General features: G+C 45.9%; 1 gene segment (V, D, J or C); it reads right to left on the bottom strand.

Moving 5' to 3' along the window:
• Window positions 1-31,206: 31,206 nt before the first annotated feature.
• LOC140479433 (Ig kappa chain V region Mem5-like) lies at window positions 31,207-48,354 on the bottom strand. The segment is given in 4 exon segments: window positions 31,207-32,082; window positions 47,262-47,295; window positions 47,806-48,101; window positions 48,288-48,354. Coding segments are annotated over 4 exon segments (708 nt in total).
• Between the last annotated feature and the right edge of the window lie 23,735 nt (window positions 48,355-72,089).

Below are 72,089 nucleotides of genomic sequence, written 5' to 3'. Positions count from 1 at the left end.
CTGACCCTCTGCAGGCTGACCATGCTGGTGGTGCCTTTCCAACACTCTCACGTTTTCTCATGTGCCACAGCTCATTCTCCTGAGGGATAGTTTACTCGGAGTCGAAAAGTGTGGTGCTGGAAAAAAACAGCAGGTCAGGCAGTTGTGCTCAGGCCGAGGACATGACCTTGTCCCTCTGTCAGATCCTCTTCAAGACACTCATGGCTCACCACTGCCCTCTCCAGGACAGTTAGGGAAGGGCAACAAGCAAGGATGGAGACGGGCACGCGTCGCCACAAGTGCTGTTCTGTGCAGTTTGGGGGCACACTTTCATAGCCGTTTGTTCGGTCTTTGAGTGTAATTCATTTTGCGCCTTATCCCGGTGTCAATCCGAAGGACACTCCACCTTTCAGTCTGAGAAACCAGTGTCACCCATGTCATGGCACTGCTTCTGGCCGAAGCTCCAGTCTTTCAAGAGATGAATTCAAGCCTCAGCAGTTTGATCATTTTAATTTTACATCATTTCTCTTGATTTCTCCTGGGATGGGGCGGGCGTTGCCTTTCCCTAATTGTCCTGGAGAGGGCGGTGACGAGCCATGTAATATCTGGGAAGGAATGCGCTGGAATCTGTACAAAGAAATACATGAAAATCAATGTGATGTTCACAAATGTTCTTTCGGCGAGGGAGCCCAGTCTGTGACTCCTGACCCACTGTGACATGATCCATTTTTAATGACCCCATGATCTGGCTCAGCAAAGAACTTAGTCCAAGCAACTGGGGCTGGGCAATAATTATGAAGCTCCCCAATGATGAAGCAGAAATAATAATGAGAAGGATTAATGCAGCTCCTTGCTGTCTGCCTTTTAGCGTCTGAGCCACCACACTATCACCGTTCTGGGTCTCTAATCCTCTAACATTAATTCGTTAGAGTGTGGGAATATATGAAGAGGTTTTATTTTGAACTATAGGTCTCTTTTCTCCGTGACTCTCTCCTTTTCAACCCCCTACAATCCTGTCACCAGATGCTTGTGCTGACAGCCTTGTTGTGCAGAGTGAAAGCTCTCGGTGTTCTCTGATGCCTCACTGCCTTGTGTTTGTCTCCACTGCAACATAAGACAAATGACGTGTTTCTAAAACCCTGTTAAAATAAAAAGCCAGCAAAGAAAATGACTGCAACAAGAGTTGAGTCGGTCTTGTTCAAGAAAATAATTTTCATTTTAAAATTACATTTTTGTCAGTGAGTGACAAAGGAAAGATGGGGGTCCAGGATTGCTGCAGCCTCTGCCAGAACATAGGACCCAGGATCAGGAGCAGGCCTTTTGGGAGCTGCTCTGCCAATGAAGAAGATCAATGCTTATGGTCTCACCTGCACTTTCCGCTTCCCCACCCCCTCCCATTATCCTTAATTGCCTTGTTCATCAAAACATCTGTCTACTGTAACCTTGAGCCAACTCCATGAGTGAACCTCCATTCCCATGTAGAGAAGAGAATTCCACCGACTGTCAACCCTAAGCAAGAAAACCCCTCCTTCCTTTTCAATGGGAGACTGCTTTGTGTTAAACTGGCCCCCCAGTTCTCATCTGTCCGAAAACAGGATCCACCCTCTCAGTATCCAGCCTGTCATGTCACCTTCAGATCAGAAACTGTTAATGAGCGAGAGAACAGGTTACATCAGTGAGACTTTTCCCCAGAGATGATGAACAATGTTGATGTAAATTGCTTTCTCCAGTGCCAGAGTCCAGAACAGGAGGTTTGTTAAAATTGTAATTCAGACGATTTCAGGAAAAATTCCTTCCGACAGAGTGATGGAAATCTGGAACCCTCAATCCAAAATTAAAAGCTGTTGAGGTTGGGTTTCAATGTTCATTTTCTCAGCGCAGTACGGGATACAGGACAACGGGAGAATGTATTCCAGGTCAGCCATGGCCTGACTAACTGGGGAACTAGGTCAGAGCAACTGATTGGTCATTCCCACTGGAATCCACTGGATTGACTACTGGTGTGTTTGCAGCTAATGGAAGGAGTCATTACCCATAGTCTTCAACAGCTGTGCAAGTCCTCCATAGTTACTAGAAAGCAGCTGTTTCACTGTGCCCAAACAATTCATAGTCAGAGGACACACAACACCAGGTTCTAGCCCAATATATTCATTTGAAATCACAAGCTTCTGAAGCGCTGCTCCTTCTTCAGGTGTACCCCTGTCCACATCGGCATCCCCACATTACTGAACAGTCCAAATAAACTGGGGCTCTGTGAGGATCTAACTGGCTGAATCTGTACAAACGAGGAGAGAGAGAGAGAGTACATCTTTTGAACCAGGATACCTAATTGCACCACAATGAAAATACTCTGCATGCTATGATATATCAAAAAGAAGTACCTTGGTGTAACTTTTGATTGTCCTCACAGTGTGCTGTTTTATTCATGAGGTGATACACGGAGAGTATGTCAGCGTTGGGTGACAAAATGTATATTTCCTCCTCTAGCCCCTTTCCAAAACACCCTCTCCATCTTGCTTTAATCCTTATTGACTCTTCTACAATTGTTCCTGTTCCCTCATTCCGTCCCGGTCCCAGAGGAAAATATGGTCAGACTTCATGACCCCACTCTGACTTAAGTTTCATGTGTAGTGTGTTGGAGCTTGGACTCCTGCCTCAGGCCCAGGTGTAGGGGCCTGTTCAACAATCTGCACATTGTCCTTTTTCTCTTTCTGAATGAATTGGATCAAGTTACAGGAATGAGCTGGCAACAAGGTGTTTTATCTAAAATGTTCCATCACTGGGCACAGAATTGGCTGAGTTAGAGGAGACAGAGGGTAGTAATGGAAGGATGGATTTCAGAATGGAGGGCTGTGTCTTGTGGGGTTTCACAGGGATCAATAATGGGACCTTTGCTGTTCATGGACTACAGAAATAATTTGGTTGAAAACATGGCTAGTCTAATTGATGAGTTTGTGGATGTCACTAAGATTGCTGGAGTTGCAGTTAATGATCAGATTATCAGAGGATACAGCAGGGCATAGAACAATTGGATGCATGGATAGAAAATGGCAGATGAAGTTTAATCCAGATAAATGTGAAATGATGCATTTTGAAAGATGAAGCACGTGGCAGAATACCTGCACAGTGAATGGCAGAATCTTTTGGAGTATTGATATGCAGAGGGATCTGGGTGTACATGTTCACAGATCACTGAAGGTAGCAGTACCTAAGGTAGTAAAAAAGGCCAATGGCACGCTTGGCGACATTGGTAGGAGCACTGAGTATTAGGATAGACAAGTTATACTGCAGCTTTACTGAACTTTAGTTTGGCCACAGTTGGAACATTTGCATACAGTTCTGGTCACCACATGACCCTCTCTTTGAAAAGATTTACCATGAATGCTGTCTGATATGGAGGGTTTTAGTTATGAAGGAAGGTTGGATAGACTGGATTTGTTTTCATTGGAATGCAGGAGGTTGAGGGGCAAGCGAATAGAAGTTTATGAAATTGTGAATGGCATGGAGAGAGTGGAAAGTATGAGGCTTTTCCCCAGAGTCAGTTACAAGTGGACACAGGTTCAAGGTTTTTTTTTGGGGGGGGGGGTAGCTGGTGGGTGTTTAAAACAGATGTGTGAGGTAAGTATTTCACACAAACGATGGTGGGGGGCTGGAACACACTGCCAGTGGAGGTGGTGGAAACAGACACAATAGCAGCATTCAAGAAATACCTGGATGAATACATGGATAGGAAGGGAATAGAGGGATATGAATCCTGTAGGTGAATACAGTTTCAGTATGGAAGGGCAAAATGTGGTGGCACAGGCTGGGAGGGCCGAAGGGCCTGTTCCTGTGCTGTATTATTCTTGTTCTTTGATCCCTACTGTTGAATTGGATTCTCGGGAGCCAGCTCCGTATGAAGAGCCTGTTCTCATTCTTTTGTTGGAGTTCATGGGGCAGCTGCTGCTTCCTTGCTACGTCACTGATCAAACCAACAATGTGGGAAGACTCATGATGGTGTGGGTGGTTGTTTGAAATCTCACTTGTGATAATACAGTTTCAAATGTGTCAGTGTTACTTTCCTCTCTCTCTGTGGAGGGGGTCACTGTCACTGTCCCCACCCCACCTTTTCACTCTAATAGTGATAGCATTTTTAGCATTCCATCTGTCGGAGAATGCTGTCATTCCCCCCTCAGTCCCAACCCACCCCCCCACCCCCAACCTCCCCACCCCAGGGTCACCAGACAGGGTCACTGCTCCTAATGACCCAATGGCCCCTGGAAGGTGAAAGTGCTCTGACAATGGGCGAGGGTCAGGATCTGGAGACTGCAACCTCAAAGAAAGACATGGACTTGTGTAGCACCTATCCCCACCTCAGATTGTATACAGCAAGATCCCAGCATGCAGTCTGGTAATGAGCAGAGAATCAGATTCTTACTGATGTTGGTTGGGAGATAAATATTTACCAGGACACCATGGGGATCTGCCCTGCTCTTCTAATACTGTCATGGCATCTGAGAGGTTTGGATCTTCAATGCCCCCTCAGAGGGCAGACATCTGAACATCCCATCTGAAAGATAGTCGGTCAGTACTGAGCCCTCTGACAGTGCTGCACTGCCTCAGTACTGACCCTCTGACCCTCTGACAGTGCTGCACTCCCTCAGTACTGACCCTCTGACAGTGCTGCACTGTCTCAGTACTGACCCTCTGATCCTCTGACAGTGCTGCACTCCCTCAGTACTGACCCTCTGACAATGCTGCACTCCCTCAGTACTGACCCTCTGACAGTGCTGCACTCCCTCAGCGCTGCACTGCACTCTCAGCCTGGATAATTTGCTTCTGTGATAGAATCATGTAATTATGAAATCTGTACAATGTCGAAGCAGGCCATTCACCCCAATGAGTTCACACCAATCCTCCGAAGAGCATCCCACCCAGGTCCAAATCACAACACTATCCCTGTAACCCTGCATTTCCCAATAGCTCATCCACCCAGTCTGCAACATCGTGAGTGTGAGGGGAGAGTGCTCCCCACTGAGACCAGGCTGACACCTCCTGGTCCAATAGCCTGCCTTGTTTCCTCATCACGGCCCACATTTGGAGGAATGTGACCACCTGGGGAGGCTGAAGCTGTTTCCCAACCAGAGATAGTGCCTTCAGGAGAGAGATGGAGACCAGATGATGGTAGAGGGCGTGTGGGTCTGTTATCTCGAGGTGGCATGTGGGACATTGAAGCAGGCGATGGCAGGTACTGAGTCCTTTCCACAGAAGGAGTTTGTAAGTCGATGGGTGAAAGTGGGAGGAGAACTACAGCAACACCGTTGTTGCTGCTGAAACCCTTGCTGCCTGGTCAGTCACGTCTGAGAGACACACAGACACATCAGACATCAGGGATGGAGTGTGCATTGATGGGTCTGATATTTATTGCCCTTCTCTAACTGTCCTGGAGAGGGCGGTGGTGAGTAATGTATTATCTGGGAAAGAAGGTGCTGGGATGTGTCCAAAAAAAGCCATGGAACTCAATGTCATGTTCCCAAATGTTCTTTAGGCAAGCAAACCCAGTCATCACCTGGTCTCTGACTCCAGTCCCACAGCGACGTGATTCATTCTTAATGGCCCTGTGATCTGGCTCAGAAAATAACTCAGTCCAAGCAGCTGGAGATGGGCAATAAATCTGAGGCTTGCCAATGACATGAACTCCCCGAGAAAGAATAATGCAGCTTTTTGCTGTCTGCCTTTGAGCTTCTGATCCACCACACACTCACTGTTATGTGTTTCTAATCCTCTCAAATTAATTAACTAGATGATGGCATTATGTGTTGAGCTTTTATTTTGAACTGTAAGGTCTCTTTTCCCATGCCTCTCTCCTCTCCACCTCCCTCCAAACCTTTCACCAGATGTTTCCCGTGACAGCCTTGCTATGCAGAGTGAAAGCTGTCTGTGTCTCTGAGGCCTCACTCTGTCTTGTGTCTGTCTCCTCTCCAATGTAACACAATACACATGTTTCTAAAGCCCTGCTGAGATGAAAAGAGAGCTGAGAAAATGTCAGCAACCATAATTGACTTGGCCTTGTTAAATAAAATAATGCTTGTTTTGAAATTATATTTCTGTCAGTGAGTGACAAAGGAAAGATGAGGGTCCTGGATTGCTGCAGCCTCTGCCAGAACATAGGACTCAGGAGCAGGAGCAGGCCTTTTGGGAGCTGCTGTGCCAATGAAGAATATCACTGCTCATCTGGTTATGGTCTAAGCTGCACTTTCTGCCTCCCTCCGCCCTCCCATTATCCTTAACTGCCTTGTTCATCAAACATCTGTCTACCTCAACCTTGACTAAACGCAATGGCCCAACCTGCATTCCCATGTAGAGAAGAGAATTCCACAGATTGTCAACCCTCAGCAAGAAAACCCTCCTTCATTTTAAACGGGAGACTGCTTTGTGTTAAATTGGCCCTCCTGTTCTCGTCTGCCCTGTAACAGGAACCACCCTCTCAGTATCCAGCCTGTCATGCAACCTTCAGATCAGAAACTGTTAATGAGAGAGAACAGGTTGTAAAAGCAAGGCTTTTCTCTGGAAATGATTAACAGTGTTGATGTAAACTGTATTCTCCAGTGTCCAGAACAAGAGAATGGATAAAATTAGAATTGGGAATGATTTCAGGATGAACTCTTTCTGACAAAGAGTGGGGGAAATCTGGAACTTTCAATCTGAAAAAGCTATCAAGGTTGAGGTTCAAAGTTAATTCACTCAGAATGGTAAGGGTTACAGAATTAAGGAGGAATATGTTCCAGGTCAGCCATGGCCTGAGTGATTGACTGGGGAATGAGGCCGAAACAACTGATAACTCATTCCCACCGGAATGACTGCTGTTTCGTTCAGGTGCTCATGGCCCCGGTTCTCAGCAGCGGTACCAGCACTCTATAGCCACTAGAGGGCAGCTGTTTCACTGTCCCTGAACAGAACAAATGAACTGGGCCCTGCTCGGGTCTAACCGGTTCAATCTGTAGAAATGGGGACAGAGAGAGGGAGCTGAAAATGTGTTGCTGGAAAAGCGCAGCAGGTCAGGCCGCATCCAAGGAACAGGAGATTCGACGTTTCGGGCATAAGCGAGAAACGTCGATTCTCCTGTTCCTTGGATGTGGCCTAACTTCTGCGCTTTTCCAGCAACACATTTTCAGCTCTGATCTCCAGCATCTGCAGTCCTGACTTTCTCCTCCACAGAGAGAGGGAGAACAGCTTTTGAACCAGGATACTTATCACACCCCAGTGAAATTTCCCCTGTGATATGATTGCCTTCATAGTGTGTTTATTTATTCATTCCGTGATACACATAGATTATGTCAGTACTGTGTGGTCCAAAGTATATTTCCTCCTCTAAACCCTTTCCAAAACACCCTCTACATCTTGCTTTACTTCTTATTGCCTCTTCTACAATTGTCCCTGTTCCCTCAATCCATCCAGGTCCCAGAGGAATTGATGGCCAGAGTTCATGACCCCGAACTGTGTGAAGGTTGGTGTGAAGTGAGGCCAGTGTGTTGGAGCTTGGGCTCCTGCTTCAGAACCAGGTGTAGGGGCCTGTTCAACAATCTGCACAATGTTTTGGTTTTTCTTTCTGATCACAGATGTTTTAATATTGCTTAACAAACTAATAATGGAAATATATCAGTGCCGGGATCATTTAACGTCATGGTCCTAGTTTTTAATGGACCCTCATTCATGATAATACAGTTTTCAATGTTTCTCTCCCCTTATGTGTTACGAAGAGCTTTGCAAACATGTTTTGATGAGGACAGTGTGTCTTCAACACTGTGTGACGTAATGGGTGGATGTTTGAATTCTCATCCCACTATCTACAGCTTTCAAGGAAAACTACCCATTTCCACTGATCCATATCTTTGGCCGCCATTGCAGTAAAAGCAAATCTCTCCCTTTACCCGCACAAAGAGAAAGTGCCCGTCAGATTCCCCCGTGTGTGATGGCTTAGCCCAATAGGAGTAGCACTGGTAGATCATGTTGTATCAGCCTGGACAGAAACCTGGGCAAACTCCAAATGAAAGGATGACCTTCAGTGGATCTGCTGCTACAGGAAATGTAGAATTGGAATACTTATTACTGAATCAACTCAGCAAACCCAAATACTACTGAGAAAATATAAACCAAACTATTTTCCCAAGGACATTCATCAGAACACCACAAGAAAATAGTTAACAGGCAGTTACTGTCTCTGGGGAGTGTCGCTGTAACTGTCCCCTCTCTCTCAGGGTAGTATAGTTCTTCCTGTCCCCTCCCTCTTTGGGGCCAAACTATCTCTGCCATCCTTTCTGTCTGAGGATGTTACTGTCCTTGTCCCCCAACTCTCCCAGCGTCAGGGAGGGAATTGACATCCACCTGGTTTGTTAATTCATTTTATTCTCTTGGGAAATGGGTAATCCCTGCTTCACTACACTGACCCGAGTGTTAAAGTCCAGCACAGGTCACGATTCATCTCAATCAGGTCACAGGGTCTGAGGTTGGTCAGTACTGGATTAGTGGTGCTGGAAGAGCACAGCAGTTCAGGCAGCGTCCAAGTAGCTTCGAAATCGACGTTTCGGGCAAACTGTGCCCTTCCAGCACCACTAATCCAGAATCTGGTTTCCAGCATCTGCAGTCATTGCTTTTACCTCTTTGGTCAGGACTGTCTGGCCCCAGAGCAATAACACTGACTGACTGGAGACAACCCAGGTGAAGTCCCAATGAGAGTGTTATTGACCTTCACAATCAAAGCCCACCGAGAAGCTGGTCATCAGTCTCAAATGTTGTCACAGTGTATTGTCTCCCAGAGAAGTAGGAGTCATTCTAGATTTTAAACAAGGGAAGGATGTTGTGAGGGAACAGATGGGAAGGCATGGAGAGGGAACAAAAAGAAGAGAGAATTGTATTTCTGTTTCACCGTTCATGAGCTCATGAGGTTCAATGCTGTTTTACAGTCAATGGAATACGTCTGATGTGGAGACAATGTTGTGATGTGGGAATGCATCATTCCATTTACACTCAGCCAGCTCCCACAATAACAGCGACTAGGACATTGGGGCTAGGACACGGAGCAGAGAATGGAAGATGCTGGAAAATAAAACCCAAGCAGTAAGTGAGGCCTGAGTATTGGGCTGGGTAGGCGGGAGATGACAAGGCAAAGGGGCTTCTTAAAATTCATTCATGGGATGTGGGCGACACTGACTTTGCCAGCATTTTATCCCCATCTCTAGCTACCCTGTGAAGTTGGTGGTGCACTGCTTTCTTGAACTGCTGCAGTCCATGTACTGTAGGAAGACCCACAATGCTCTTTGGGAGGGAATTCCAGAATTTTCTTTCCCAGTGACAGTGAAGGAATAATGATATATTTCCAAGTCAGGGTGGTGAGTGACCAGAAGGGGATGTTTCAGGGTCTGGTGTCCATATATGTATGTTGCCCCTATCCTTCGAGATGGAACTGTTGGGGGGTTTGGAAGGAGCTATATCAAGGAAGCTTGGTGAGCTGGTAGTGGTGGTACAGCTGGTTGAAAATGATTACCTCTCCACAGCCAGTGGTCATTCCCTTTCCTTTTATATCAGTGAAACCTGTCAATAAATGACTTCTAGTCAGTAATAGCAACAATAACAATTTGTATTGACATAACATCTTTAGTGTAGGAACCATCCAAAAGTTGGGCACATATGGTGTTTTTGTTGATGACCAGAAGGAGACTAAGAGCTCGTTTGAAGAAGTCAGAGGGGTTTGTGGAGGAAATTCTCGTGCTGAGGGCCTGGGAAACTGAAGGCACAGTTGCCAGTCATGAGGTGGAAGGCCAGATTGGAGAGTTTGGGAGATGGGGGAGGGATTGAGGATAACCGAGTGGACCATTGTATCGACTCCCCCACCTGCTGCAGCAGGAGACTGGGGAGAGGAATCAGGAGGCTGGGCAAGGCACCACCCAGAGGCTGGAGGCTGCTACTGCAGGCAGGCACCAAACCAGTTCTGCTGTGAGAGAATGGCACTGGAGCACACAAGACCATGGGAAATAGGAGCAGGAGGAGGACTCAAATGTCAGTCCATGCTTTCATAAGTACAGGGACACAAACTGCAGACAGTACTCTACGTGCAGACTCACTAACACCATGTATAGTTATAACAAGGTTTATCTACTTTAACACTCCAAGCCCAGCAATAAAGGCCTCAATTTCATTCACCTTCTCAATGACTTGCTGCACCTGCACTAACTTTTTGTGTTTCTTGCAGAAAAACACCCAGATCCCTCTGCACTTTGTTGGAATCTCTCTCCATTTAAATAATAATCTGTATTTTAGTTATGCCTACTGAAGTACATGACCTTCCACTTTCTGTCTTTAAACTCCACCTCCTGTGTATTAGTGTCTCATTTCTAGTTTGGTCTTCTCTATGTGATTATCCATCTCCGTGTATCTGCCTGTACCATGTCCCATTCCCATTTGCTTACGGCCCAGAGACTTGATTGTCCAGCCCTCTCCTGCTGGTTCCATTCAATATTGAACAGCTTCCTCGAGACAACGTAACCCAGCACGTCGTCCCCTCGTTCAATCGGGGTTTTCTTTGCTGTCCTTCGATGGCACATTCGAGGCTCGGAGCATTACTTCATGACTCCCTCCCAGACTCTGTGACAGGGGGAGGGGGTAGGAACAAAGGGAGATCCAGGCTCCGTGACTGGGGAGTGAGGGGGAGTCCCAGGGCCAAGGCTCTGTGATTGGGGAGTGAGGGGGAGACCCAGGGCCCAGGCTCCATGACTGGGGAGTGAGGGGGAGACCCATGGCCCAGGGACTGTGACTGGGGAGCGAGGGGGAGCTAGATGATGTGGACTGTGAGAAACAAATGACACTAGGCAAATGGAGGCCTTCACTGCTTTTCAAAATTAGTCCCAGGGCAAGTTTTCCACTCATCTCAGAGGGCTGGTGTTTCGACAGGGTTAATGGCTTATCCAAAAGTCTGACCGTGTGAGAAAGCAGGATTCCCCTTCCTGTGTACATCACAATGTCAAAGCACAACACCATTCCCAAATCTCTGGCTCAGTCCTTGAACCTACATCATTCTAGTTGGAAGCAGAGAGCCCAGGCTAGTCATGCTGTGTACCCCATCAGAAAGACCTGTGTGTGATCAGTTATACTGCATGGTATGCTCACTGACTGGGTGGCTAGGAGCTGGGCAATTGAAGACAGCTCCATCTCCTGAGCAAGATGTGCTCCCCCTCCCCTCTACCATCTCCAGCTGGCTGAGATTGGGAAAGAGGATCCGAGTGTCCGATTGTACTGTCCGGAAGCTTGTATGTCAGCCAAGTGGATCTAACAGAATATGAATTCCCTGATTGGGGTGGATAATCTGATCCAATCAGGGAGATATGGCTGACAGAAATAAACAAAGCCACACATCAAATGACACCAGGTTATAGTCCAACAGATTTTTATTGAGATTCTTCACATGACAATGCAGCAGCAACCTGATTTCAAATAAACTTGGTGGACTGTAACCTGGTGTTGTGTGAATTCTGACTTGCCCATTGCAGTCCGACACCACATCAGAAAGAAACAGGAGTGTCAGACACGCTGTTTGCTCTGAGAGCTGCCTCTGAAGGAACTGGGTCAGTGTCAAGGAACCTCCAAATGATGGGATACTGGCCTCTGTGCAGTTGTTACAGTAACAGTGGGACCCACACTGACAGACACACAGCTACAGACAGCAGTGAATGACAGTCACACCCACACTGACCAACATACCGACAGACAGTGTTGGGTAAATGTCACACACATACAGGGGCATGTATGCTGTGAGATCCTGACTGATCCTCTCTCTGAACTAAGACCTCACTCAGTTCAGTTTTGAGCTGTCACTGTTAGGAACAGGGTCAGGTGGGAGAAGTGAACGTCACGACTGCAGCGTCCAGCATCTGTGACTGGCCTAAATTCGTTTCAGGTGTTACCCAGCAGCAGCAAAGAGAGCACAGTGCGATCCCACCAGCTGGGTTTGGACCAACAGAGTGAAGAGGGAATATCTCAGATTGTAGTGATTCATCCCCAGCAGCTTTCAGTTTCTGTTCTGTTTGGAATCTTGTAAACTCAACAGATTCCCAGACAAAGGAATCACTTGGAAATGATTGATGATCGGCTCTCTGTCCAAAGTTTAGCCAATGCGTCATTCATTGACAGGCCAAGCAGCCAATCACGACAATCATTTGCTGACATTCTGCCAATCACCTGAGGGGGCGGTGGTACATTTCCAAAGCACTCACAAGACAGAGACTGAATCTTCATCTTTATTCCCTTTCCCAAGTTGTCATCAACAGAAAAAACTGTAATTAACAGCCCAGACAGAGGAAGTTGTACACGTTCATAGTCACAATGGAGCTTGAGGAAAACACTTGCGGAGATTTTCTCAATAACATGAGAACCCTGTCCCTTTAAACAGTGACCAAACCTTAAATTGGAACTGACAGCTGAGCAGGAAGGAGATCTGGTTTACTGAAGCAGAGGCTTCTGAGGTTCACATTGTTTTGTACAACTGACAATCTTCAGCAACTTCAAGTGATTTTATGTGGCATCACAAGTAACCCCTATCCCCATCAAACACTCACTGGACAAGGACAGCGAGGGTTAGATACATAGTAAAGCTCCTTCTACACTATTCCAATGAACTGGCGTGAGCCCTGAACCTCAGGAGTGTCTCTGAGCCAATCCTAAGAAGGAAGAGAGTTGAAATTCAGTGCTGACAATGATCTTTGTCCTGCCAGCTCAGCCCTGTTCTATTTAAAGTTGTGTCTCCTCTGTGGACTGTCTTGAACACACTACACACAGTCTGATCTCCTGATGCTCTTGCTGAGGAGAGAGGGGAGGGGCACATGGGTGAGGGCACAGGAGAAGCGAGCGTTGGACTCCCAGTCAGACCCAGAGAGGGTCAGCAGACTGCTGACACTGTAGGTGCTGTCCGAAGCTCGCAGGTAGTTGCTGGTCTGAACCCCGTCCGAAATGACTGCACCATCCTTCTTCCACTGCACCTCCAGCTCATTGGGATAGAAGAGATTGGCAAGGCACACCAGGGTGGCAGTGCCCTTGGCATTGAACTGCTCAGCGGAGGAGGCAGCAGGGTCAGCTTGGGCTGAGAGTTGTCACGGCCTGAAAGACAAAAGAACCAATTTTAATCCCTGCCATTCGGAAGGATTTCAACTCTCCAAACATTAATGAGCAGAACTATCAGTTTGAACATTTGTATCCAATACAGAACAAACCTAACAAAAGAATGGCCGTTTATTAAAATTCCTTTGTGCTGGTGCAGTTTGAAGTCCCCCACCCAGTGTACATTCTGTGTTCAACGTGGCTGAGAGACTGATTCATCAGCCGAAGGAGAACAGTACATGGTAAGCAGTGGGAGAATTCATAGAATCATACAGAACAGAAGTGGCCCTTCGCCCCATCAGGTCTATGCCACCAACGCAACACTAAATCAACACTCCACCCACATTCCAGAAGTGGGCCCATAACCCTGAATGTTCGGTCATTTCACTTGCTCATCCAAGTACTTTGTGGAGGTTGTGAGGTTTCTCACCTCAACTCCCGTCCCAGACATTCCCGATTCCACCGCCCCCCCCCTCCCCCCCCCCCCCCCCACCCTCTGGGTGAAAAAGCTTTTACTCAAATCCCCTCTAAAGCTGCTGCTTTTTATATTAAATGTGAGCCAACTTGTTCTTGACCCTCCCAGTCAGGGGCACAGCTATTTACTATCACCCTGTCTATTCCCCTCATAACCTTCTCCCCCTCTATCAGGATCCCCCCAACTCCCCGAACCTTCTCTGCTCCAAAGAAAACAACAGGAGCTTATTCATCCTCTTCACATCTGAAATGTTCCATCCCTGGGAACATCCTGTTGAATCTCCTCTGCACCCCCTCCAGTGTAATCACATCCCTCCTACAGTGTGGTGACTACAACTGCACACAGTGCTCCAGGTATTGTCGAACTACTGTTCTGTATAGTTCTAACATATCCTCCATGCTCTTTTAATCTCCACCTAAAATGTACCCCAACTGCCTTCATAACTGCCCTGTTAACACGTTACATATCAAAAGTGCATCAACTCACATTTATCTGGTTTAAATTCCATCTGCCTCTGATTTGCCCATTTGACCAATCTGGTTATACCCTGCTGTAACCGAAAACCTTCTTCTTCACTGTCAACCATCCGACCAATCTTCACATCATCCACAAACCCAGTTATCATCCAGCTCCACATTCCCTTCGGCATTGTTCCTGTATATCACGAGCTATGAGGGACCCAGCACTGATCCCTGTGATATCCGACTGCACCCTGGACCCAGTCACACAAACAACCTTCTAGCATCACCTTCTGTCACCTGTCACAAAGCCAAGTTTGGATCCAACTTGCCAAGTTACCCTGCATCCCATAGCCTTGTACATCTTCTTTATCAGTCTCCCAAGTACAACCTTGTCAAAGGCCTTACTGAAATTCATATAAACCACATCAACTGCACCTCCCTGCATTTACACACATGTTCCCCTTCTCGACAAAATTCCAAGATTTGTTGGGCATGGCCTCCCTCTGACAAAGCCGTGCTGACTACCCCAATATGGAGATTCATTCGACCTTCAGAATTTTCTCCAATTGTATCCCTACCGCTGATGGGACACCCACTGGTTTCCGTGTCCATGTCTGGCCTGATGCCATGCGACTTCGAAATGTCTGGAGTCAATGTTGGGGATTTCCAGGGTCACTCCCTCCTGGCTCTATATCACTGTGCAATCACCTCTGCTGGATCTTCCCGGCTGGTGGGACAGGGCCTATACAGGGCTGGCGATGGTGGTGCCTGGGAGACTGTTCGGTATAATTATGTGAGTATGACTGTGTCAGGCTGTTGCTTGTCAGTCTAGTCTGTGAGACAGCTCTCCTGAATTTGATACGAGCCCGCAGACGTTAGTAAGGAGGATGCAACAGGGTCGACAGGGCTGTGTTTGATGTTGTTTCCGGTGCCAAGGTCGATGCCAGGTTGTCCATCAAGTTTCATTCTGTTTCTGAGACTTCCCAGTGATTGTTAGAATGGAGGGCCTTGCTCGGCTATTACAGAGGGTGGTTAACAGTTAACCTCATTGCTGTGGGTCTGGAGTCATGTGTAGGCCAGACAAGGTAAGGATGGCAGATTTCCTTCCCGAAAGGACATCGGTCCTTTTTTCTCAATATCTCTTTAACAAAACCCCGATCACTCACAGATCAGAACTACTTTATCAGAGAACGTTGGAGCAGACTTGAATCAACGCACTTCAGGAAGGAGTCACGTTGGAAGAGTAACAAACATGGATGGAGATGGAGACGTGGAGCTTCAAATACTGATCTTTGCGCTTTGGTGGCACGCTTTGATGGCTGTTTGTTAGATCTTTGCGTATAATTATTTTTTTTGCTGATCCCACTGCTAATCCGAAGGACACTCCACCCTTCAGTCAGACAAACCAGGTTCACCCATTTCAAGGCTCTGTTTCTGGGTGACGCTTCAGTCTTTCAAAGAGATGAATTCAAGCCTCACCAGTTTGGTCATTTGAATTGGATGACATTTATTTTGATTTCTCCTGGGATGGAGCGGGCGTTGACGTGTCGGTTATTTGTTGCTCTTCCCGAATTGTCCTGGAGATGACGACGGTGAACCATGTAATATCTGTGAAGCAACTGACCGTTCATTCCCACTGGAATCCACGGGAATGACTGCGGGTTTGTTCATGGCTAATGGAAGCAGGCGTTACCCATAATCCTCAGCAGCAGTGCAAGTACTCTATAGTTACCGGAAGGCAGCTGTTTCACTGTGTCCGCACAATACAAAGTCAGAGAGCACACAACACCAGGCTTTAGCTCAACAGGTTCATTTGAAATCACAAGTTTTTGAAGCACTGCTCCTTCATCAGGTGTACCCCAGTCCACCATCGGTATCCCCCACATTCCTGAACAATACAAATAAACTGGGGCTCTGCGAGGATCCAACCGGCTCAATCTGAGAGAGTACAGCTCTCGAATCAGGATACCACAATGAAAATGCTCTGCATGCGATGATATATCAAAAAGAAATACATTGATGTGACTTTAGATTGTCTTCAGATTGTGCTTTTTTTTCAATCTGTGATACACGTAGACATTGTCAGTATTGGGTATCACAAAGTATGTTTCCTCCATTAAACACTTTCCAACACACTCTCTCCATCTTGCTTTACTCCTTATTGACTCTTCGACATTGTCCCTGTTCCCTCACTCCATCCCAGTCCCAGTCCCAGTGGAATTGATGCCCGGAGTTCATGACCCCGCACTGTGTGAAGGTTGGTGTGAAGTGAGGCCAGTGTGTTGGAGCTTGGGCTCCTGCCTCAGGCCCAGGTGTAGGGGCCTGTTCAACAATCTGCACATTGTCCTTTTTCTCTGTCTGAATGAACTGGATCAAGTTGCAGTAACGAGCTGGCAACAAGGTGTCTTCTCTAAATTGTTCCCAGCGTTGGGCACAGAACTAGGTTAGTCACAGGAGACAAATGGTAGCGATGGAAGAACGGTTTTCATAATGGAGGGCTGTGACTAGTGATGTTCCACGGGGATCAATGGTGGGAACTCTGCTGTTCATGATCTCCATAAATGATTTGGAGCAAAGTGTAGCTGGTCCAATGAGTAAGTTTACGGTTGATACAAAGATTGGTAGAGTTGCAGAAAATGAGAAGGATTGTCGGAGGATACAGCAGGATATTATATCAGTTGGATGCATGGACAGAAAAATGGCAGATGTAGTTTAAGCCAGCCAAATGTGAGGTGATGCACTTTGAAAGGTGATGTACAGGTGAGAATTATACAGTGAATGGCAGAAGGCTTTGGAGTATTGATATGCATAGGGATCTGGGTGTGTATGTTCACAGATCACTGAAGATGGCAGCACGGGGAGGTAAGTCTGTAAAAAAGGCTTATGGCATGCTTGCCTTCATTGGAAGGGGCATTGAGTATTAGGATAGACACGTTATGCTGCAGCTTTATCGAACATTAGTTAGGCCACACTTGGAATATTGTACACAGTTTTGGTCACCACACAATCAGAAGGATGTGGATGTTTTGAAGATGGTGCTGAAAATGTTTATCAGGATATTGTCTGGTATAGCGGATAGTCGTCCTGAAGAAAGGTTGGATAGACTGGGTTTGTTTTCACTGGAATGCAGAAAAATGAGGCGTGTCCTGATAGAAGTTTATAAAAGTTGTGAATGGGATATGTAGAGTGGAGAATATGAGGCTTTTTATCCCCAGGGTGGAGGGGACAATTATTGGGGAACATAAGTTCAAGGGGTGGGGGAATTTAAAAGAGATGTGCGAGGCAAGTATTTCACACAAAGGGAGTTGAGTGCCTGGAACACACTGCCAGAGGAGGGGGTGGAAGCAGACACAATAGAAGTATTCAAGAAATACCTGCACTAATGCATGAATAGGAAGGGAATGGAGGGATATGAATCCTGTAGGTGAAGACAGTTTCAGTATGCAAGGGCAAAATGTGTCGGCACAGGCTGTAGGGCCGAAGGGCCTGTCCCTGTGCTGTATTGTTCCCTGTTGAATTGGATTCTCAGGAGCCAGTTCCGCATGAAGAGCCTGTTCTCATTCTTTTGTTGGAGTTCATGGGGCAGCTACTGCTTCCTTGCTATGTCACTGATCAAACCAATAATGTGGGAAGACTCTTGATATTTTAAATACACTGTCCGCAGGAAAAAGTTTGACTGAGATTTTAATATTGTGTAATAAGATAATGACGTCACTACGTGGTTAAAGATGCCCCCCAACGCATCTCGTCTACATCCCGCACCTCCGCCCTCAGACCCCACCCCTCCAACCGTAACAAGGACAGAACACCCCTGGTGCTCACCTTCCACCCACCAACCTTCGTATAAACCAAATCATCCACCGACATTTCTGCCACTTCCAAAAAGACCCCACCACCAGGGATATATTTCCCTCCCCACCCCTTTCCGCCTTCCGCAAAGACCGTTCCCTGCATGACTACCTGGTCAGGTCCACGCCCCCCTTCAACCTACTCTCCCATCCTGGCACCACAGAAACTGCAAAACCTGTGCCCACACCTCCTCCCTCACCTCCATCCAAGGCCCTAAAGGAGCCTTCCACATCCATCAAAGTTTTACCTGCACATCCACTAATATCATTTATTGTATTCATTGTTCCCGATGCAGTGTCCTCTACACTGGGGAGACTGGACACATCCTAGCAGAGCTCTTTACGGAACATCTCCAGGACACCCGCACCAATCAACCCGACCGCCCTGTGGCCCAAAATTTCAACTCCCCCTCCCACTCAGCTGAGGACATGGAGGTCCTGGGCCTCCTTCACTGCTGCTCCCTCACCACCAGACGCCTGGAGGAAGAACGCCTCATCTTCCGCCAAGGAACACTTCAACCCCAGGGCATCAATGTGGACTTCAACATTTTCCTCATTTCCCCTTCCCCCACCTCACCCCAGTTCCAAACTTGCAGCTCAGCACTGTCCCCATGACTTGTCCTGACTTGTCCTACCTGCCTATCTTCTTTTCCACCTATCCACTCCACCCTCCCCCCGCCCCCCACCTATCACATTCATCCCCTCCGCCACTCACCCATTGTACTCTATGCTACTTTCTCCCACCCCCACCCTCCTCGAGCTTATCTTTCCACACTTCAGGCTCTCTGCCTTTATTCCTGATGAAGGGCTTTTGCAGCCTGAACTGCTGTGCTCTTCCAGCACCACTAATCCAGAATAATGACGTCAATACACCAGTGTTGTTTACGGCTCAGAACATTTCACATTATAGTTCAAGATTTCAATGGACCCTAACTCGTGATAATACAGTTTTCAATGTTTCTCTCCCCTGACGTGTGATTAAAAGGTTTGCAAATGTGTTTTGATGTGGAAAGTGCATCTTCAACACCACGTGACGGAGTGGGTGTCTGTTTGAATTCTCGCTTGTGCTAATACAGTTTTAAATGTGTCAGTGTTACTTTCACCACTCTCTGGGGGGTGTCGCTGTCACTGTCTCCACCCCACCTTTCACTCTCGGGGTGATACCATTTTTAGCATCCTTTCTCTCTGAGAATATCCCTGTTCTTGTCTCCCTCTCTCAGGGACGGCGTGGGTGTTTCACATGCACCTGTTTTGTTCATTCCATTTGCTCTCTTGTGAAACCCTTCATCTCCATCATATCTCAGGGCCTAAGGTTGGTCAGTTCTGTCTGGACCCAGAACAATCCCACCACTTCTCGCAGTTTTCCATCTTTCCTATCTTTACTGAACACCTTGTATCCAGGAATCCCCAGTCCCGCCCGATCTCTGTTAGAGCCACAGCATCAGATTTCCACTTGGCAATCTGTGTCTGTAACTTCCCAATACTGTATTATTGACCCATTTCAGTCTGTTTCCCATCAATCAGGGTCCTTAATTGGCAAAGGCTGCATTTAACGAATCTCAATGATTGTGGAGACCTGGTGAGGTTGGGAAAAATCAGAACGATCAATTCCACTGTTTGCATTATGTACAGTGTCCGAGACGCAACAGACGGTACCTGGGATGCCAGGGGGCCCGTTGTGCTCGGGTCTGGGACTGAGGAGCCTGTAATCTCTGAATCGCTGTCCCTGATTTGTGGGTCCTCTCTGATGGAGACCATTGTGAAATCCATTGTCGAGATCGCCACCTCCTGGCCTGGAGAAGTAAGAACATGTAGTGCCCGGAGGAATAACCTGAATGTGATCAGAGGACAAGATCAAAAATCATACGACACCAGATTATAGTCCAACAGGTTTATTAGAAAACATAATCTTTCAGAGCCTCGCCCTTTCTTCAGATGCTCAGAGGAGCAAGCAAGGTGAATTTAATCAACAGAGAAAACAAACTCTGCTGTTCATTTGACTCCATTCTCCTCAATAACATGAACAAGAGACAAGGCAAGAATAAAGAATATAAGGACATCTCACCAGTGACCTCCTGAAATTCATAAGAAACCTCACCCGGCACTTTGATGAAAAGTAAGAGTATTTGAAAATAGTTAGTGACAATATGTTCCTGCTTTTTCAGTTTTTAGCATCGATTCAAAACAAAAAGTCTTCCTTTCTCCTTCCCTCCTTGAAACTCTTACTGAGATGATCACACCCAGCCACAGTTCATGTGACGGGCTGAGGGATTGTCTAATGATTGCGAGAGGGGACTGGGTCAGGATTCCCTAGAATTCAGAAGGCTGGGATGAGATTTCACTGAAACATTTCAAATTCTCCAGGGCCCTGACAGGGTAGATTTTGGAAGGATGAACCCCTACCTGGGGATTCTAAAGCAGAGTCCCAGTCTAGGAATAAGGGGTTAGACATTTCGATCAGAGATGAGGAATGGGTGGCACAGTGGCTGGCGCCACTTCCTTACAGCGCCAGGGAACTGGGTTTGATTCCACCTTCAGGCAACGGTTTGTGTGAAGTTGTATGTTCTCCCTGTGTCTGAATGGGTTTCCTCTGGGTGCCTCAGTTTCCTCTCTCAGTCCAGAGATGTTAAGGTTAGCTGGATTGGCCATGGAAGTGTAGGGTTAGGAGAGGGGGCTGGTTCTGGGTGAGATGCTGCTTGTACTTGATGGGATGAATGGCCTTCTTCCACACAGTAGGGATTTTATGATTCTATGTTGCTGTGGGTCTGGAGTCATATGTCAGTCAGTATGAGCAAGGACAACATTCTGATGGACATTAGTGGGCCTGACAGTGTTCTCCCCCAACAGTGGTTGTCATTAGACTCTTAACTCCAGAGCCTTTTTGAATTTAAATTCCACTCCATGCATTGCCAGGATTTAGATTAGATTCCCTTCAGTATGGAAACAGGCCCTTTGGCCCAACAAGTCCACACTGACCCTCCGAAGAGTAACTCACCCAGACTCATTCCTCATATTCACCACTGACAATGGGCAATTTAGCGTGACCAATTCACCTGACCTGCACATCTTTGGATTGTGGGAGGAGACCGGAGCACCCAGAGGAAACCCATGCAGACACAGGGAGAATGCGCAAACTCCATAAAAGGCAATCACCCGAGGCTAAAATCGAACCTGGGATTCTGGTGCTATGAGACAGCAGTGCTAACCACTGTACCACCGTGCTGCCCCACAACGATCCCAGCTCCCCCAGAACATTACTTGGCTCTTTGGATCAAGAATCTAGTGATGACACCATTAACTCATTGCCTTCCCTATTATCGCTATCTTGAATTTATTCAAACGCCTAAGTATCGATGAGTATCCTAAAGATTCAAAAACCTCTGAGTGAAGAAATTCATAGAATCCCTACAATGTGGAAACAGGCCATTCAGCCCAAACTGCCTCTCCAAAGAGCATCTCACCCAGACCCACTCCCCTGTAACCTTGCATTTCCCATGGCCATTCCACCTAACCTGCACGTTTGTGGACTGTGGAAGGAAACCAGATCACCTGGAGAGAACCCAGGCAGGCACAGGGAGAACGTGCAAACTCCACACAGTCAGTTGCCCAAAGGTGAAATTAAACCTTTGTCCCAGTGCTGTGCCACCCCACTTGATTCTGGGCAATAAATGCTGACATAGCAAGTGATGCCCAATCCAGTAAATGAATTAAGAAAAGATCAGTCAAGTTTTGGATAGGACTGTGATGGGTTACTCCCCACTTGCCTGGATGGGTGCAGCTCCAAAAACAATCAAGAAGCTTGATATCATCCAGTACAAAGCAGCCTGCCTGATTGGCACCACATCGATAAACATACACTCCCTCAGCCACTGATGCTCAGTAACAGCCGTGTACACCATCTACAAGATGCACTGCAGGAATTCACACCAAGTCTCTTGAGACAGCACCTTCCAAACCCATGATCATTTCCATGTAGAAGGACACAGAACACGACCAAAAACACGTTCCCCTCCAATCCACATAGAATCTTGATTTGAAAATATATGACTGTTCCTCCAGTGTGGCTGGATGAAAATCCTGAAATTCTCTCCCTCAGGGCATTGTGGGTTTATCTACAGCACATGTACTGCAGTGGTTCAAGAAGGCAGCTCACCACCACCTTGCAAAGGGCAGGATTGTGGCTCAGTGGTTAGTGCTGCACTATGGGCCTGGGTTCAATTTCACCCTGGGACAACTGTCTGTGTGGAGGTTGCACATTTTCACCATGTCTGTGTGGGTTTCTTCTACACAGTCCATAGATATGTCTTCTGCAGTACAGGAATGGGGTCAGTCCAGATGGGATGCTGTTTGGTTGGTTGGTGCGGATTTGATGGGCTGAATGACCAACTTCTACCCTGGATGATGATTCATGATTCACAAGGACAACACAGAATGCGTAATAAATGCTGGCCCAGATAGCAACACTCATGTCCTCGGAGTGAGTTTTATACAAAAAGACCATCTGCACTGCTTACTATTCCATCAGTCTTTGTGTCAATGTGGAACTATGATTCTCATTAATACATACAGTAAGTAGTTACGGTCTCACCACAGAATCCTTGTGGAACACCGGTCATCACTTTCTTTCCCTGTTGTCTGTCACTAAACCAGCCTCCTAACCAAGTCAAACATTCATCTTCAATCCCATGGGTTTTAACTTTGATCAGCAGACTGTTTTGTGGGAAATTATCGAGTACTTCTGAACTTGCTGCTCTATCGACTATTTAGTTTATGCATTTGGTTCATTAGTCAGAACCTACCCATCACAAATCTGTGTGGGCAATTTTCAATTCTCTACATGTTCATTCTCTCGGCTGTTTATTATAGATTCCAATGATACCCTCAAAAGAGATGTTAGATTGACCATAATGTAATTTCCATGGTTCCCGCTCTCATCTTTCTTGAACCCATGGAGTTACAGCAAGACATTTTCCAAACTAAAGGAATCGTTGCTGCTTTGGAACCTGATGGGAAAAGCCTCTGCAACTTCTCCCCCCCTCCCCCTTCCTTTAAACCCTTGAGGTCCTGGAGATCTGTCAGCCTTTAGAGCTGCTCGCTGTTTTCTGGCATGTATCAAGTTTAGCGAATTCCAGTATTCAATTTTGGCAGGACCTCCCTGGAATATAAGCTGCATTATCCCGTTCCTTGACTGTGAAGACTGACACAACTAATTATTGTACATATCGGCCATTCCCTTAGTCTCATTCATGGAATTCCCAGTTTGTTTTTAAAGGGCTCACATTGCACTGGAGCCCCCTTGATTTTCTAATTTTCGTGTAAAACATTTGTGTTATTCTTGTGACCCTTTGCAGGCCTCTTTCTCAATCACTTTTCTGTAACTCTGACTTACTTTTTGTCTTCCTTTGCAGTTCATTAAGTCTTCCTTCAGTTGCCTGAATTCTCACTGATATTCCCACATTTGAGGGTTCTCACCTTTCGTTTTCTGTTTTCTCTCACTTATTTGGTCAGTGACGATGTGCTAACAAGTGGGGACCTGTTCCATACTGAGCTGAATACATCTTTAACCATCTCCCCATCTCATTGAGAGTCTGATCTGACAATTTTGGCTGACACCAATCTCTGTTGCATTCTGTTTTCTGGGAGGTGGGTGTCACTGGCATAGATCAGCATTTGTTACCCAAGACTAATTTCCCTTGAACTGCTGGCCTTGCTGTGGCCTCTCAGAAGGCACCTAAGAGTTAACCAGGTTGCTGTGGGGCTGGAGTCACATGAAGTCCAGACTGGGTAAGGCTGAGGCTGGACAGCAATCAGGGATCATTATTGTGGTCACCATTAATGTGGCTTGCTTTGTGATTTGAATTCAAATTCCAGCACTTGTCACTGGGGTAGATAGTACAGTTCGATATATTGTGGCAGGACCTCTGTTTTGTCTCTCACCTGAAAGACAACAGCTCCCTCAGTTTTACAGTGTCAGCCTTGACTGTGTGTTCAACATATAGGAAATAGGAGCAGGAGGAGTCAATTCAGCCCTTCGAGCCCACTCCGCCATTTAACAGGACCATGGCTGATCTTATCCTGGTCTCAACTCCACTCTCCTGCCTGCTCCCCATTGCTCTTTATCTCACTTTCCATCAGAAACGAATCTTTCTTGAATCTGTTGATTGATTCTGCCTCCACTGCTCTCTGGGGCATTGAGTTTCACAGATTCACAACCCTCTGGGAGATGTAGTTTCTCCTCAGCTCAGTTTTGAACTGACCTCCTCTCACTCTATATCGATGACCTCTTGTTCCAGACTGTCCATTAAGGGGGAGCATCTATTCAACGTCCACCTTCTCAATCCCCTTTCACATTTTCTATCCCTCAATCAGATCCCTCCTCATTCTTTTGAACTCCAGCGAGTACAAGCCCAAGCTCTTTAACTGCTCCTCATGGGACAGCACTTTCATTCCTGGAATCAGTCTGGGGAACATCCTCTGAACAGCTTCCAGTGCTGAAGGACGCTATGATCAAAATAAACTCCCCAAAACTTCTGAGACAGAGGTGACAGTGCTCCCACAGACCAGGTACCAGTTTGTACAGGGCTCTACTCTCAGCTGGATGGTTGGGAGTTTGAGTTGATTTTAAGCTGTATATTGAAGAGGAGTAAGCAACCTTTTTGATAAAAGCCTCCAGAAATGTGAAGGTGATATTTATGAGCAATTCAGAGCAATGATCTACTCAGTTATTTTGACTCCTGGGGCCTGCTGAGTACTAAAACTCAGCATTTAGTGATTGCTGAGAAATATCTTCATTGACTTGGACGTTAATTGTATTTTTCAGGTTCCACAGTTTAATGAATAGCCCAGAAGATTATAGCTTTGGGTTACTTCCTGATTTCATTGTTGCTGTCTACAAGGCTGTGAAGGACACAGAGTGGAAGAAGTACTTTCCAACAGAATAGAGGCTGTTCCTGTCTTCAAAGGTTTGCCATCCCTTGAGTGGATATGAGACAGAACCACATGCATGCTTCAGGGCTAGAATGGAAAGAAGAAACTTGCATTTGTAACAGAGAATCCCTATAGTGTGGAAGTAGGCCATTCAGCCCATTGTCTCCAAACCGCCCTCCGAAGGTCATTCTATCTCGATCCCTATCCTATCTCTGTATGTTCCAATGGTTCCTCCACCAAGCCTGCACATTCCTGTACACTCTGGGCAATTTAGCATGGCCAATTTATCGAGCCTGCAGATCTTTAGACTGTGGGAGGAAACCAGACCACCCAGGGAAAGCCCATGCAGACACAGGGAGAATGTGCAGACTCCACACAGACCCACCTGAGGCAGTTCCCTGGCACGGTGAGGCAGCAGTGGTAACCACTGCGCCATCGTGCTGCCTATTCTTGCTTGCTGTAATGTCTGTTTCATGACTTGTAATTTATTTTATTGTTTTCAAAAATCCAACTCATAGAGTTAATGGATTGATTATGGGACCATTATCTTTAACCTCACAGTGAAAGGCTGGAGAAAACACTGTGCAGATGAGGCCTATTGCACAAGCAGCTTAATCTGCAGAGAGAAAATACGAGTGGAAGTCTTTGCTTGTGCAAAGCTTTGTGAGGCAACATATGGGCAAGGAACAAAAGTAGGCCACTCGGCCCTTTGAACCTGCTCCCCCATTCAATACGATCGTGGTTGATCTGATTTTAACCTCAACTCTACATTCTCTGATAACGTTCCATCCCTTCAGTCATCGAGAATCTATCTACCTCTTCCTAGGGTAAAATAAGGTCGGGAAATGGGTCTGGATTAGTTGCTCTTCGGAGGGTTAGTGTGGACATGTTGGGCTGACGGGCCTGTTTCCACACTGGATGGATTCTAAATTCTGCATCCACTGCCTTTTAAGGAGGGGAATTCCAAAGACTGACAATCTCTGAGAGAATAACATGCTTCCTCATCTCTGTTTTGAATGGACTCTCCCTTAATTTTAATCAATGATCCCTAGTTCTGGATTCTCCCACAAGAGGAAACATCCTTTCCACATTCACCTGGTCAAGGACCCTCCAAGGATCTTGCTTGTTTCAATGAAGTCTTGTATTCAGTTTCCCCTCACACTACACCATAATGTTCTATGAGATTTCCTGATGACTTGCTGTACGTACATACTAACCTTCTGTGATTAATGCACAGAGACCTAGATATGGTCTGGGGTCACAGGCTCAAATCCCACCGTGGCAGATGGGGGAATTTAAATTCAATTTAAAAGTCTGCAATTAAGAGTCTAACGATGACCATTAATCCATGTCGATTGTCAGGAAATCCCCTCTGGTTTACTAACGTCCTTTAGGGAAGGGAACTGCTATCCTTACCTGGTCTGGCCTACATGGGAATCCAATCCCACAGCAATATGGATGACTGTTAACTGCCCTCTGGGGCAATTGGGGGTGGGCAATAAATGCTGTCCTAGGCAGTGACACCCTCATTTTGTCAATGAATGACAAAGAAAAATCTGACTATAAATAATCAATGAAGATAAAAGTCATTTGTAATTAATGCGCAGCCTTTGTTACAGGCCCTCATTATCTCCTGATTTATTCTCTTTCCCACCTAAAGCTACTGTTAGGAAGCATGGAGACTATTCCTATCAGCTCTTGGATCTCTTCCCTATTTGTGCTGCTTTCCAGAACACAAGTGTCTTCCTTCTCCAAACTCCATTCCTCACCCTCACACTGTTCTCCCTCTCTCCACTCCTGACCTCTCACACTGTTCTGCAGCCTCTGCTCCTCACCCAAATCTATTTAAGACGAGAGGTTATAAGATTAATGTGGAAGTATTTTTTGACCCAGTGTGTGGTAGGTATATGGAACATGCTGCCTGAGAGGGTGGTGCAGGCTGAAAATTACACAACCTTTAAAAACATTTGGATGAGCACTTATAATACCTGGGCATGGTAGGCTCCAGATGACTGCAGGTAAATGGGATTAGTGTAGTTGAGTGTTTGTTGGTCAGCATTGGCATGGTGGGCCGAAGGGCCTATCTCTATGCTGTCTGACTCTCGAACCTGGGTCCCTGGCTCTGTGAGGCAGCAGTGCTGTGTCACCCATATTGAGGGAGGCACACAAAAAAATCAGCACAAAAGTTGATCAGAATTCAGCTCTTCCTGTTTTTGAAAACCCCATCCACATCACCCAGTTAGCAAATTAAAACAAACGATGGGTTATGAGCACAGCTCCCTGCCGGGGTGGTAAATGGGAGGTGTGGTCACTGGTCAGATAACAAAGACATAGGAAGAGAGGGAGTGGACTCAATTAAAATGAAAGGGGAGTGGTGTGGGGGGAATCTATGAATGGATACTTACCCATCTGACAGAGTGATCTCCACCTGGCAATCTATTTTACGTGATGTAGAAACATAGAGGATAGGAGCAGGAGTAGGCCATTTGTCCCCTCCAGCCTGCTATGCCATTCAATATGATTGAAGCTGGTCATGGAGCACATTACTGTAATCCACCCCTACCCCATATCCCTTGATTCTTTAGCCACAAGAGCTATCTCTACCTCTTTCTTGATAACATCATGTTTTGGCCTCAACCACTTTCTGTGACAGAGAATTCCACAGGCTCACCACTCTCTGGGTGAAAACATATTTCCTCATCTCTGTCCTCTAGAGTTTACCCCTTAATCTTAAACCATGTGCCCTGGTTCTGGACTTCCCCATCTCCATCTAACGTGTCTCGTCCTTTTCCAATTTTATAGCTTTCTCCAAGATTCCCTTTCTTCATTCTTCTAAACTCCAGGAAACACAATCCTCATCAACTCAACCTCTCCTTATCCGTCAGTCCTGCCATCAGCGAAATCAAAATGGCATTCAGTAATTAATATCAATCAGCCCAATGTGGAACACAGACTTTGTAGGTCATGGTTAGAAGACAATTATTGCTGGTTCTAAAATTCAGGCTTCTGTTGCAGTAATCTCAATGAAATCATTGGATACAATATTACAACAGCAGAAAGATGCAAGGTGTAGATGGAGGGTGCAGACAATGGTGTAGACAGTGGGTGTAGACGGTGGGTGTTCACAGAGTGACGAGACAGTGGCTGTGGATGCTGGGTGCAGACAGTGGGTGTAGACTGTGGGTGCAGACAGTGGTATAGACAGAAGGTGCAGACGGTAGGTGCAGACGGTGGGTGCAGACAGTGGTGTAGACAGAAGGTGCAGACAGTGGGTGTAGAAGGTGGTGTAAATGGTAGTGTAGACATGAGCAAGGCTTTATGTAGTGACCAGACGAGTGGCTGTGTGGAATCACACAGAGAGCGGTCTGTGAGTCTGACACAGTCAGGGACACTCCCTGGTGCTGAAGGTCATGCTGCTGCTGACAAAGGTCACATTTTAACTGAAACTGAAACTCCCTACACACTCCCCTCTTGTCCCCATTTACCTCACTACAACACAATGAGATGCCAGTCAGCACCCTGTGCCCTCGCTCAGTTTCCATGGGCCTTGTCTCCATTAGCCTTGACCCTCCTCCCAAGCACCTACTTGGGCCTTCACTGAAGCTTGAGCCATTTCCTCTGACCCTTGATCATGTGTTTGCCATCTTAGAACTGCCTCACCTAGTCACCATTAACCTGCACTGCCCTCTCAACATGGAGCACAGATTGATACAGAGCAGAAAAAGGTCCTTTATCCCATTGAGTCTGAACCAACATAACTATCACTAAAGGCACTCTCATCCCAATTTCCTGCACTTATCCCAGATCCTTGAACGTTATGATATTTAAAGGTTGTAAGGTTTCCACCCTGCACTACCTTCCCTGACAGTGGGTTGCATGTTTATAGTTTATATCACGTCAGGCTCACGGAGCTTAACAAATGATCAACTCTTTGGGCATTTTTTAAAATTTGTGGCATGGTGGCTCAGTGGTTAGCATGGCTAACTCACAGCACCAGGGACCCAGTTTCGATTCCAGCCCCAGGTCTTTGTGGAGCTTGCACGCTCCCCCTGTGTCTGTGTGGATTTCCTCCATGTGCTCCAGTTTCCTCCCACAATCCAAATATGTGCAGGTTAGGTGAATTGGCCATGTTACAATTGTCACAGTGTTCAGGAATGCGTCGGTCAGGGGAAATGTTGAGTGATAGGGCAGGGGAATGGGTCTCAGGGAGTTTCTCTTCAGTGGGTCAGTGTGGACTTGTTGGGCCAAATTGGTGATGTCTGTAATGAAATCTTTCAAACCACTCATTTTGTCTCGTGTCGTTTAGTTCTTGCTTATCGAACTCCTTGTTCGATAAATGTTTCATTTTTTTCTGATAATATGAGATCCCTGATGAGCTGTTAACCGTGTCCAATCAGGGAGTTCTGGCTGACAGATAAAAAGGGGAGTGGCCCCCTCTTCTGGGGTTACGTTAGAGACCGGGTCTCCTTGGAGAAGGAGCACGCGGTGTCCACCAACACCCTGGAGTCGTTCAGGGAGAGGTGGGCGCCGCAGGGAGTGGAGTGCATTATTTCCCCGTCCAACTCTATTTTGATTTAACCCCTACCCTCCCCTTCACTGTTTTGATCACACAGCATTGCCCTTTGATGTGAACGGCAGTGCTTGTCACTGGCCACTCGGGTGTTTTTCATATCTTCCTGGTGGTGGAAATTAAATAAAGATTCGTGCACTTTGTGTCTTTCCCTGTGTCTCAGACCTGCACACACGCAAAAAAAAATAAACAGAAGATTGCCCTTTGATGTGAAGGGCAGTGGTTGTCACTGGCCACTCGGGTGTTTTGCCTGTCTTGGGAGTTGGATCAGTGTATGACAAAAAAAAGGAAAGAAAAAAAAGGGGAGTGGCAGAAGGACTGATACTCTGGTACCTGACTCTGAATAACAACCTGCCAACCAACCCCCTCCTTCTGTCACCCTCAATCTCCCCATGCTTACTCTTGTGGCCCCGTCGATCCAGCCTGTGATGCCTTTGGGAGAGATGCCTTCCCTCCATTCCTGATGAAGAGCTTAAGCCGAAAATATTGATTATCCTGGTCCTCGATGCTGCCTGACCTGCTGTAGTTTCCCAGCAACACACTCTCAACTCTGATCTCCAGCATCTTCAGTCCTCACTTTCCCCTTCCTCCCACTCGCTCATTATAAACAGAAATGACTGGTGGTGAGTTTAACCCTGAGGGTCATCACAGCTGAGGCAGAGGGAGAGAAGGTCACACTTTCAAGTGGTAGCACCCTTAATTAATCCACTGCAATCACTCTTGGGGCTGCAAGAATTCAACCTCCCTCACTCAGACAGCTCCCTCCCTGTAAGGTAATATTGCTGCACCTGGTTTAGGGCTAACTGAGCTTGAAATACGACTATGGCTAGCCAGCACTGGCTGACCAGACAACCACAATTGAAATGACCCCGGCTCCTTGTAATTGGGGAGCACATTAGGAACTACAGAGTGCATTGCCTCTGAAATCCCTCCCTTACTGAGAACACACACTCAGTATTCACCTTTCTCAGCTGCCATTTAAATTTCATGACAAATTCTGTGTCCTATGATCCTGCCCCACTCGCCACCTGATGAAGGAGCAGCACTCCAAAAGTTTGTACTTCCAGAGAAACATGTTGGACTCTAACCTGGTGTTGTGCGATTTTTAACTTTGGCCACCTCAATGAGCTGCCAATGCAGGCTAAATTGTTTTTCATCTGAGATTTGAGAAGAGTAAGGCCTAATCTTCAATCCCCATCACAAAGCCATCTATCCATCACTGAGAGACACCTGCAGGCAACACAGAGTAACACACTGACACTTAGTGAGATACCTCCAGGCAGTGCAGAATAACACATACACACTCAGAGACACACCTACAGGCAACACTGAGTTAACACACACACACACACAGAGTCAGGCAGCACTGAGTAACATGCTCACAACCCTAGCTGCCTGAAGGTGTCTCTTTGAATAACACACCCACACTCAGAGTGACACCTACAGGCAGCATTATGTAGTACACTCACTCAGAGAGATACAGTCTGCAGTGTCAGTGATTGGCCTCAGGTCATTTCAGTTAAAACACAGCATGCAGCAGAGAGTGCACAGTGTGATCCCACCACTTGAGTTTGGAACAGAGAGAGAACACGGAATGCCTCAGATTGTAATTATTGAATCCCAACAGCTTTCAGTTTCTATTCTTGTAACCTCCACAGATTCCAGACCAACTGGACTATTTGAAACTGATTGCTGATTGGTTGTCAGTATCATCTACCACGGATTGACAGGCCAGGTAGCCAATTGTGACAATGTAATGCTGACATGCAGCGAATCACCTGAATGGAGTGGTCCATTTCCAAAGCACACAGAGACAGAGACTGAATCTTCATCATCTTTATTCCCTTTTCGAGACTGACATTGACAGAAAACAGACTGCAATTAACAGCCCAGACAGAGGAAGCTGCACAAATTCACAGCTACAATGGCTTTTGAGGAAAACACTTGTAGAGATTTTCTCAATAACATGAGAATCCTGCCCTTCAAATAGTGACAAAAACCTTAAATTGGAACTGGCTGCTGAGCAGGAAGGAGATCTGATTTATTGAAGCAGAAATTTCGAAGGTTCACATTGTTTCATACAGCTGACAGCCTTCAGCAACTTCAAGAGATTTTACTTGGCATCACAAATCAACCCTGTCCCAATCAAACAGTCCCAGAACAGGAAGAGCATGAGGTTTGACACAGCATAAAGCTCGATCGACACTGTCCCAATGAACTACCTTTACTCCGGAACCTCAAAAGTGTCTCTGAGCCAGTCCTGAGAAGGAAGAGAGTTGAAATTCAGTGCTGACAATGATCTTTGTCCTGTCAGTTCAGCCCTGTTCTGTTTAAAGTTGTGTCTCCTCTGTGGACTGTCTCAAACACTCTACACACATTCTGATCTCCTGATGCTCTTGCTGAGGGGAGAGGGGAGGGTCACGTGGGTGAGGGCACAGGAGAAGCGAGCATTGGACTCCCAGTCAGACCCAGAGAGGGTCAGCAGGCTGCTGACACTGTAGGTGCTGTCTGAAGCTCGCAGGTAGTTGCTGGTCTGAACCCCGTCCGAAATGACTGCACCGTCCTTCTTCCACTGCACCTCCAGCTCATCGGGATAGAAGTGATTGGCAAGGCACACCAGGGTGGCAGTGCCCTTGGCATTGACCTGCTCCGGGGAGGGAGGCAGCAGGGTCAGCTTGGGCTGAGAGTTTTCACGGCCTGAAAGACAAGAGAAACAATTTTAATCCCTGCCATTCAAAGGGATTTCAATTCTCAAAATATTCACTGGTAAAATGTTTGAATATTTGTCTCCAATACCTAATAAACCAGACAAAAGAATTTACATTTTTTAAATTGATTCTTGGGATATGAGTGTCACTGGCAGGAGCAGAATTTATTGCTCATCCCTAATTGCCCCTGAGAAGGTGATGGTGAAAGAGAAGGGACAGTTTTGGACCATCGTTTGGGGAATGAATGCAGCTGGAAGAACTAAAAGATGGCGAGCATTTCAGTGACAGTGATCAGAACTCAGTGATATTGAAATTAGGGATGGAAATGGAGAACCATGGAGCAAGTGTAAAAGTTTTCATTTCACTAAATGTTTCGGTAATTTAGTAAAAGTGGACTGGAACCAGTGACACGATGGGAAATCAATGTCAAGGCAGTGGGAGCCCTCAAGTGACAAGACAGAGATCATTCAGAATCTGTTCCCACAAAGAGTAAGGGTGGGACTCCCAAATCTAAACTCTTAGCCTGAGATGTCAAAAGGCTAGGGAAGACCAAACATGGAAGGTGATGTTGGTTATCTGGAGTTCAAACCTGCAGAAAGCTGAGAGGAGGATGGAAAATGCAGGATTAAAATTGAACAGGACCTGAGGAAGGCAAAGAGCTGTAAGGATGAAATATGTCCAAGTGAATCAGGGAAATCCTACCGAACAAGAGGATTGGGGTCATGCACTGACATGGATTGGGAACTGGTTGGCAGACAGGGCAGGAAGAACAAGTCTTTTTCTGAATGGCAGCTAGTTACCAGTTGGGGTATCACAGGGGCCAGTCCTTGGTACCCAGTTATTCATAATATAATAGAGTCATAGAGTCAGGAGACCCAAAAGGCCCATCAGTCCATTGTGCCCACATTGGTCAAAAAACAACAACCCAATAATTCTCATCCATTTTTCCAGCATGAGATGCAGTATGAGTTCAAGAAGGAATTAGATATATTTCTTTGGATTAATGGGATCAAAGAATGTGGGGAGAAAGCAGGAACAGGGGACTATGTTCGATGATTGGCCATGATCAAATTGAATGGTGGAGCAGGCTTGAGGGGCTGAATGGCCTCCTATGTTGATGTTTCTATCTGTTTCTCAGATATCGAAGGAATGTCTCTTGTCAATTTGAACCTGGAAGCCACACGTGTGTGAGGTGGAAGATGTGGCCATGGTGATTAATGAATGCGGGTCAGTAAGGTGGTTAAGAAGACACATGGGATAAACTGTTTTTCTTTTTCCCTTGATGGAATGAGAGCTTTGTTGGATCGGTAGCATTTATTGCCCATCCCTAATCACCCAGAGGGCAGTTTAGAGTCAACCACATTACTGTGGGTCTGGAGTCACATGGTAAGGATGGCAGTTTCCTTCCCTAAAGGTCGTTAGTGAATCAGATGGCTTTTTCCCGACAATCAACGATGGTCATCATTAGACTCTTAATTCCAGATTTTTTTATTGAATTCACATTCCACTACAGCTGTGGCAGGATTCTAACCCTGGTTCCCAGAACATTATCTAGATCTCTGGATTAAGAGTTCAGTAATTATATCATTAGACCATCACCTCCCTTATCTCATTTTTGGTTGAGAGCAAAAGCAAGGAGTTTGTTTATTCTGGAACTGTATAAAACCCCAGTTAGAGCACAGTGAGAGAACAGTGTACAGTTCTTGTCACCACATTACAGGAAGGATGTGATCCCACTAGAGATGGGGACAGAGGAGGAATTTGTCAAAAATGGGGAGTTTTAGCTTTGAGGAATGATTGGTTTGGCTGGGATTGTATTCTTTGGAACACAGGAGGCTGATGGGAGATTTGATCGAGGTGTGTAAAATGATGAGGAACCTGGATAGAGTGGGTAGGAAGGACTGATTTCCATCAGCAGAGAGGGCAATAACCATGGGGAGAGATTAAAATGAATTGGACACAGAGTTCGAGGGGAATTGTGGAGTAATTGTTTCCAGCCAGAGGCTGGTGGGATCTGGGACCCACTGTCTGAAAGGGTTGGAGAGGCAGAAACCCTCATCATATTGAAAAAAACACTTGGATATTCATTTGAAACAGTGAAACCGCAGGCTTATGGAGCAAGAGCTGGAAAGTAGGATGGAGCTCGATATCTCTTTAACAAACCTCCGATTAAGCTAGTCCCATTTTCCAGCATTTTGCACATATCCCTCTAAACCCTCCCTATTCATGTACCCATCCTCTTAAATGTTATAATCATACCATCCTCCACCTCTTCCTCTGGCAGCTCATGCTATACACACACCACCCACCACGTGAAAAAGTTGCCCCTTCAGGCCCTTTCAAATCTTTCCCCTGTCGCCTTCAACCTATGCCTCTCGAACTGGACTCCCCAACTCTGAAAATAATACCTTCTCTACTCATCCTTTCAATGCCCCTCATGCTCCTATAAACCATAAAATGGTCACCGCTCAGCCTCCAACAATCCAGGGAAACTAGATCCTATTCAACCTCTCCCAGTAGCTGAAAACCTCCAACCTTGGCAACATTCTTGTAAATCTTTTCTGGAGCATTTTAAGGTTCACAACATTTTTACTACAGCAGGGCAACCAGAATTACACACAGTTTTCCAAAAGTGGCCTAACTAATGTCCTGAACAGCAGCAACAGCTCCCAGCCAGTCAGACAAAGGAGAGTTTGAAGATGTAATCTATTTTAATTTCCAGAAGGCCTTTGACATAAGGTACGAGCCCATAGAGTTAGGGGCAAGGTACTGGCATGGACTGAGGACTGGTAGGTTGATATAAAGCAGAGGGTGAGGAAAAATGGCAGCTGGTGACTAATAGAGTTCTGCAGGTGTTAATGTTGGAACCATAACTATTCATGTCATGCGTTAACAATCTGAATGAAGGAAGTGAAGACATTGCTGCTAAGTTTGCAGATGACATGAAATAGGTGGAGGGACAGGCAGTGTTGAGGAAGTGGGAAGGCTGTAAAAGGTCATGGATAGGCTCAGAGAGTGAGAAAAGAAGTGGCAGATAGAATACAATGTGTTACAGTGTGAGGTTATGCACTTTGGTAGGAAGAAGAGATGCAAAGGCTGTTTTCTAAATGAGGAAATGCTTTGGAAATCTAAAGCACAAACCTCGTTCAGGTTTCTCTGAAGGTGAACAGGCAAGTCTAGTTTGCGCTTGGGAAGGCAACTGAAATGATAACATTCATTTCAATCGGGCTAGAATACAGGAGCAGGAATGTAGTGCTGAGGCTGTGTAATGCTCTGGTCAGACCACTTTTGGAATATCATGAACAGATTTGGGACCCATATTCTAAGAAACGATGTGCTTTCATTGGAGGGATTTACAAGAATGATCCTGGGGATGAAGGGCTTGTCATATGAGGCATGTTTGAGGACTCTCGGTCTGTACTCGATGGAGTTTCGAAGGATGAGGAGGGATCTTATTGAAATTTACAGAATATTGATCAGCCTGGAAAGAGTGTATGCAGAGAAGATGTTTCCGAAAAAAGGAGAGTCTAGGTAACGAAGGCACAGCCTCAGAATGAAGGGCCGACTCTTTTGAGCTGAGATGAGGAGGAATTTCTTCAGCCAGAGGGTGGTGAATCTGTAGAACTCATTGCTACAGAGGGAAGAGTATATTTAAGACAGAGATAGATAGGTTTGTGAGTGTTAAGGGGATCAAACATTCCCGTGGAGTCGGCAGGAGAATGGGGGTGAGAAGCATATCTGCCAAGATCAAATGGCAGAGCAGATTCAATGGGCTGAATGGCTGATTTCTGCTCCTATTTCTGCTTTCTGCTCCCCAAAACTCTGGAACACTGTGAGCCCTGCTGTAGCTGTTTGTCATCAGAATGTTGCCAAGAGATAACCAAAGAGTGGAGAGAATGTGCATCTATGTGGGAATTTCAGGATACTTCCCAGCTCCTGGAATACCATGAGTGTAGGAAGTGTGGTCAGTGACAGCAGTTGGAGCTCTGGGTTTCAGAGCTTGAGCAGCAGCTGGTGTCAGTGCGGAGCGTCCGTGAGGCTGAGAGCTCCGTGGAGAGCACGTTTCTAGATGTTAAGAAAGATTCTGGGTAATCCAAGATGGAGGACGGGAAAACTTTCTGGCTGTAACAGCTGCTCCTTTTTTGAGGTATTTTAGCTGCTGGGGGTGATTTCCTCGAATTGCAGGATCAGCAATTACTGTTTTATGTGCTGTTGCATTATTTTGGAGCTTTGGAAAAAAAAGTCAAAACAACAGCAGTTTTAAAAGGCAGAAGAACAGACAAAGTAAGCACATGGTGAGGTCATTGCAGGAGAGAGAGAGAGAGAGAGAGAGAGAGAGAAGCCTGTACAGTTACTGCCTTTGCTCTTTGAATTCATGTATCGCTGGACATCGGAGTGCATCTGGGAAAATTATCAAACTGTGAAATTCACAACTGATCTTGGGGGAACTGTTGGGAGAAGTTCACAGCACAGAATCAGATAAGTTAATTGTTGTTTTAAGTGTAGCCTACAGAGAATCTGCAGTAGTGAGTAGAGTCGCTTCTTTCTTGATTATATGTTTCTGGAGATATGTCTCTTGATTAAACTTAAAATATAAGCCATAACTATTAATTTAACCTGGGGCAGGGTTTGTAGAGGAATAAGACATTGTTATTTTCTGGGTCTGTAGATTGTGAAGGAGAAAAATAAGGCCTTTAATAGAGTGGTATGGACTTCTTGTCAGATGTGGGAGTTTAAAGAGTTTAAGGGTTACTGCGGATTATATCTGCCATAAATGCTGCTGGCTGCGAATCTTATCAGATCAAATGGATCGGTTGGAGAGACAATTGGAAGCAATGAAGAATTTGCAACAACAACAGTATGTGATGGATGGCAGTTACAGGAAGGGAGGGGGGGAACGTCTCAGATACAGTCACATGGACGGGTTAACTCCAGGAAAGATAAGAGAGGTAGGCAGCTAGTGCAGGAGTCCTTTGTGGATATACCCATTTAAAACAGATATGCTGTTTTGGAAAATGTAGGGGGTGATGGATTCTTAGGGGAACATAGCACGAACAGCCAAGTTTCTGGTATTGAGACTGGCTCTAATGCAATGAGGAGTACGTTGGGTTCCAAGAGATCAATTGTGTTCGTGGATTCTCTAGTTCGAGGTACAGACAGACGTTTCTGTGGCCAGCAGCGAAAAAGCAGAATGGTGTGTTGTTTCCCTGGTGCCATGATCAAGGATGTCTCAAAGAGGGTGCAGAATGCTCTCACGGGGGAGGAAGGCCAGCAAGAGGTCTTCGTCCACATTGGAACCAATGACATAGGAAGGGAAAAAGTTGAGATTCTGAAGGGGGATTACAGAGAGTTAGGCAGAAATTTAAAAAGCAGGTCCTTGAAAGTAATAATATCTGGATTACTCCCGGTACTACGAGCTAGTGAGGGCAGGAATAGGAGGATAGAGCAGGTGAATGCATGGCTGCGGAGCTGGTGTATGGGGGAAGGATTCACATTTTTGTATGATTGGAATCTCTTTTGGGGTAGAAGTGGCCTATACAAGAAGGATGGATTGCACCGAAATTGGAAGGGGATTAATATACTGGCAGGGAGATTTGCTTGAGCTGCTCGGGAGGATTTAAACTAGCAAGGTGGTGAGGGGGGTGGGGAGGGGAGCGTGGGACCGAGGGAGATAGTGAGGAAAGAGATCAATCTGGGACTGGTACAGTTGAGAACAGAAGCGAGTCAAACAGTCAGGGCAGGCAGGGACAAGGTAGGGCTAATAAATTAAACTGCATTTATTTCAATGCAAGGGGCCTAACAGGGAAGGCAGATGAACTCAGGGCATGGTTAGGAACACGAGATTGGGATATCATAGCAATTACAGAAACATGGCTCAGGGATGGGCAGGACTGGCAGCTGAATGTTCCAGGATACAAATGCTACAGGAAGGAAATAAAGGGAGGCAAGAGTGGAGGGGGAGTGGCGTTTTTGTCTTAGGGATAACATTACAGCTGTGCTGAGGGAGGATATTCCCGGAAATATATCCAGAGAAGTTATTTGGGTGGAACTGAGAAATAAGAAAGGGATGATAACCTTATTGGATTGTATTATAGACCTCCTATAATTGAGAAACAAACTTGTAAGGAGAACTCAGCTGTCTGTCAGAAAAATAGGGTGGTTATGGTCGGGGATTTTAACTTTCCAAACATAGACTGGGACTGTCATAATGTTAAGGGTTTAGATGGAGATGAATTTGTTAAGTGTGTACAAGACAATTTTATGATTCAGTATGTGGATGTAACTACTAGAGAAGGTGCAAAACTTGACTTACTCTTGGGAAATAAGGCAGGGCAGGTGACTGAGGTGTCAGTGGGGGAGCACTTTGGGGCCAGCGACCATAATTCTATTAAATTTAAAATAGTGATGGAAAAGGATCGACCAGATCTAAAAGTTTAAGTTCTAAATTGGAGAAAGGCAAATTTTTTGTGGTATTAGGCAAGAACTTTTGAAAGCTGATTGGGGGACAGATGTTTGCAGATAAAGGTACAGCTGGAAAATGGGAAGCCTTCAGAAATGAGATAACGAGAATCCAGAGAAAGTATATTCCTGTCAGGGTGAAAGGAAAGGCTGGGAGGTATAGGGAATGCTGGATGACTGAAGAAATTGAGGGTTTGGTTCAGAAAAAGGAGGAAGCTTATGTAAGGTATAGACAGGATAGATTGAGTGAATCCTTAGAAGAGTATAAAGGAATTAGGAGGATACTTAAGAGAGAAATCAGGAGTGCAAAAACGGGACATGAGATAAGACCATAAGACCATAAGACATAGGAGTGGAAGTAAGGCCATTCGGCCCGTCGAGTCCACTCCGCCATTCAATCATGGCTGATGGGCATTTCAACTCCACTTACCCGCATTCTCCCCGTAGCCCTTAATTCCTCGAGACAACAAGAATCTATCAATCTCTGCCTTGAAGACATTTAGTGTCCCGGCCTCCACTGCACTCTGCGGCAATGAATTCCACAGGCCCACCACTCTCTGGCTGAAGAAATGTCTCCGCATTTCTGTTCTGAATTGACCCCCTCTAATTTTAAGGCTGTGTCCACGGATCCTAGTCTCCTCACCTAACGGAAACAATTTCCTAGTGTCCACCCTTTCCAAGCCATGTATTATCTTGTACGTCTCTATTAAGTCTCCCCTTAATCTTCTAAACTCCAATGAATACAATCCAGGATCCTCAGCCTTTCCTCATATGTTGGACCAACCATTCCAGGAATCATCCGTGTGAATCTCCGCTGGACACGTTCCAGTGCCAGTATGTCGTTCCTGAGGTGTGGGGACCAAAACTGGACACAGTACACCAAATGGGGCTTAACTAGAGCTTTATAAAGTCTCAGTAGCACAACGATGCTTTTATATTCCAACCCTCTTGAGATAAGTGACAACATTGCATTCGCTTTCTTAATCACGGACTCAATCTGCATGTTGACCTTTAGAGAATCCTCGACTAGCACTCCTAGATCCCTTTGTACTTTGACTTTACGAATTTTCTCACCGTTTAGAAAGTAGTCTATGCTTTTATTCTTTTTCCCAAAGTGCAAGACCTCGCATTTGTTCACGTTGAATTCCATCAGCCATTTCCTGGACCACTTTCCCAAACTGTCTAGATCCTTCTGTAGCCTCCCCAGTTCCTCAGTACTACCTGCCTGTCCACCTAACTTCGTATGATCTGAAAACTTCGCTAGAATGCCCCCAGTCCCTTCATCCAGATCATTAATATATAATGCAAACAGCTGTGGCCCCAACACTGAACCCTGCGGGACACCGCTCATTACCGGCTGCCATTCTGAAAAAGAACCTTTTATCCCAACTCTCTGCCTTCTGTCAGACAGCCAATACTCAATCCATCCCAGTAGCTCACCTCGAACACCATGGGCCCTCACCTTGCTCAGCAGCCTCCCGTGTGGCACCTTATCAAAGGCCTTTTGGAAGTCTAGATAGACCACATCCACTGGATTTCCCTGGTCTAACCTACTTGTCACCTCTTCAAAGAATACCAACAGGTTTGTCAGGCATGACCTCCCCTTACTAAATCCATGTTGACTTGTTCTAATTAGCTTTGGCAAATAGAATTGAGGAGAATCCAAAGGGTTTTTACAAATACATTAAGGACAAAAGGGTAACTAGGGAGATAATAGGTCCCTTCAAAGATCAGAAAGGCGGCCTTTGTGTGGAGCCACAGAAAATGAGGAAGATATTAAATAAGTATTTTGCATCAGTATTTACTGTGGAAAAGGATATGAAAGATATAGACTGTATGGAAATAAATGGTGACATCTTGCAGAATGTCCATATTACAGAGGAGGAAGTGCTGGATGTCTTGGAACGCATAAAAGTGGATAAATCCCCAGGACCTGATCAGGTGTACCCTAGAACTCTGTGGGAAGTAGAGAAGTGATTGCTGGGCCTCTTGCTCAGATACTTGTATCATCGATAGTCATAGGTGAGGTGTTGGAAGACTGGAGGTTGGCTAACGAGGTGCCACTGTTTGAGAAGGGCGGTAAGGACAAGCCTATAGACCAGTGAGCCTGACGTCGGTGGTGGGCAAGTTGTCAGAGGGAATCCTGAGGGAGAGGATGTACATGTATTTGGAAAGGCAAGAACTGATTAGGGATAGTAAGCATGGCTTTGTGTGTGGGAAATCATGTCTCAAAAACTTGATTGATTTTTTTGAGGAAGTAACAAAGAGGATTGATGAGGGCAGAGCGGTAGATGTGATCTGTATGGACTCCAGTTAGGCGTTCGATAAGGTTCCCCATGGGAGACTGATTAGCAAGGTTAGGTCTCACGGAGTACAGAGGGAACTAGCCATTTGGATACAGAACTGGCTCAAAGGTAGAAGACCTTCTGACTCAAAGGTAGTGGTGGCGAGTTGTTTTTCAGTCTGGAGGCCTGTGACCAGTGGAGTGCCACAAGGATCGGTGCTGGGTCCTCTACTTTTTGTCATTTACATAAATGATTTGGATGCGAGCATAAGAGGTACAGTTAGTAAGTTTGCAGAAGACACCAAAATTGTAGTGGACAGCAAAGAGGGTTACCTCAGATTACAGCAGCATCTTGACCAGATGGGCCAATGGGCTGAGAAGTGACAGATGGAGTTTAATTCAGATAAGTATGAGGTGCTGCATTTTGGGAAAGCAAATGTTAGCAGGACTTATACACTTAATGGTAAAGTCCTCGGGAGTGTTGCCGAACAAAGAGTCCTTGGAGTGCAGGTTCATAGCTCCTTGGAAGTGGAGTCGCAGGTAGATAGGACAGTGAAGAAGGCGTTTGGTATGCTTTTGCTTACTGGTCAGAGTATTCAGTACAGGGGTTGGGAGGTCATGTTGCAGCTATGCAGGACATTGGTTAGGCCACTGTTGGAATATTGCATGCAGTGCTGGTCTCCTTCCTATTGGAAAGATGTGAAACTTGAAAGGGATCAGAATATACTTACAAGGATATTGCCAAGGTTAGAGGATTTGAGCTACAGGGAGAGGCTGAACAGGCTGGGGCTGTTTACCCCGGAGCATCGGAGGCTGTGGTGTGACCTTATAGAGGTTTACAAAATTATGAGGAGCATGGATAGGGTAAATAGGCAAAGTCTTTTCCCTGGGGTTGGGGAGTCCAGAACTAGAGGGCATAGGTTTAGGGTGAGAGGGGAAAGATCTAAAAGAGTACTACAGGGCCACCTTCTCACGCAGAGGGTGGTACGTGTATGGAATGAGCCGCCAGAGGAAGTGGTGGAGGCTGATACAATTGCAACATTTTAGAAGCATTTGGATGGGTATACGAATAGGAAGAGCTTGGAGGGATATGGGCCGTGTGCTGGCAGGTGGGTCTAGATTGGGTTGGGATATCTGATCGGCATGGACAGGTTGGATCGAAGAGTCTGTTTCCGTGCTGTACATCACTAAGACTCTATGACTCTATGGTCACTCCGCAGCTTCAGAGTATGCAGGGACAGAGGGAATGGGGGAGCAGCAGACAGTCCAAAAGGACCAGGCAGCTAGTACAGGTATCCCCTTAGTGAATGCCACTCTCCAACCAAGGTTCAGGTCAGAATCCTGATAAGAATGGTGGTTCATCTGGGAATTGCAGCCAGAACCAACTCCATGGAGCCAAGGGGGGATTCAGCTCTACAGGGGGGCACAAGGAAGACTGGAAAAGCGATAGTGAGAGGAGATTTGAGAGTGAGTGCATCGATAGGTTTTTCTGCAGCTGCAGATGGGAATCCAGGATGGTGTGTTGTCTCCCGGGTGCCAGGGACAAGGATGTCACTGAGCAGCTGCAGAGCACCCTGAGGGGAGAGGGGGAACAGTCAGCAGTCGTGGTCCACATCACTCCCAGTGACAGAGGGAGAAAAGGGATGTAGTCTTGCAGTCAGAATTTCGGGAGCTCAGGAGGGAATTAACTTCAGGAGCACAAAAATAGGAATCGTCACATTTTTCGCAATGCCCCATGAAAGTGAGAAGAGGAACAGGAGGATATCACAGGTGAATATGGAGCTGGAAAAAGGGTCCAGGAGGGGAGGCTTTGGATTCTTGGGACATTGGAACTGGGTCTCGGGGAGATGGGACCTGGACAGACCAGACAGTGTTGCTCCTGAACAGAGCTGGGACTGAGTTCCTTTGGGGAGATTTACTAGTGCTGTTGGAGAGGGTTTAAACTAACTTGGCAGGACTGTGGGAGCCAGGACGGAATATCAGAGAGGAACACCAAGGTCCACAGAATCCTCAGTGCAGTCAAAAAGTCACCACTCAGTTGGAAGGATGTGGAAGAATACATTTGCAAAGAATTTACAGAGACCTGCAAATATAATAGAGTCATTGTAATTAGGGTGGAAGGGGTGTCTTTAATTTCTGAATATAGACTGGGGTAGTAGCAGTGTAATGGGCAGAGAGGGGCCAGAGTTGTGAGAGTGTGTTCCGGTGAATTTTCTCTAGCCGCATGTTTCCAGTCCAATGAGAAAGGAGGCTCTGCTAGATCTGGATCTTGGGAATGAGGAGGCCCAAGTGGATCAAGTGTCAGTGAGAGGACCGTTAGGGAAGAGTGATCATTGTATCACAAGGTTTAGGGCAACAGTGGAAAAGAACAAAGGCATTTTCAGGGTCAAACATACTGACTGGGGAAAATGCCAGCTTTCATGGCATATGGATGTATTGGACCTGAATAAAGTAGGGTCAAAGGTTGTCAGGAAAGTCCTGAAGAAGATGTGGACCACGGATAGTCAAGGTATATTTGAGGGAGGGCAAACAATTCCTAAACTCACTCGAGGGCAAACGTGGTAGAAATATGGTAAATAAGAAAAGGGCAGAAGAGTAACTAGAGAGAGATTAGGACCCCATGAAGATGAACAATGTACCTCTGGGTGGATCCACAGGAAATGGTTCAGATCCTAAATGAATATTCCGGGTCAGTATTTATCATGGAGAAATACATGGGAGTTTGGGAACTTGGGAAGTAAATAGCAATGTCTTTATGCAAGTCCACATTATGGAAGAGGATTTCTTAAAGTGCAAGACAGTAGATAAATCTCCAGGACCTGATCAGGTGTATCCCAGGACATTGTGGAAAGCTAGGAAAAAGATTGCTGGACCCCTTGCTGAGGTATGTTTCTGATCAACAGCCATGAGTGAGGTGCTGGAGAACCAGATAGGTTGGCTAATGTTAGCCATTATTCAAGAAAGGCTGTAAGGAAAAGCCAGGAACTATAAACCAGTGAGCCTGATGTCATTGCTGGGTAAGTTATTGGAGTGAATTCTGAGGGACAGGATTTACATGCATTTGGACAATCAATGCAGTTTTGTGCATGGTAATCATGTCTCACTAACGTGATTGAGGTTGTTTGAAGAGATGATTGATGTAGGCAGAACAGTACACACTGTCTAAATGGACCTCAGCAAAACATTTGACAAGGTTCCACATGACAGACTGGTTAGTAAGGTCAGTGAGGGTGAGGGTGATAGGCCGGAGAGGGGGTGGGGGCGGAGAGGTCAGGAAGAAGAATGCAGGTCAAGAGGGCGGTGCTTAATCCGGGGGTTGGGACTGAGATAAGGTGGGGGGAGGGGAAATGAGGAAGCTGGAGAAATCTACATTCATCCCTTGTGGTTGGAGGGTTCCTAGGCGGAAGATGAGACGCTCTTCCTCCAGGCATCGTGTTGCCAGGGTCTGGCGATGGAGGAGGCCAAAGACCTACATGTCCTTGACGGAGTGGGAGGGGGAGTTAAAGTGTTCAGCCACAGAGCGGTTGGGTTGGTTGGTGCGGGTGTCCCAGAGGTGTTCCCTGAAATGTTCTGCAAGTAGGCGGCCTGTCTCCCCAGTGTACAGGAGACATCAGGTGCAGCGGATACAGTAAATGATGTATGTGGAGGTGCAGGTGAATTTGCGACAGATATGGAAGGATCCATTGGGGCCTTGGAGGGAAGTGAGGGGGGAGGTGTGGGCGCAAGTTTTGCACTTCTTGCAGTTGCAGGGGAAGGTCCGGGAGTGGAGGTTGGGTTGGTAGGGGGTGTGGATCTGACGAGGGAGTCACGGAGGGAGTGGTCTCTCTGGAACGCTGGTTTCCAGCATCTGCAGTCCTCACTTTTGTCAATTTGCCACACCTCTGCCCATTTCCCCAAATGATCAAGGTCCCACTGCACTCTCAGATAAGCTTCTTCACTATCCACTGTCCCACCAATTTTGGTGAAATTTACAAACTCGCCATAATTCCTATATTCACATCCAAATCATTTATTTCAATGATGAAAAGCCATGGACCCAGCACCAATCCTTGTGGCACACAGCTGATAACTCATCTCCAGTCTGAAAAGCAACCCTTTCCCAACATTCTCTGTTGAAAAGTGTCATGCTGGAAAAGCGCAGCAGGCCAGGCAGCATCCGAGGAGCAGGAGAATCGACTTCGGGCATAAGCCCTTCTTCAGGAATGAGGCTGGTGTGCCAAGCGGGCTGAGATAAAAGGTGGGGGGGCGGAGTTTAGGGAAGGGGCACTGGGAATATATTGGTGGAAGGAGGTGAGGGTGAGGGTGATAGACTGGAGAGGGAGTGGGGTGGAGAGGTCGGGAAGAAGATTGCAGGTCTAGAGGGCTGCACTGAATCTGGGGGCTCGACTAGAGGAATCCTGATGAAGGGCTTTTGCCCGAAACTTCGATTTTCCTGCTCCTTGGATGTTGCCTGACAGGGGCAGGGGCAGGGACAGGGGCAGGTGCAGGGGCAGGTGCATTATTCCTTGACAGTGGAGTCACAAGGAGACAGGGCAATGAAGAAGGTGTTGGGTACACTTGCTTTTATTGGTCACTGCACTAAGTATCAGAGTTGGGACACCATTTGCAGCTGTACAGAAAATTAGTGAGCCTACTTTGGGAATAATGTGAACAATTCTGATCATCATGTGATAGGAAGGATGGTGTTAAACTTAAAATGCTGCAGAAAAGATTTACATGGATGTTGCCTGGAACTGGAGGGTTTGAGCTGTCGGAAGAGGCTCAATAGACGGGTTATTTTTCCTGCAGGATCAGAGACTGAGGGGTGGCCTTATAGATGTTTATAAAATCATGACGGGCATGAACTGGATGTATATCCCAGGTCTTTTCCTTGGGAAGGAGAGTCCAAAACTAGAGGGCACAGGTTTAAGGCGAGAGGCAAAAGATCCAAAAGGGACCTGAGGGGTAACTTGTCACACAGGGGGTGATGCGTGTATGGACTGAGCTGCTGGACAAAGTGCTGGAGACAGATACAATTATAGCATTTAAAAGAGGTTTGGATGGGTACATGGATCGGAAGGGTTTAGAGGGATGTGGGCTAAATGCTGGCAAATGGGATGATGTCAGTTTTGGATATCTAGTTAGCATGGACAAGTAAGACCGAAAGACCTGTTTCCATGCTGTATGAGTCCGTGACCATGAGAGGCTGGAAAAGCTGAGACCTTTTACCTTGAAGTGCCAGAGGCTGAGGAGTGACCTTATAGAGGTTTATAATATCATGAGGGACATAAATAATGTGAATAATGCAGGAAGGAGATGAATGTTTTGTAGCGCTGGCAAACATATGCACAAAGATCATTCCAGGGATGAGGACCATCAGTTATGAAGATAGTCCCAAATTTTCCAATCTGTCTTCTTTGGAGAAAGTTACAGATCACACCACACCAGGTTATAGTCCAACAGGTTAATGTGGAAGCACTAGCTTTTGGAGCACGGCTGACAACCACCTGATGAAGGAGGGGCGCTCCGAAAGCCACTGCTTCCAAATAAAGCCCCTGTTGGACTATAACCTGTGTTGTGTGATTTTTAACTTTGTCCCCTCTAAGTCTTTGGAGAAGGTGGCGAGGAGAATTGTTCCAGAAATTCAAAATCAGGAGGGGCCTGGACAGTGTAAATAGGGAGAAAATGATTCCACTTGTGAAAGGATTAAGATTTAAAGTAATTGGATAAGTAACAAAAGTGAAATGAGGAAAAGCATTTTCAGCGAGTGAGTGGTTAAGGGGTGGAATGCACTGCCTGAGAGTGTGGTGGAGGCAGCTTCAATTGAAACATTCCGAAGGGAATGAGAATGTTATTTGAAAAGGAACAATGTGCAGGGTGACAGAGAGAAGGCAGGAGAATGACACTCACTGAATTGCACATTCGGAGAGCTAGTCCAGACAGGATGGATGGAATGGTCTCCTTGTGCACTGTAACAGTCCTGTGATTGTGTGGTTGAGCAGAGTTAAAGCTGGGGGAGGTGGGAGCTCGGTGTCTCACTGTGCTGCTGCTGCTGCTGCTGCTGCTGCTGCTGAGGTCAGTGAGATCAGAGACTGGGACAGGGAGCCAGAGCTCACATCAAACTCTGCCCGTGTCCGTCACACTGAGACTGACAGGAGGTTACTCACTGATTTCTCTCCATGCTGCAGGAATGGGATCACAGGCTGCAAATGGACAGAGCTCCTCCACACGGTGAGTAAAACTGACTGACTTATATCTTGCTGCTTAAAGGGGGCAATGGAACTATAGAAATACAGCTGTACACCCTTTTAGACACAGTGCTTCTGAATCAACCATTTCATTCACTTCAGCTCCCCACTAACACCTTCAACAATTCAGCAACTGTATTTTAGAAAGTGTATTTCAGTATTGACAGGGTTAATAACAGAGGATTGAGGTTTACTTACTCAGTCTGAGCTTGGTTCCTTTACCGAACGTAAGCCACAGTGAAAGCTCCCTGTGCAGAGGCTGTACAAAAACCTCTGCTCTCTGCTTCCCTCTTATCACTGTCAACCTCTCTCTGTCTCTGGCTGTCTCTCACTCACTCTCACCCTCTCCCTGCCCCTCTCTGTCTCTCCTTCATTCATGTGTCTTTCTCTCTCTGTCTCTCTCGGTTGATTCTAGCAGGACTCTGGAGGTTTGTGAAATTTATTTTTCGATGTTAAATCTTGCAGCTGCACTTCACATGTGGCCATGGAGTGTAAGAGGGAAACTTGAGGCCTTCAGTTAGCGTTGAGACACCACAGGGACTGGAGTGTGTCGTGGACAGTGACAATCTCAGCATGAGGTAATTTGTTCAATTTCATTTCGATCTAACTATGGGTTATGTCAGTTCAGGCAGTGGGACTGTGTGTCCATTATTGTACATTTTATATAACTTTGGGATGTGTCAGTACAGGAGGTAGTGCTTCATGTATTGAGGTTTTTGTACAGCTCTGTGTCACTGTGTCGAGGGTAGTTGCTACCCTGCTGACAATAATAGTCAGCGACATCCTCATTCTGAACGTTGCTGATTGTCAGGGTGAAACTGGTCCCTGAGCCCTTGCCGGTGAATCGATCGGAGACTCCTGTGAATCGCTCTGTTGCATAATAGATCAGGAGAGAGGGTTTCTGACCTTCTCGCTGCTGGTACCAAGCAAGGTAGCTGCTAATGCTTTGACTGGCCGTACAGGTGATGGTTGCAGTCTGGCCCAAACCCACTGACAGCACTGGGGGAGACTGGGTCATGGTGATGTCCCCACTGATACCTGAGGGGTCAGAGACAAACACAGTGAAGTCAGAACTGTCACAGAAAGAGCCTGTCAAATGAGAGATTGTTGGAGTCACTGAGCATTCCTCTGGTTTCAGCATTTTCCCTTCAATCACAAGTCAGTGAAATTGGAGTGAAATGGAGAGCAGCTAAAGATTCAAGGTGGAAGGAGAGAGATTTATACCTGCAATACAGAATGCCAGGGGCCAGATCAGCTGGATGTGTGAAATCATGGTGTGTGCTCCTGTCCCTGTGCCTGGTTCCTGATAAACTCTCCCTTCACTGGGCTCTGCTTTATAAAGCTGCAGCCTGTTAGAGTCTGACTGGGTGTCCCTCAGTATGTAAATAGCATCAGGCAAAGAGAGCCACGTCAGCCCCTCACACTTCCTCCTCTCTCTCTCTCTCTCTCTCTGTCGGAGAGAGTCATTGATGTGAACAGCACTGAATGAGGCCATTTGGCCCATAGTGTCTGTGCTGGTCAACAGTGATCTGATTATACTAATCCCATCCTCCAGCTCTTGGCCCATTACCCTGGAGCCTACAGCAACACAAGGGAATATCTAAACACTGCTCCAATGTCATGAGAGTTTGTGACTCAACCAGCCTTTCAGGCAGTGAGTTCCAGACTCCCACCACCCTCTGGGTGAAAACATTTCTTCTCAACTCTCCTCTCACTCTCCAACTCTCCAACTCACCTGGGCCTGGACTCACTCGTGTTCAGAAGGATGAGAGGAACATATAAAATTTGGAACATATAAAATTGTAACAGGGCTGGGCAGGGAGGAGGTTTCCCCTGGTTAGGGAGTCTGGAACCAGGGCTCACAATCTCAGGGGGATACATGGTAGACCATTTTGGACTGAGATGAGGAAACATTTCCACAGGAGGTCAACCTGTGGAATTCTTTACGACTGAAGGCTGTGGAGGAAAGGAACTGAATCTATTCAAGTAAAAGAGAGAGATAATTGTTTTGCATTTTAACAGTTTGAAGAGAATGGGGAGAAGGCAGGAATATGGCTTTGAGAGAGAGGATCAGCCATAGATCATAGAATGCCTACAGTGTGGAAACAGGCCATTTGGCCCGACAAACCCACACCGACCCTCGAAGAAATGATGACATTCAAAAATTGATACAGCCGTGATCATACTGAATGACAGAGCAGACCCAAAGGGCCGAATGGCCTACTGCTGCTACAAATGTCTATGTGTCCATGTCTGTGTTAGCTTCAATCTCTGTCCCAGGTTATTAAGTCATTTACTCATGTAAAAAGTGCCATCCTACCCACCCTATCACTGTCCTGAATAATCTTATCCCTCTCTACCAGGTCCCTTTTAAGCCTTCACTGCTCCAAGGAAAACAATCCCAACCTTTCCAATCTTTTCTCAAAGCTCACATTCTGGTAGCATCCTGGGAAATCTCTGCCCCCTCTCAAGTGCAATCACATTCTTCCCAGAAGGTGGTGACCAGGACTTGTCCCTCTCTCTCTCTCTGACCCACATCTGCCACTTCTTTCTCTCTCCCTCTTTCTCTCTCTCCCACTGTTAATCTCTTTCATGTTCTCTCCTTCTCTCTCTCTCTCACACTCTGTCTCATAGTCACTCTCTCCAACTCACTGATGCTTTCTCACTCCGTCTCATCATCTGTTTCTCCATCTCTCACTGTCTCTATTACTCGCTCCCTCTCTCACTTCAATTAAAAGCCTCCAATTGTTATCTGTCACTCTATTCCTCCCTCTTTCTCTCTCCTTCCCTCTCTACCTCCCAATTTACAGTCTCTCTCCCTCTCTCTCTGTCATTCTAAATCTACCCATTCTCATCTCTCTCTCTCTCTCTCTCTCTCTCTCTCTCAACCCTACCCTCCCTCTGAACTTTCTTCATGCTTGGTCTCACACCCATCCTGTCTCTTTCTCTCTCTCTCTCTCCTTGTCTCTTTGTCTCTTTCCATCCCTCTCAGTCACACTGTCTCACATCTTGTTTCTCTATCCCTCAACCTCACCATTTCTACCTCTCTCGGTCCCCTCACATATCTGACACCGTATCAGATGCTCGTCCCTCTATCTCTCTCTCTCACTTTCTTTCTCTCTCTCTCTCTCTCTCACACACACAAACTCTTTCTCCCTGCATCTCTCTCTCTCTATCTCTCTCTCTGTCTCGCTTCTCTCTCTTTCTGACAGTGTCCAAGGTGGTGACAGTTGAATGCAGGATAAATCTCCCCCTGCTCTGCCCCACTAATGGATGTTAACCCTTGACCCCTGTCTTCTCCTGAAGGAAGGCCCTATTTCCACGTCGACCAGGGTTTGGCCTCTCTCAAGAAGATGGACAGATTCTTGTCAAATGAAGGACAGTTCTGTGCTGTTCTGTGCTGTTGGCCTATTCTCACTGGGGACTGATTTGGACACAAACCTCATTTCATGAAGGCCTAGCAGAGAGAGGAGATCCTCAGGCCATCAGTGTGAGTTGGAGGGATAGGACAGGCTCTGACCCACTGACCCATCCCGTCCATTCACAACATGTTCCAATTCTTTCCCCTCTCCTTCCCCTTCCACGGTCAGTCTTTTCTGAAATGGAGTGGTCCCTTCCCTGTCTCACACCAAGGAGGAGATGGACAGACCTTTAATGGGTCATGGGTTAAAGGATGATGGAGCGTGGGCAGGAAAGTGGAGTTGAGTCTGAGACGGGATCAGCCATGATTGTATTAAATGGTGGAGCGGGCTCGAGGGGCTGAATTGCCTGCTCCTGCTCCTAGTTCTTATGTTCCCCCACCCCCTCCCCCATCCCTCTTACTGCAACTTTGTGAACATTCTTGGAATGTTTTGCGCATTGAAGGCGCTATGTGAACTCAAGATTTGTGTGGATTTAATGTGGGGACAGAATTGCGCACTGGCTGTGATAGCTCCTGCGGTTGAATATCCTGCTGGCAGGCTTTAGCCTTCCATATACAGAATGGGGAAGTGGGGGAGGTTGGAATGTACTGCCAGGGTACACTGCACTGTCCCCTAGCAATATGGTTGACTCTCTATTGCCCTCTGAAATGGCTGAGCAAGGCTCTCAGTTGTATCAATTATGACAATGTTTCAACAAAGAAATGAGACCGGACGGACCACAGGCATCGATCTCGACACTGAAAAGACAATGACAGAAATAGCCCTGTCTACCCTGCTCCATCCTCCTTACTGACGTCAGGGGGTTAGTGCCAAATTCAGGAGAGCTGCCTTATAGATGACTCAAGCAACAGCCTGACACAGTCATACTCACAGAACCATACCTTCGAGACAATGCGCCAGACACCACTATCACTGTCCCTGCGTGTGTCCTGTCCCACCAGAAAGGCAGACCCAGCAGAGCTGATGACACAGTGCTCTACAGCCAGGAGGGAGTTACCCTGGGAAGTCTCAAAGTTGGCTCTGGACCCCGTGAAGACTCATGACACCAGGTTAAACATGGGCGAGGAAACCTTTCTGGTGATTACAAGATATCTTGCTCCCTTGGCTGATGAATCAGTCTTTCCTGGATGTTGAACAACATTTGGAGGAAGCACTGAGGGTGATGACAGCAGGGAGTGTACTCTGGGTGAGGGGTTTCAATGTCCACCACTGAGAGTGGCTCAGCAGCAGCATTACTGATCGAGCTGGTTGGTTTGTGCACTGCAGAAATTCATCACAGATCTTCAGATAGCACCTTCCAAACTCATGGACAAAAATAGAAATTGCAGGAAAAGATCAGCAGGTCTGGCAGCAAATTGCAGAGAAATCAGAGTTAACATTTCGGGGTGAGCATGAAATATTAACTCTGATTTCTCTTCACAGATGCTGCCAGACCTACAGATCTTTTCCAGCACTTTCTAGTTTTGTCTCGGATTTACAGCACCTGCAGTTACTTTGGTTTCCTTCCAAACCCATGTTCACTTCCATTTAGAACAAGAGCAACAGATACATGGGAACATTGTGAGCTGCTAGTTCCCATCGAAAAAGCTTAGCATGCTGACTTGGAAATATGTCGCTGATCCCTCAGCCAGGCTGGGTTAAAATGCTGGCATTCCCTCCCCAAGAGCATTGTGGGTCAACTTACAGCTTGTGGACAATAACAATTCAAGATGGCAGCTTCCCACCACCTACTCCAGGGCAACGAGGGACAGGGTAAAAAATGTTGTCCCAGCCGGTGAAGCCCACTTCCCACAAGTGAATATGCAAAACCAAATGAAGTGTTCCTTAGGAGGGGAGAGGGAATGTTCAGGATCCTGAGCTCCATTTCCCAGCTCAGACAGTTTGTCATCTAATGAATGAATGAGATGCCAATTTGAAGCCCAGGTTTCTATTTTTGTTCATGAGTTTGGAAGGTGCTATCTGACGATCTGTGATGAATTTCTGCAGTGCATCTTAAAGATAATACACACTGATGCTATGGAGCGTCAGTGACGGTGAGTTGGATGCTTTGAGAATGCGATGCCAATCAAGTTGTTTGCTTTGCTCTGGATGGTATCAAGCTTTTTGAGTGGATGAGAAAGACATAGGATACAATAGACATAGATAGGAAATGTTTCAAGGGATATGTGTGAAATGCAGGCAAATAAGATGAGTTCACTTCAGAAAACCTGGTCAGCATGTAGAAGTTTGGCTTAAGGGTTTGTTTCTGTGCTGTATGACTCTGTGACAGGTTCAGGGCAGTCTCACTCTGTGGACATGAGGTCTATTAAAAGGGAATTGGAGATTGAGCTGTAAAGGAATGATTTCCTGGGTTACAGGGAGAGAGAAGGGAGCAGTGGGACTAACTGGGTCATTCAAAGACATGATGGGCTGATTGGCCTCCTCCTGTCCTGTCAGATTCCAGGGAGTGCAGACGGTTCACAGTTTTCTCCCGTCTCAGTAACAAACGTCCAGCTGCTCCGAGCTCCTTCTTTCACTTCCTCTATTGGTGAAGTTTCAACCTTGCGATCTGACAATTTTTGCAGTTATTTTTTACACTGGGGCTTTTTGCTGTGGTCAGAATCTCTAATAATAAGTGTCCGATCAGTGACAATCACAGCAGCTAAGAGCAATCAGGTCTGAGGAGCCAGGCTCACTGTGAAACATATTGGCAGGATCAAAGCCATCCTCTTCAGCTCCTGGTACAAACTCCGTCCCTCTCCCTGAGCACTGTCTGCTGTTCAACCAGACTCTTTACAACTTTGGCCTCATCTTTGGGGCTGATTTGAGGCCCAAATCCTCCACATCACAATTATCAGCCACTGAAACTCACAACCATGTTTTTGTGACTCCAATTGTGACCATTCCAATGTTATCCAGGAGTTCTCGGGCTGTTTCCTACTGTCCATTCTCTCCCCTGGCTACCTGCCTTCCTCACACTCTCCCAATTTTTATTTTTCTCCATTTCTGGTCTTGATGGGAAAAAGGTTTCCGGATCAGTTTCCCATCAGGTGGCTTCTCCACCTCCTGATGCTGCTTGGCCTTTTGTGCTTTTCCAGCCTCCTGTTTGTCTACTTTGGATTCCAGCATCTACAGGGTTTTGGATTTAACAGAGTCTATAATCATTAGGCATTCTAGCTGCTCGACTTACTGTCGTTTCCCTTTGGTCTTCTACATGAATTCTGATTCTAGAAGGGAAGTTTTAAATTCTTCTCAAAGGAGAATTCCTGAAGAAGGGCTTATGCCCGAAATGTCGATTCTCCTGCTCCTTGGATGCTGCCTGACCTGCTGTGCTTTTCCAGCAACACATTTTTCTGCTCTTGAGATAAATGACAACCTGAAATTTGCTTTCTTAACCACAGATTCGGCCTGCAAGTTAACCTTTAGAGAATCCGGGACTAGCACTCCCAGATCCCTTTGTACTTTGGCTTTATGACTTTTCTCACCGTTTAGAAAATAGACTATGTCTGTAGTCTTTTTTCTAAAGCGCAAGACCTGGCATTTGCTCTCACTGTATCTCTTAATTCCTTGATTGTTAAAAAAATCTGTCTTACTAAAGTAGCATCAATTTCTTCATTGAGTAAGGAATTTCATAGATTTGTGACCCTCTGGGTGAAGAAGTTCCTTCTCAATTCAGTCCTAAATCTGCTCCCCTTAATTTTGAGGCTATCCCCTCTTGTTTTAATTTCACCTGCCAGTGGGAACATCCTCTCTTCTTCTGTCTTAACTATTCTCTTTATAAGTGTATTTGTTTCTATAATATTCCCCTCATTCTTCTAAGTTCCAATGAATATATCCCAGTCTACGCAGTTTCCCTTCATAAGCCAACCCCTTCCACCCCAGAATCAGCCCAGTGAACTTACTCTGCATCCCTTTGAGTGCCAGTATAGGCTGTTCCAAGTAAGGAGACCATTACTGCACACAGTACTCCAGGTGTGGTCTCACCAGCACCCTGTACAGCTGCAACATAACCTTCCTGCTTTTCAAACTCAATCCCTTTAGCAATGAAGGACAAAATTGTATTTGCCTTCCGAATTGCTTGTTGTACCTGTAGACCAACCCTCTGTGATTCATGCATAAGGACACTCAAGGCACATGCCTTTCATTGTGTATATCCTTCCCTTATTAGACCTCCCAAGTTGGATCACCTCAAAGGTATCAGGATTAAATTCCATCTGTCATTGTTCTGCCCATTTTACAAGCTGATCAATATCAGACTGTAACCTGAGACCCAGTAATCCAAGATGGCAACAGAGTAGGACACTTCAGACCGAGTTCATCTGCTCCGTCTGTTTTCTTTTCTTCTTTCTATTCCACTTCTCTTTCCCTTTTCTTTTGTGTTTTTCTTTTGTCCTTCTCCCTTATTTCTTCTCCCAGGCACGGACCTCCAGCCTCAGTCGCCAGGCCTCTGACCTAGTGCAGACCTGATGTGGCCTTTTGGCTTGGTGTGGCAGTGTCCTGGCCTGGCAGGGAGACCTTCCAGCCCGACGAGGCAGACACTTGGTCCAACATGGTGGCCTCTCAGTTCGATGTGGTGGCCTCTCAGCCCAGCATGATGGTCACTCGGCCTAGTGTGGCGATAGTGGTTCTTTCTGTATATGGTGGTCTCTCCACCTGGGAAGGCCTCAGCGCGGACCTCTGGTCTCGAGATGATTACTTAAAGTATGATCCCATGGTAACTAAGTTCTTAAGAAAGGCTTTAATGCTTGAACGTCCAGCTTTATTTCTTAATTTTCTACTTAAAACTAAAAAGATCTGCAACGTGTAACTTTGAACTTTATTCTTTCTTTCTACCTTGTTCTTATGATTCTGTACTGAGGTCCTTGTACCTAAGATGGCACCTTGTGAGGTGACGTTACATACTTTTCACTGTACTCCAATGCTTTTTTACTCAAGTACATGTGACAATAAACTAAAATAAAAATCAAATCAATATCAATAACACCTCCAATTTATGTGCCCTCTGAAAACTTTCTAATTATACAATCACCATCAATTTGTTAATGTACATTACAAACAGCAAGGGTCCCAGCCCCAATCCCTGTCTTACACCACTGGTCACAGTCTTCCAATCACAAAGACAACCCTCCACCATCACTCTTTGCCTCATATTTGGATCCAATTTGCCAAAATGCCTTGGATCCCATGGGCTCTTATCATAACTCCAGGAAAGGCAAGGGAGGTAGGCAAGTAGCTGCAGGAGTTTTCTGTGGCTATCCCCAGTTCAAACAAGTATGCTGTTTTGGAAAATGTAGAGGGTGATGGAAACTCAGGGGTACTTCGCATGAGCAGCCAAGTTTCTGGTATTGAGACTGGCTCTAATGTAATGAGAGGTACGTCGGGTTCCAACCGATCGACTGTGTTAGGGGACTCTCTAGCCCGAGGTGCAGATAGACGTTTCTGTGGCCGCAGTGAAAAATCAGAATGGTGTGTTGCTTCCCTGGTGCCAGGATCAGGGATGTCTCAGAGAGGGTGCAAAATGTTCTTAAGGTGGAGACGAACCAGCAGGATGTCTTGGTACACTTTAGAACCAATGATATAGGAAGGGAAAATGTTGAGATTCTGAAGGGAGATTGCAGAGACTTAGGCAGGAATTTAAAAAGGAGATCCTCGAGAGCAGTAATATCTGAATTACTCCTGGTGCTATGAGCTAGTGAGGGCAGAAATAGAGGAGAGAGCAGATGAATGCATGGCTGAGGAGCTGGTGTTCAGGAGAAGGATTCAGATTTTTGGACTTTTGGAAGCTGTTTTGAGGTAGAAGTGACCTTTACAAGAAGGACGGACTACACCTAAATTGGAAGGGGACTAATATACTGGCAGGAAAATTTGCTAGAGCTGCTCAGAAGGATTTAAACTAGTAAGATGGATGGGTGGGACCGAGGGAGATAGTGAGGAAAGATTTCATTCTGAGATTGCTACAGTTGAGAACAAAGGCAAGTCAAACAGTCAGGGCAGGCAGGGACAAAGCAGAGAACAGGGAAGGACTGATAAATTAAACTGCATTTGTTTCAATGCAAGAGGCCTAACAGGGAAGGAATATGAACTTAGGGCGTGGTTAGGAACATGGGACTGGGACATCATAGCAATTACAGAAACATGGCTCAGGGATGGAGAGGACTGGCCGTTTAATGTTCTAGGATACAAATGCTACAGGAAGGACAGAAAGGGTGGCACAGGAAGAGGGAGAGTGGCATTTTTGATAAGGGATAGCATTACATCTGGACTTAGGGAGGATATTCCCGGAAATACATCCAGGGAAGTTATTTGGGTGGAACTGAGAAAAAAGAAGGGGATGATCACCTTGTTGGGATTATATTATAGCCCCCCTCCAGTAGTCAGCGGGAAATTGAGAATCAAATTTGTAAGGAGATTTCAGTTATCAGTCAGAATAATGGGGTGGTTATAGTAGGGGATTTTAACTTTCCAATCATAGACTGGGACTGCCATAGTATTAAGGGTTTAGATGGAGAGGAATTTGTTAAGTGTGTACAAGACAATTTTCTGATTCAGTATGTGGATGTACCTATTAGAGAAGGTGCAAAACTCGACCTACTCTTGGGAAATAAGGCAGGGCAGGTGACTGAGGTGTCAGTGGAGGAACGCTTTTGGTCAGTGACCATAATTCTATTCATTTTAAAATAGTGATGGAAAAGGATAGACCAGATCCAGAAGTTGAAGTTCTAAATTGGAGGAAGGTTAATTTTGCCGGTATCAGGCATGGTGGCACAGTGGTTAGCACTGCTGCCTCACAGTGTCAGAGACCCGGGTTCAATTCCCACTCAGGCAACTGTCTGTGTGGAGTTTGCACATTCTCCCTGTGTCTGCGTGGGCTTCCTCCGGGTGTTCTGGTTTCCTCCCACAGTCCAAAAATGTGCAGGTGAGGTGAATTGGCCATGCTAAATTGCCCATAGTTTTAGGTGAAGTGGTAAATGTAGAGGAATGGGTCTGGGTGGGTTGCTCTTCGGATGGTCAATGTGGACTTGTTGGGCTGGATGGCCTGTTTACACACTTAGTAATCTAATCTAAAACTCTGAAAAACTGATTGGGGGCAGTTGCTCGCAGGTAAAGTGACAGCTGGAAAATGGGAAGGCTTCAGAAATGAGATAACTTGAGTCCAGAGAATGTATATTTTAGTTAGGGTGAAAGGAAAGGCTGGTAGGTGTAGGGAATATTGGATGACAAGGGTTTGGTTATGTCAGGTATGGACAGGATAGATCGAGTGAATTCTTAGAGGTATACAAAGGCAGTAGGAGTATACTTAAGAGGGAAATCAGGAGGGCAACAACATGAGATAGCTTTGGCAAATAGGGTTAAGGAGAATCCGGAGCGGTTTTATGAATATATTAAGGACAAGAGGGTAACTAAGGAGAGAATAGGTCCCCTCAAGGATCAGCAAGGCAACCTTTGTGTGGAGACGCAGGAGATGGGGCAGATACCAAACGAGTATTTTGCTTCAATTTAGCGGTGGAGAATGATATTGAAGATATAGAATGTAGGGAAATAGATGGTGACATCTTGAAAAATGTTCATATTACAGACGAGGATGTGCTAGGTGTCTTGAAATGCGTAAAAGTAGATAAATCCCCAGGACATAATTAGGTGTACCTGAGGACTCTGTGGGAAGCTCGGGAAGAGATTGCTGGGCCTCTTACTGTGATATTTGTATCCTCAATCGTCACAGATGATGTGCCAGAAGACTGGAGGTTCACTAATTGTTGCCACTATTTAAGAAAGGTGGGAAGGGAACTGTCGACCAGTGAGCCAGACGTCGGTTGCGAGGAAGTTGTTGGAAGGAATCCTGAGGGACAGATTGTCCATATATTTGGAAAGGCAAAGACTGATTAGGGATAGTCAGCATGGTTTTGTGCATGGGAAATCATGTCTCACAAACTTGATTGAGTTTTTTGAAGAAGTAACAGAAAGAATTGATGAAGGCAGAGCGTTAGACAGGATGTGTATGGACTTCAGTAAGGCATTCGACAAGATTCCCCATGGGAGACAGGTTAGCAAGGTTAGATCTTATGGAATACAGGAGAACTAGCCATTTGGATACAGAACTGGCTCAAAGGTAGAAGACAGAGGGTGGTGGTGGAGGGATGTTTTTCAGACTGGAGGCCTATAACCAGTGGAGTGTCATAAAGATTGGTGCTGGGTCAACTACCTTTTGTCATTTACATAAGTGATTTGGATATGAACATAGGAGGTAGAGTTAGTAAGTTTGCAAATGACACCAAAATTGGAGGTGTAGTGGACAGCGAAGAAGGTTACCTCAGATTACAACAGGATCTTGATCCGATGGGCCATTGGGCTGATGAATGGCAGATGGAGTTTAATTTAGATAAATGCAAGGTGCTGCATTTGGGAAAGCAAATCTTAGCAGGACTTATACACTTAATGGTAAGGTCCTCGGGAGTGTTGCTGAACAAAGAGACCTTGGAGTGCAGGTTCATAGCTCCTTGAAAGTAGAGTCAAAGGTAGATAGGATAATGGAGAAGACATTCGGTATGCTTTCCTTTAATTGTCAGAGTATTGAGTATAGGAGTTGGGAGGTCACCTAGGCCACTTTTGGAGTATTGCATTCAATTCTGGTCTCCTTCCTATCAGAAGGATGTTGTGAAACTTGAAAGGGTTCAGGAAAGATTTACAAGGATGTTACCAGGGTTGAAGGATTTAAGCTATAGGGAGAGGTTAAATTGGGTGGGATGTTTTCCTTGGAGTGTCGGAGGCTGAGGGGTGACCTTACAGAGGTTTATAAAATCATGAGGGGCATGGATAGGGCAAAGAGACCAAGTCTTTTCCTTGGGGTGGTGGAGCCCAGTACTAGAGGGCATAGGTTTAGGGTAAGAGGGGAAAGATATAAAAGAGACTTGAGGAGCAACATTTTCAAGCACAGGGTGGTGCGAGTGTGGAATGGGCTGCCAGAGGAAGTGGTGGAGGCTGGTACAATTGCCACATTTTAAAGTTTTCTGGATGGGTATATGAATAGGAAGGGTTTGGAGCGATCTGGGCCAGGAGTTGGCAGGTGGGACTAGATTGTGTTGGGATGTCTGGTCGGCATGGACCGAAGGGTCTGTTTCCATGCTGTACATCTGTATGACTCTAGGAGGAGGCTGTTCAGCCCCTCGTGTCAGTGTTTACTAACCTCACTCACAATAACGTCTCCGTTGAATGTCTATTGTTGGGAAGTAATTAAATCTGGTTTTCGAGACAGAATGTCTGACAAATATGAACTGATCAGAGTAAGTCAGGATGAATTTAAAAAGCGTCAGACATCTTTAACTAACCTGGTTACATGTTTTAACGAGGTCATTGATGTGTGAGCAAAGGGAATGTGTTGTTTATATGGACGTCCAGATGACATTCAAGGACATTCCACACAAGTGTTATAATGTTATACTTGGAACAAAGAGATAACAGATAAACATATTCTGGATCTTTCTGCACAAATGAATTCTCAAATAAATCTCAGACATGTTGGTGAACTTGGAGTTTTATCAGAGGAAGGAACTGAAGGAAATCAGTTGTTGGAGGAAAATGGTTCTGGAAAAATTAAAGTGTGTTAAATCAGCAGGGCCAAATAATCTATTTTCAGGAATGCTTCAGGAAGTGGTTGTAAAATATTAGAAACGTTGATGGTTATCTGTTTATCGACTGTGGAATAGGTCCTACAGAGTGGAGAAAGCTAATTTAACATGTCTATTGAAAAAGAGAGAGAGGGGGGGAAAATAAGAAATTTTAGATGAATTAGATGGAAATCAGCAGTGGAGAAAATGCCCAAGTTCATTATAAAATATTTTATAGTTTAGAACTTTGAAAACAGTAACAGAACTGCTTAACAAATTGACTGGAATTTTTTGAGGATGTCGTGAGTGGAGTTGTTAAGGGGGGCCCGTGGATATGGTTAATTTGGACTTTGTAAGGGGAGTAGATAGGTGATTCTGTGGTTAAAAGCGAGACTCACGAATAGCATGTTGCCTCCCAGTTGCACGGGTCAGGGATGTCTCAGATCGGCTGCAGGACATTCTGAAGGGGTGGGTGAACGGCTAGCTGTGATGGCTTATGTAGGCACCAATGATATCGGTAATAAATGGGATGAGGTCCTACAAGCAGAATTTAGGGAGTTAGGAACCATATTAAAAATGTAGGATCTCAGAGGTAGTAATCTCAGGATTGCTACCAGTGCCATGTGCTCATCAGAGTCGAAATGAAAGTATAGGCAGGATGAATGCGTGGCTTGAGAGATGGTGCAGGAGGGAGGGGTTGGATTAGTATCTGGGAGTACGATGTTATTGCTATTACTTAGACTTGGTTGAGGGAAGGGCAAGATTGGCAACTAAGTATCCCAGGATATAGATGCATCAGGCAGATAAAGAGAGGGAGGTAAAAGGGATGGAGGAGTTGCATTACTGGTCAGAGAGGATATCACAGGTGTGCTGAAGGAGGGCACTATGGAGGACTCGAGCAGTGGGGCAATATGGGCAGAGCTCAGAAACAGGAAAGATAGATGTTGGTGCTATCCTACAAGCCTCCTAACAGTGAACATGGGATAGAGGTACAAATATGTAGACAGGTTATGGAAAGAGAGAGGAGTAACAAGGTGGTGGTAATGGAGATTTTAATTTTCCCAACATTGACTGGGATTCACTTAATGTTAGAAGTTTAGATGGAGCAAAATTTGTAAGGAGCAGCCAGGAGGATTTTACAGAGTAATGTGGAAATAGTCTAACTCAGGAAGGGGCCATACTGGACCTGGTGTTGGGGAATGAGCCCGGCCAGGTGGTTGAAATTTCAGTAGGGGATTATTTTGGTAACAGTGACGACAATTCCGTAAGTTTTAGAATGCTCATGGACAAAGACGAGAGTGGTCCCAAAGAAAGACGGCTAAATTGTGGGAAGGCCAACTATAGCAAAAGTTGGCAGGAGCTGGGGAATGTGGATTGGGAGCAGTTGTTTAAAGGGAAATCCACATTTGATATGTGGGAGGCTTTTAAAGAGATGTTGACTAGAGTCAGGACAGACATGTCCCTGTGAAAATAAGGGATTGAAATGGCAGGATTAGGAAACGCTGGATGACAGTTGAAATTGTGAGACTAGCTAAGAGGAAAAAACATGCATACATAAGGTCGAGGTAGTTGAAAACAGACAAAGCTTTCAAAGAATATCAGGAAAGTAGGACCAATCTGAAATGAGGAATTAAAAGGGCTAAAAGGGGTCACGAAATATCATTAACAAACAGGGTTAAGGAAAATCCCAAAGCCTTTTATTCATATATAAGGAGCAAGTGGATGACTAGTGAAAGGGTTGGCCCACTCAAGGACAAAGGAGGAAAGTTATGTGCGGAGTCAGAGAAAATGGATGAGATTCTTAATGAGTGCTTTACGTCGGTATTCACCAAGGAGAGGGAAATGACAGATGTTGAAGTTGGGGATAGATGTTTGATTACTCAGGGTCAAGTCAGTTTAAGGAGGGAGGAAGTGTTAGGTATTTTAAAAGGCATCAAGGTGGACAAGTCCCCAGGTCGGGATGGGATCGATCCCAGCTTACTGGGGGAAGCAAGAGAGGAAATAGCTGGGGCCTTAATCGATATCTTTGTAGCAACCTTGAACATGGATGAGGTCCCAGAGGACTGGAGAATTGCTAATGTTTAAGAAGGGTAGCCAGGATAATCCAGGTAACTATCAACCAGTGAGCCTGATGTAGTGGTAGGGAAGCTGCTGGAGAAGATACTGAGGGATAGGATCTATTTACATTTGGAAGAAAATTGACTTATCAGTTATAGGCAGCATGAACTTGTGCAGTGAATGTCATGTCCTACCAACTTTATAGAAGTTTTTGAAGAAGTGATGAAGTTGATTGATGAGGGAAGGGCTGTGGATGTCATTCACATAGATTTCAGGAATGCATTTGATAAAGTTCCCCATGGTAGCCTGATAAAGAAATTAAAGTTGCATGGGATCCAGAGCGTACTCACTAGATGGATAGAGAACAGGCTGGGCAACAGAAGGCAGACAGTAGCAGTGGAAGGAGTTTCTCAAAATGGAGAACAGGAATCTGTGCTTGTACCGCACTTGTTTTTGATATATATAAATGATCTGGAGGAAGGTATAGGTGGTCTGATTAACAAGTTTGCAGATGACACTAAGATTGGTGGAGTAGCAGATAGTGAAGGGGACTGTCAGAGAATGCAGCAGAATATAGATAGATTGAAGAGTTGGGCAGAGAATGGGACAGATGGATTTCAAACCAGGCAAAGGCGATCTGATGAATTTTGGAAGATCCAAATCTGGAGTAAACTGTATTGTGAATGGAACGCCCTGGGAAAATTGATGGCAAGAGAGACCTGGGTGTTCCAGTCCATTGTACTCTGGAGGTGGCAACACAAGTCGATAGAATGGTCAAGAAGACTTATAGTGTACTTTCCTTCATCAGACGTGGTATTCATTACAAGAGTTGGCAGGTCATGTTAGAATTATATCGGACTTTGGCTTGGTCACATTTGAAATACTGCGTACAGTTCTGGTCACCACATTACCAGAAGGATGTGGATGCTTTGGAGAGGGTGCAGAGGAGGTTCACCAGGATTGCCTGGTATGGAGGGCACTAGCTATGAAGAGAGGTTTAGTAGATTAGGATTATTTTCATTAGAAAGTCGAACATTGAGGGGGGACCTGATTGGGGTCTACAAAATCATGAGAGGTATATTCAGGGTGGATAGCAAGAAGCTTTTTCCCAGAGTGGGGGACTCAATTACTTGGGGTCATGAGTTCAAAGTGGGAGTGGAAACGTTTAAGGGAGATATGTGTGGAAAGTTCTTCACACAGAGAGTGATTGGTCCTGGAACACATTGCCAGTGGAGTGGTAGAGGCAGGCACAATAGCATCATTTAAGATATTTCTAGATAGATACATGGATGGGCAGGGAGCAAAGGGAGACAGACCCTTGGAAAATTGATGACAGGTTTAGATGGAGGATATGGACCAGTGCAGGCTAGTAGGGCCTAAGGGCCAGTTCTTGTGCTGTAATTTTCGTTGCTCTTTGTTCTTTGAACTGAGGAAGCTCAAAGGAACAGAGTGATCTTGGGGTGCTTCTCCACTGATCCCTGAATGTGACAAGACAGGCGAACAGAGCAGCATGAAGGCATATGGGACACTTGCCTTTGTTATATCAGATATTGGTTATAAAAGCAGGAGGATATGTTGCAGTTAAGCAGAACATTGGTTCAGCCACAGCTGGAGTACTGTGTGCTGTTCAGGTCACCACACTGTAGGAAGGAGGTGATCGCACTGGATGGGGTACAGAGGGGAATCACCAGGATATTGTGTGGGATGGAACCTCTCAGTGATGAAGAGAAATTGGATCAGCTCGGGTTGTTTTCTTCAGAGCAGAGAAGGAGAGGGGGGACCTGATCAAGGTGTATAAGGTTATGAGGGGAATGGACAGGGTGGAGAGAAAACAGCTGTTCTCCTTCATGGGAGGGTCACTAACAAGTTGGCTCACATTCAGTGTGAAAGATAGGAGGTTTCAAGATGTTTTGAGGAAAATGTTTTTCATCCAGAGGATGGTGTGCATCTGGAATGCACAGCCTGAGAAGGTAGTTGAGGTGGGAAACCTCAAAAACTTTAAAATGTACTTGGGTGAGCAGTTGAAATGTTATAACATTCAAGCTGTGGGTCTCATGTTGGAAAGTGGGACTGGTAGAGGTTTAGTGTCGTTTGGCTGGTACACAGTTAATGGGCTGAAGGGCCTCCTCTGTAATGTGTGATTTTATGATTCTGTTGTGTGTAGTTTCGGGCTCCTTATCTGAGTAAGCATGTTCTGGCTGTGGAGGGAGGGAAGGAAAGGTTTACCAGACTGATTCCTGGGATGACACCACTTATATCTGATGAGAAACTGAATCAGTTAGGACTATATTCATTGGTGCTTAGAAGATTGAGAGGAATCACATTGAAACCTTGAAAATCCGAACAGGACAAGACCAAAACAACACAGGGAGGATGTTCCTGATGACTGGGGAATCCAGAACTACGAGTTATGGTTTAAAGAAAAGGGAAAGGCCATTTCAGACTGAGATGATGAGACATTTCAACTTCAACTTCAACTTCAACTTCCCAAATATTGATTGGAAGCTCTTTAGATCAAGTAGATTGAATGGGGCGGTGTTTGTGCAGTGTGTCCAGGAAGCTTTTCTAACGCAGTATGTAGATTGTCCAACCAGAGGGGAGGCCATATTGGATTTGGTACTCGGTAACGAACCGGGACAAGTGGTGGGCTTGTTAGTGGGTGAACATTTTGGTGATGGCGACCACAATTCTGTGACTTTCACCTTGGTTATGGAGAGAGATAGGTGCGCACAACAAGGGAGTTTTTACAATTGGGGGAAGGGAAATTACGATGCTGTAAGACAGGATTTGAGGAGCATACGTTGGGAGCATAGGCTGTCAGGGAAGGATGTGGTGGAAATGTGGGACTTTTTCAAGGAGCAGATACGACGTGTCCTTGATATGTATGTACCGATCAGGCAGGAAAGAAATGGTCATGTGAGGGAGCCTTGGTTGACGAGGGAGGTTGAATGTCTAGTAAAGAGGAAGAAGGAGGCTTACATAAGGTTGAGGAAACAAGGTTCAGACAGAGCAGTGGAGGGATACAGGATAGCCAGAAGGGACCTGAAGAAAGGGATTAGGAGAGCTAAGAGAGGGCACGAAAAATCCTTGGCGGATAGGATCAAGGATAACCCCAAGGCATTCTATGCGTATGTGAGAAACCTGAGAATGACGAGAACGAGGGTAGGTCCGATCAAGGACAGTGGTGGGAGACTGTGTATTGAGTCGGAAGAGATAGGAGAGGTCTTGAACAAGTACTTCTCTTCAGTATTTACGAACGAGAGGGACCGTATTGTTGAAGAGGAGAGTGTGAAACGGACTGATAAGCTAGAAGAGATACCTGTTAGGAAGGAAGATGTGTTGGACATTTTGAACAACTTGAGGATAGACAAGTCCCCCGGGCCTGACGGGATATATCCTAGGATTATGTGGGAAGCAAGAGAGGAAATTGCAGTACCGTTGGCAATGATCTTCTCGTCTTCACTGGCAACTGGGGTGGTACCAGGGGACTGGAGAGTAGCGAATGTTGTGCCCCTGTTCAAAAAAGGGAATAGGGATAACCCCGGGAATTACAGGCCAGTTAGTCTTACTTCTGTGGTAGGCAAAGTAATGGAAAGGGTACTGAGGGATAGGATTTACGAGTATCTGGAAAGACACTGCTTGATTAGGGACAGCCAGCACGGATTTGTGAAGGGTAGGTCTTGCCTTACAAGTCTTATTGAATTCTTCGAGGAGGTGACCAAGCATGTGGATGAGGGTAGAGCAGTGGATGTAGTGTACATGGATTTTAGTAAGGCATTTGATAAGGTTCCCCATGGTAGGCTTATGCGGAAAGTCAGGAGGCATGGGATAGAGGGAAATTTGGCCAATTGGATAGAAAACTGGCTAACCGGTCGAAGTCAGAGAGTGGTGGTAGATGGTAAATATTCAGCATGGAGTCCAGTTACAAGTGGAGTTCCGCAGGGATCAGTTCTGGGTCCTCTGCTGTTTGTAATTTTTATTAATGACTTAGAGGAGGGAGTCGAAGGGTGGGTCAGTAAATTTGCAGATGATACAAAGATAGGTGGAGTTGTGGACAGTGAGGAGGGCTGTTGTCGGCTGCAGAGGGACTTAGATATGATGCAGAGCTGGGCTGAGGAGTGGCAGATGGAGTTCAACCCTGCCAAGTGTGAGGTTGTCCATTTTGGAAGAACAAATAAGAATGCGGAATACAGGGTTAATGGTAGGGTTCTTGGTCAGGTGGAGGAACAGAGGGATCTTGGGGTCTATGTACATAGATCTTTGAAGGTTGCCACTCAGGTGGATAGAGTTTGTAAGAAGGCCTATGGAGTATTATCGTTCATTAGCAGAGGGATTGAATTCAAGAGTCGTGAGGTGATGTTGCAGCTGTACAGGACTTTGGTTAGGCCACATTTGGAGTACTGTGTGCAGTTCTGGTCGCCTCACTTTAGGAAAGATGTGGAAGCTTTGGAGAGGGTGCAGAGAAGATTTACCAGGATGTTGCCTGGAATGGAGAGTAGGTCGTACGAGGATAGGTTGAGAGTTCTCGGCCTTTTCTCGTTGGAACGGCGAAGGATGAGGGGTGACTTGATAGAGGTTTATAAGATGATCAGAGGAATAGATAGAGTAGACAGTCAGAAACTTTTTCCCCGGGTACAACAGAGTGTTACAAGAGGACATAAATTTAAGGTGAAGGGTGGAAGGTATAGGGGAGATGTCAGGGGTGGGTTCTTTACCCAGAGAGTGGTGGGGGCATGGAATGCGCTGCCCGAGGGAGTGGTAGAGTCAGATTCATTGGCGACCTTTAAGCGGCATTTGGATAGGTACATGGATGGGTGCTTAATCTAGGATAGAAGTTCGGCACAACATCGTGGGCCGAAGGGCCTGTTCTGTGCTGTATTGTTCTATGTTCTATCTATGTTCTATGTTCTTTAGACAGAGACTGGGAAGCTGGTGCAATATTCTGTCACAGAAAGCAATTGCGCCCAACACATTCAATATTTTCAAGAGAGGATAAGTATAGTTCTTAGGTCTAAAGAGATTAAAGTTTATGGAGAAAAAATGGGAGCAGAGGACGAAGTTGGATGATCAGCCATGGTCATATTGAATGGCAGAGCCCACTCGAAGGGCTGAATGGCTTCCTCCTGCTCCTAGTTCCTTTGTTTCTATGTTTGAGAGACTGTTCATAAACATGGAAACATATGGAATTTTAGAGTCATAGAGTCATCGAGTCCTACAGCACAGAGGCAGGCCTTTTGGCCCAAACTGGCCCGTGCTGACCAACATCTCCATCCATGCTAACCCATTTCCCGGCACTTGTCCCATATCCTTCAAATGTTTTCCTATCTATGTATTTGTCCAAATGTATTTTAAATGTTGTTCATGTATCCACCTCAATCAATTCAGCTGGCAGCTCATTCCACATACGTGCCACCCTCTGTGTAAAAATGTTGCCCCTCAGGTTCCCTTTTATTCTTTCCACTCTAACACTAAACTGATGCCCTCTCATCCTCGATTCCCCAACCCTATCCATGTCTCTCATGATCTTGTACACTTCTAAAAGTTCCCCCACCAGTCTCCTGTGTTCTAAGAAAAAAGTCCTAACTTGCCTAACCTTTCCCTATAACTCAGATTGTTGAGTCCAGGCAACATCCTTGTAAATTTCTTGTGTACTCTTTCTGGTTTAGTAATATCCTTCCTATAACAAGGTGACCAAACTGAATACAATATTCCAAGTGCGACCTCACTGACATCCTGTACAAGATTAGAGATGAGATTCTCTACAGGGTGGAAACAGGTCTTTGGCCCAACCAGTCCACACCTACCCTCTGAAGAGTAACCCACCTAGACCCATTTCCCTTTTACTAATGTACCTAACACTATGGCCAGTTTAACATGGCCAATTCACTTGACCTGCACATCAAACTTACTAATCATGCCTTACAGATTCTCATGCAAATCATTAATATTGATAACAAACAGTAATGGGGCCAGCACTGAGCCCTGAAGCACTCCACTCAACATACGCCTCCAGTCTGACAAGCATCCTTCCAATATTACCCTCTGCTTCCTACCATCAAGCCAGTTATAGAAAAGGAGGTAGGAGACAGAGAGGAGGGATAATGTGTGTGCTCTCCAATGAACAAGATGTGAATAGTGGTGTCTCCAGGGATTTGTGCAGGGACCTCAGTATTTCACGATATCTCTCAATGACTTGGAAGATGGAATCGAGAGCCAATTATCCAAGATTGCTGACCACACAGAGTGAGGCAGCTTGGAGGAGATTACAGAGATAGGGAGGGTGGAGGGCAGAAAGGGATTTGAGAACAAGGATGAGAATTTCAAAATCAAGTTGTTGCTAGACCAGGAGCCAATATAGGCATGGGGTGCAGGGGGTTGCGGGACTGGGACTTGGTGCAAGTTTGGATACGAGCAGCAGAAGTTTGGATGAGCTGAAGGATACGGAGGGCAGTGGCTGTGATGTGTGTCAGCCACTACATTAGAATGGTCATGTTTGGAGTCCCATAAACAAGATCTGAAGGGGATGGCTTTGATCTTCCCAATGTATTTCCCAGTGAGCCTGGCTCCACTGTCCTGACTGCTCTTAGATGCTGTGATTGTCACTGATTGGACACTTATTATTAGAGATTCTGACCACAGCAGAAAACCCCAGTGTAAAAAATAATTGCAAAGACTGTCAGATCGCAAGGTTGAAACTTCACCAATAGAGGAAGTGAAAGAAGGAGCTCGGAGCAGCTGGACGTTTGTTACTGAGATGGGAGAAAACTGTGAACCATCTGCACGCCCAAGAACCTGACAGCACAGGAGGCTGGTTCTGGGATTGTTTTGCAGAAACAGCACAGTTTTGGAAAAAGTGTCAGTCACTCTCTCACAAGCACACGTGCCTGCACTCGGAGATCAGAAACAGAATCCAGCAGCAGCTCTATCTCCAAGCTGTGAGACCTGCACAGAATTGTTCCCTCATTCAGTTTTTAACTGGCAGGATAGAACAAGCAAGGGAGGCAACACAGTGGTGTGTACAGTTGGAAGGGAGTTGCCCTGGGAGTCCTCACATTTAACTATGGAACCCATGAAGCCTCATGAACAGCAGGTCAAACATGGGGAAGGAAAACTCCTGCTGATTACCACAGAGCACCGCCTCCCCTCCAACCTCAACTGACCAGTCAGTCCTCCATGTTGAACAACACTTGGAGGGAGCACTGAGGGAGGGAAGGATGCAGGAGCAAGGGACTTCAAAGTCCACTATCAAGAGCTGCTCAGAAGCATCACTACTGAGTAAGCTGGTCACATTCCACCTGATTCAGCCGCTAGACTGGACCTGGGGCAGGTGGTGAGGGAACCAACAAGAGGGAAAAACATACTCACTATCACCCTCACCAATCTGCCTGCTGCTGGTGTATCTGTCCATGACAGTATCAGTAAGAGTGACCACCTCACAGTCCGTGTGAAGACAAAATCCCATCTTCACATTGAGATTACCTTATATTCTGTTGGGTAAGAGATGTAGGATAGCAGGAAGAACTTTGCTTTTAGCAGCAATTGGTAATGACTTGGAAATTAGTGCCCATTCAGGTGAGGCAGGTGAAGACACTCAGTTATTACAATGACAGATTGGATGGGCTCTTGATGGAAATAAATCTGCAAGGCCCTGGGGGCTGAGGAGGGGAGGGGGTGAGACTGACTGGATTGCCCCATGAAATGACAGCATTTCCCTGACAGGCTGAATGTTCTCCCCCTGTGCTGGAAATAGGTCTCCCTCAATGAGGGGTTCACAATTAGAGAGTTTGGATGCAGCAAATACAGGACAAATTGTTTCTCCAGGCAGGAGGGTCAGTAACCAGAGGGCACACATTTCAGAAAGGGTCTGAAGGACAAGAGAAAAGATAGGAACATTTTTATCCAGCGAGTTCATGATGACTGTTTGCAAGGTGAGTGGAAGTGGATTCAACAGCAACTTTCAAAAAGGCATTTGGAGAAATAGCTGAAAAGGAAACAATTGCAGGGTTATACAGGAAGGGCTGCGTAAATGGGACACATTGGACTCATTTGACTAACAGTCACAATAGGCCCAGTGACCTCTGTCTGTGCTGTATAAGAGCTTACACACACTTAGTCTTACCTTTACACAAAGACTGGGAGAAACAGACAAACCAGTTTACAGAAAAGTGTTTTCTCAAGGAAAACGCTCTTGTACCAACTCAGTGAACAGGCCAGATTCAATTAACTGGAATAAATCGACAAAACAATGGCAAGTGAACAGCAATCCAAAAGCAATGGATGTGAACGGCATATTCAACAGCACAACCATTGAGGGGCAGGAGGTCAGAGAGCATGCTCTAGGGGTCTGAAGGCTCTGCTGTCAATGGTGGGATGAAGGAAGCAGAAATAGGCAGGAGACCAAAGACAGAAGGTGGAAGGCAGAGGGAGGGAATGTGAGTCTGCAGCAGGACACAGGGTGAGGGAGAAGGGAGGTCATGGAGGCAATTGGCTGGTAGTGAGGTTGGATTTCTGTGGTCAAGGGGCTGAGGTAATGCAGAAACAGACAATGCTGTTGAGATTGAAATCAGAGGCCTACATGATGGAGAGGATGTGGGGTTTGCAGCTCAGGTACTGGACAGTCCAGTCTGAAGAAGACCCATGTTTACTGGTCTCTTCTGGAGCACCCAGTGGGAAGGAGTTCCATCTTTATTGTTCCTATGAGAAGGTGGCTCGTGTGTTCATCGTCATAGAGTCATAGAGGTTTACGGTATGGCATCAGGCCCTTCAGCTCAACTAATCCATGCTGACCAAGTTTCCAAAACTGAAATAATCCCATTTACCTGTGTTTGGCCCAATCCCCTCGAAATCCTTCCTATCCATGTTCCTGTAAAAATGCCCTTGAAATGTAGTAATTGTACTCACTGCTACCACTTCCTCTGGCAGCTCATTACACATACACACCAACCTCTGTGTGAAAAGGTTGCCTCTTCTAATTCTTTCCCCTCTCAACTTCAACCTATTCCTTCTAGCACTGGACTCTCCTACACTGGGGAAAAGACTTTGGCAATTCACGTTATCCATGACATTCATGATTCTGTAAACCTCTATGAGGTTACCCCTCAATCTCAGGCATTCCCTGGAAAATCATCTCGGACTATCCATCCTCGCCTCATAATTCAAACCCTCGAATCTTGGTGACATCCCTGTTAATCTATATTTTTTATCCAAACCAGTTTAATAACTTCCTTCCTATCGCAGAGTGAGCAGAAACGTGCACAGTATCCAAATGTGACCTGATCAATGCCTTGTATGTGATGTCCCAACTCCTGTCCTCCCTGCTTTGACCAGTGAAGGTGAGCGTGCCGAATACCTTCTTCTTGTCTACCTGTGACACCACTTCCAAGGAACTATGTACCTGTACCCCTCAGTCTCTTTGTTCAACAACACTCCCCATGGCTCTACCATTAATTGTGTATTTCCTACCAAATAAATGATGAATAACAGTGGATTCAGGATCGATTCTTGTGGCAGACGGCTGGTCACTGGCCTTCAGTCTGAAGAACAACCCTCTCTCACCAGCCTCTGCCTCCTATCATCAGGCCAATTTTATATCCAATTGGCGAGCTCTCCCTGGATCTTATGCAATACAATCTTACTCAGCAGTCTACATAGGGGAACCTTGTCTAAGGCCTTGCAAAAGTCCATGTAGACAGAATATACTGCTCTACCTTTATCTATATTTCTGATCACTTCTTCAAAAACTCAGTCATCTATTTGTCTCCAGCAGAAGGAGGCCAATGTTTACTGGTCTCTCTTGGAGGATCCAGTCAGAAGGAGGTCCATGTTTACTGGTCTCCTATGAAAAGTACAGCAGGAAGGAGGCCAATGTTTACTGGTCTCGATTGGAGGTTCCAGCAGGAAGGATGCCCATGTTTATGAGTCTTTATTGGGAAGTTCAGTGGGAAGAAGGCCAATGTCTCTCCACC

Source organism: Chiloscyllium punctatum, chromosome 7, assembly GCF_047496795.1.
Source record: "Chiloscyllium punctatum isolate Juve2018m chromosome 7, sChiPun1.3, whole genome shotgun sequence".
NCBI lineage: Eukaryota > Metazoa > Chordata > Chondrichthyes > Orectolobiformes > Hemiscylliidae > Chiloscyllium > Chiloscyllium punctatum.
Note: the sequence above shows the minus strand (reverse complement) of the source record. Positions and strands in the feature narration are given on the sequence as shown.